This window comes from Pecten maximus, chromosome 5 (genome assembly GCF_902652985.1).
Source record: "Pecten maximus chromosome 5, xPecMax1.1, whole genome shotgun sequence".
Classification (NCBI taxonomy): domain Eukaryota; kingdom Metazoa; phylum Mollusca; class Bivalvia; order Pectinida; family Pectinidae; genus Pecten; species Pecten maximus.
This window is the reverse complement of record NC_047019.1, coordinates 29,514,620-29,570,837: the sequence shown is the minus strand read 5'-3', so window position 1 is coordinate 29,570,837 and position 56,218 is coordinate 29,514,620. Positions and strand designations below refer to the sequence as shown.

The following is a 56,218-nucleotide window of genomic DNA, read 5'->3' as shown; positions in this document are numbered from 1 at the left end:
ACAAGTGGAATATATGTTATATTAAACAGGAAACCATTAAATTTTCTCTTTATTGCATATATACAAAATTAAAAACATTGAAAAATTAATAGTGTCAAAAAGTGTGGGAATCAGAAACATAATTCATGACGTCATATCTTTGTGACATTCCTCCACGTCAGCTTGACCGAGCCATTTTGAAAGGACTGATCAACGCAATATAAGCATTTTCTGCTGTTATCGGAGAATCTGTGCTTGAATAGCTAAAGTCAAGTGAGTATTTTAATTTGTCAAAAAACTAGTCTGAAAAGTTCAGAAATACAGCCAAATAACTAATGTCGCTACCTTCGCTTCGATCGGAAAAAATCAGCAAGTTTCAAGAGGTGAATTTTCAGTACAACATTTTATATTTTTACTGCAAATCTTATATTTTCACTGCCCATCGCTGCAATGAAAATGTAAGTTTTATTAGTCTGATAAAAATCTATATTTCAATGGCAAAAATGCTATAAAACATTCTAAAATCTATATTTTACTGGCAAAAATGCAATAAGACGTTCTATTTATATGTCAGTGACCCAGAATGCCGATCTATTTCTCAGTCAGTGACCCAGTTTGACGTTCCATTTCTCAGTCAGTGATTCATTATGACGTTCTATTTCTCAGTCCGTGACCCAGTATGACGTTCTATTTCTCAGTCAGTGATTCATTATGACGTTCTATTTCTCAGTCAGTGATTCATTATGACGTTCTATTTCTCAGTCAGTGATTCATTATGACGTTCTATTCTCAGTCAGTGATTCATTATGACGTTCTATTTCTCACTCAGTGATTCAGTATGGCGTTCTATTTCTCAGTCAGTGATTCATTATGACGTTCTATTTCTCACTCCATGACCCAATACGAAGTTCTTATTCTCAGCCATTGACCCAATGTGACGTTTTTGTTCTAGCCATCGTCACGGTATGACATTACGACTTTTAATCGATTACCCATTATGGCGTTTAGACTGTGATCCAATATGACGTTATTTAAGCAATAAACTGCCTAGATGCGGCAGACCTACTGGTATAACTGCCACATGTGTCACAGACAAACTGAATGGTGCGCGCTAGCGCACCATGATTGTTTGTCTGTGACACATGTGGCAGTTATACCAGTAGGTCTGCCGCATCTAGGCAGTTTATCGCTTATATTTACGTTCTATTAATGAATCGCAAAAATAAAAAAAATATGAAAAAAATCTTCCAAAATTCAAATTTCCCGCTTTCTACCGTCAGGGCAACTTCAGTTATACTCTTATAGATGAAGCTGCTTTTGGTAGGGATTTACTAGTAATATATAAGGGCATTGCCACACCAAATGTAAATATATCTTTATATTTACATTTACACTGCAGTCCCACTATATAACTTTACCAAGCTCACTTATAACTTCCAAATCTTTATTATGACGTCATTATTATAGTGACGTCATAATTGTCACGTCGGCGATAACGAAAGGTGGCTGTTGAAAAGGCTGTTCCGTCTTTGACATAATAATTTGTTCATTCATTATCAGAGTAAAATTCCTGGATATAGTCTTTCAAATTCGTTGTCAAATGTAAATATAAGCTTCATTAAATTTGCCTTTGTCCAGTTGGCATTCATCAGCCCATAACTTCCAAATGAAAGCAGTTCGATGCTTAAATAATTACCACTCTATGACATTGTCACTGTGCAACCTAACCAACAGTAGTTGGGCATTACCTCCTCATAAACTGTAAACCGTAACATTAATGATGTGCCGAGCGAAGCACACAGCAGTTGTTGAAAAAATATCAGATACACATTTTCCTTTATAAAACCTAGACAGACAGTTTATATTGTTGTAATATTGATATCATTTATTGTTCTCGATCTAGTCGGGTTTTTTTTTTATTTATTGATTTTTTTTCGCGCATTTATTTACGCGGATCAAAATGGTAGAGCTTTTACCATGCCCACAACTGAGAATGACGAGGAAACTTCTATTCCGTTAATTATGGTTATCATGGAATTTGCCTTTTGTCCAGTTGACATTATCAGCTCATAGCTGCAAACTAAAGGCAGTTCATTGCTTAAATAATTCAATCTTGCATGTAACATGTATTTTCATTGGGTTAAAAAACCATATAATCAGCCCATTACGTCACTTACAATTGGCCGATACTATTTTGTTTGTTTTTATGATGATTTGTGTGTGTGTTATGGCTAAATAACATGAAAAATATGCTAATAATAATAAAATTGCGAATAATTCGTATATGCTCCTAACCAAATTACATTCCGACTTCATCTACAATGAATTTATAGTCTTGCAGTCCACACAGTCCGTCACGGTCAACGGACAGTCAAGCTATCTGTCATTGTGTCCACAACGTCCGTAACAGGCTGCGGACAGTGAAGTTGTCTGTGTTGGTGTCCACACAGTCCGTCACGGACTACGGACAGTGAAGTTATCTGTGTTTGTGTCCACACAGTCCGTCACGGACTACGGACAGTGAAGTTGTCTGTGTTGGTGTCCACACCGTCCGTCACGGACTACGGACAGTGAAGTTGTCTGTGTTGGTGACCACACAGTCCGTCACGGACTACGGACAGTGTAGTTTTCTGTCATTGTGTCCACACAGTACGTCACGGACTACGGACAGTGAAGTTGTCTGTGCTGGTGTCCACACAGTCCGTCACGGACTACGGACAGTGAACTTGACTGTATTGGTGTCCACACAGTCCGTCACGGACTACGGACAGTGAAGTTGTCTGTGTTGGTGTCCACACCGTCCGTCACGGACTACGGACAGTGAAGTTGTCTGTGTTGGTGTCCACACAGTCCGTCACGGACTACGGACAGTGAACTTGTCTGTGTTGGTGTCCACACAGTCCGTCACGGACTACGGACAGTGAAGTTGTCTGTGTTGGTGTCCACACAGTACGTCACGGACTACGGACAGTGAACTTGTCTGTGTTGGTGTCCACACAGTCCGTCACGGACTACGGACAGTGAAGTTGTCTGTGTTGGTGTCCACACCGTCCGTCACGGACTACGGACAGTGAAGTTGTCTGTGTTGGTGTCCATACAGTACTTCACGGACTACGGACAGTAAAGTAATCTGTGCTGATGTGACCCAATATGTAGAGAATCTGTCTGTCATTGAGTCCTCACAGTCTATCACGGACTACGGACAATAATGCGGGTACATGTATATCGGCTAGGACGTACAGTCACATTATCAGGCATTACAAATACGTCTAAAATCAATAGCCGGGCAAGTTTACAGATGTTCCCAATCTTCAGCACGCATGGAGCAATAAAAGGTTAACACTGGTTCGTTTGATGTATTTTCAATATCAGCGATGGAATGTCCAACAGAAAGTTATTACGATAACAGAATACAACCTAAAGTAGGAAGAAGACCTATTGCTATTACAACGATGGAATTCGGAGCGTGTCCAACTACAGCGAGAATATTTCGGACTCATTCTCCGGGGAAAATACTTTTTTTTTTTTTTTTTACTCGGGCAAGAATAATCGATGGGCCACTAAGAATATCAATGAAATACTAACTGTTATAAATATACCTGAGATATCGATCTCTCAATGTCAAATACCAATACCTGATCAATCGAATCAATCGAATGATAATCAATACATCAATGAAATTTGTAAATCAAGATAAAACGTACAAGGAATTACCACTACTCTAGTATTCAATCACGTGATCGGGTCCGAGCGTTATCGCGAGGGTTTAGTTTTGGTTTCTGCGAGCGATCATATGCAGAAAACAACTGGTTGTGCCAAGCAAGATTCCTTTGATGTTCCAGAGACATCGAAACATGACTACATCAAACGGCCGCCGTGAAACAGTACAGAGTACTCCTCACAGAGAGACGTGTATCACCCAGGCCAGAGGGCCGGGACAGGTCTCGTTCGCAGGAATTATCATTTCTTTCTGTAGATTTATAGATACAGGAAGCTGTCTGCTAATATATGAACGCTAGTGTGATGTATGAATTTAACTGTTTGTCAAACTACAAGTTAGTTTCTTTATTATCACTGTTCGTGTATTTTTTCTTCGTCAAAAGGTTTGAAGTTTTTTTAATCTGTAATAAACCCCATGTGACCCCGCGTGTTTTGACCTCGGTTCATGTATCATTTAACCCAGTAATTATAGGCCTGTCAGTGATCACATCGTCCATTTCACAAAGAAAATACTGGAAGTGATAGGCTTAGTCAAGTATAGCCTATTTAGTTACGGGGTTAAAGCACGTGTAGTACGTAGTATATAGCCTCGACTCACCTAATCATTAAAGCAACCAACAATCACATGCATACTATTTATCATTCCAATCAATGTTAATCGTGCGAATGGAATTGGGATAGTGCACAATCTAAAACGAGCGAATCAAATACGGTAAGTTGTATCCGGAAAAATGATTGACAGATCACCTTCCGAAAAAGGGGAGGGTCTCCAACACCTATCTACGAAAATGACGTTTGTTTCCTCCAGTCACAGGTGTTACAATACAAATACGGAACTCAGTTATCAAAAACACACAAAAAAACTTATACACTACAGTGAACGTAGGTAAAAATGAAATTATTAGATTAAAATAGTATTTAGGCCGAGTAAGGCGAGCGGCGAGTAGTTGTCGAAGGATCAGTGGAGCGAACTGGCGGTTCCTTTGATGGTGTGGAGCGGCTGATCCCCCTCATACGAGCAACACCAGTGACCGCTGTCGAAGTCCGTAGTAGGTGCGAGAGCGAGTCAAGGTTTTAGTCTCGGCTCAGGGCGGTCGTGTTCAAAGGGCTTTAAACCCGCGATACGCACAGGTGTCTCAGTGTGTAGTTACGTTCGTCGTCTACTGCAGCCGGCTTTTTTTCATTTTATTTTCCACATTAATTTTCTTCGCAGCAATCTGTTAAATGTTTACTTCTGAAAAGTTAACCACTGAAATATTTGACAAATTTGAAAATGAAATTTAATTTGATATTGCCCTATAAGGATATGTGTGCGTTCTGCCTTGGAGAAGTATTATGACGGATACGTATCAACTGTTCCAAATCATCCTAACAGGTGAACATGACATAGTAACAATCTCACGGACGTTAACAGATTTTGTATGAAAAATATAATTCGATAGCGCGCGCGTGTGTGAAGACGTGTCCAATGGATAACCGAAAGTCGGTGATTGAAAGCGACCTGGAATATATTTCAGGATTAGACTGGTGCACGTTGATACGTGGAATGGTCTCGTGACAGTAGTACTCTGGATCTTACATAAGGTGTATATAAACATTTTTTTCATAAATTATAATTGGATTAGTTTTTTTATTTCACTCAGGGACCTTTAACATATTTGACTGTATTGATAGGGGTGCATTTGTGAACCAGAAATTGAAGCAACCATTCACGGATTTTCAAAGGGGGTAAAAACGAGAAGAATTGTGTGACATGTTTGTGAGGTGGATGTGAATTCTGACACACATTAGTTAGGTTTTGTAGGTCTCTAACTTACTATGACGAGGGTAACCTCGTCCTTGGTGTGGATTCTAGTCCTATTTGCCTTCGTCAAGTGTCGCCCTGAGAGGACGCTAAGTCGCCACGACATGGCACTGGACGTAAACAAGCTAGAAAGACTAGGTCGTGTAGATACTTTAATGAAATCCCTCAAAGACATCGCCCAAAAGTCTCACAACTGTGGTCTCAAGGAAATTCCAAGGCTCCAGCGACAACATCTCAAGAATGCCAGCATCACGTGTAACGACGGTAGTCGTGCCGGGTAAGTCAACTTTCGTTTTCCTAGTGTTTATTTCTGATGTGTTTTTATCAACATATATATCATGTCCGTCCTGTGTGTCGTCCCGTGATAATTATATCTTCAGAACATATCTTCTTTACAACTTCCTTAAACAAGATATAACTTCCCCACAATAGAATAGTGTCCCACACAAATCTAATCTCTGAATAAAAACAACTCCCCCATAAGAACAATAAAATAATCGCCTTATTACAAAAAAAATCAACTTCACAATAAAACATATCTTACCTACAAACAGACAGTCTCCCCCATTATTTTGACACCTCCAACCCTAACACATGTAAAGATCAATAGCTATATAAAGCATTAGCTGTACAGAATATTGTGTAACGCTATAACTGATGGTATCGATTAGGCCGTATATAAGTAAGGATTATACAGATTAAAAAATGAAAGTAAGCCAAGTTATGCAGTGGGTGGTACCTGTATATATCGTGTGATTGACACCACGGCTATAAACGCCTTTAAACAGGTGTGTTACACATGTACGGCAGGCAACATCTGATCGAGTCTATCTAACGTATACTGGTATCTAACAATACATGTAACAATAGCTCATAATACATTTTAATTAACGGTATCTCGTTATACCAGGGCAGTGTCTCATAATATATTATGTAGTTATAACGATATCTTAAAATAACTCAACTTATCTGTATGCTTACAATACATGTAAATGACGGTACCTTACAATGCCTGTCTATCAGCGATTTATCAACGGTATGTTATAATACATGTTATTAAGGTATCTATCATCCTTATCATCAATGGTACTTATTAGCTGGAGAACGGAGTGCTATGGCTCGACTTAACGGTATTTGGACGGAGTGCGACGACTCGATTTTAGGGTATTTGGACGGAGTGCGACGACTCGACTTTAGGGTATTTGGACAGAGAGTGATGACTCGACTTAAGGGTATTTTGACGGAGTGCGACGACTCGATTTTAGGGTATTTGGACGGAGTGCGACGACTCGACTTTAGGGTATTTGGACAGAGAGTGACGACTCGACTTAAGGGTATTTTGACGGAGTGCGACGACTCGATTTTAGGGTATTTTGACGGAGTGCGACGACTCGACTTTAGGGTATTTGGACGGAGTGCGACGACTCGACTTTAGGGTATTTGGACAGAGAGCGACGACTCGACTTTAGGGTATTTGGACGGAGAGCGACGACTCGACTTTAGGGTATTTGGACAGAGCGACGACTCGATATTAGGGTATTTGGACGGAGAGCGACGACTCGACTTTAGGGTATTTGGACAGAGAGCGACGACTCGACTTTAGGGTATTTGGACAGAGAGCGACGACTCGAATTTAGGGTATTTGGACGGAGTGCGACGACTCGATTTTTAGGGTATTTGGACGGAGAGCGACGACTCGACTTTAGGGTATTTTGACGGAGTGCGACGACTCGATTTTAGGGTATTTGGACGGAGAGTGACGACTCGACTTTAGGGTATTTTGACGGAGAGCGACGACTCGACTTTAGGGTATTTGGACGGAGAGCGACAACTCGACTTTAGGGTATTTGGACGAGTGCGACGACTCGACTTTAGGGTATTTGGACGGAGTGCGACGATAGGGGGGGTATCTGGACGGAGTAGAAACGGCTCGCTGAAGCTCGACTTTGGTATAAGGGTATACGTACTTGGACGGAGGTGCAGATACACATCACAGATAGCAACAGAAACACAGAGTACGATACTAATCTAATATACACGCGCTTATTTTAGAGCCTATCTCTCATTACGGGCCATTAGGAATTCGAAATATCGCCTTCTGGTAAAACGGGGAGGGGGTTAAACAAATAGACAACGCTAGTGAGGATCTACCGTGTTTCAGTTCGGGGAACGCTACGTTCATTGAGGAGCATCGATGACTCTGGCTACATCACTACATCACGTAACACGTCATTCTAACACTACCGTTACAAATATAAACAAACACGAGGGGTCCATGTTAAAACAATTTAGTGTGTGTATTTCGGGGGACGGTTTTGGCTACATTTTGTTGTAGGAACAGTTGGATATAAGATAAATAGGGCCGAGAGAAGGATGCTTGGCGATCAGGACTGATTTATACGTGTAGGACGAGAGGGGGGTGAACTAGTACTTACCATTAGGAGGGATACGCTCCATTTACACCGCTAAACATAACATGGACGAGAATGTCGGCCGTCAACGTTATGCTATCATGTCTGTATTTATAGAATGTTAATAATCACATAACTTGACAGGTTTCGTAAGCTTGAGATTCTCATAAAACGCACTTGAAAGCTTCTTGACAACTCTCGTGCATTGCTATCCTACACAGCTATTGGTTGTTTGAAGTAACCATGGACATGGTAACCATTTTGTTATCATTAAGAGTAATAGTATTTCAAAGCACAAGACACGTTGTTATCCTTAAAGATCGTCAAATTTAATTTACGAAAGTCCTCATTAGAGGACCCGTTTTTCGTTAAGGATACCGATTTTTGTCAATAATGACGTTACAGGATAATTGTTGATCGTGTTGCGGTCGTTTTGATATTTGTCGTTTGCGTTGAGGGGTACACTTATTGATTACATTTAAAGTAAAGGTAGCGGAAAGGTCTGCCTGAGCCATTTTGAATATAAATGAATAAAATAGATTTATTTGTTTGTATACAAAAACAAGTGAATTAGCATCCTGGCCATTTAACGCCTGTTTGGTACATATACGGCCAACACAATTCGCCGACATTGTAGCTCGGGTTGTGAGAATGTTGTTTTCTACGATGACTTTGTACGTACGCACATGTTCTGTACAGCTGTATAGACTTAGCTACCTCGAGCTACACACCTGAGATAAAGACATACGACCTTTAGTCCACATGTAGCTAAATATCAAGATATACCGAAGTATGGTATGCACGTGATGTAATGTAGTACGAAAAAAACCACGTCGATTTGGAATACTGAGTGACAAAAGACGGAGGAACAGAGAACGTTACTAAGAATGAGAGTATGGAATTACAGGTATTAAAGTGTGGGATAAGAGAGCATAAGGATAGGGCAACAACAGAGAGCAGAATGAAATGGTGGAATGATGGAAGGGCAAAATATGAGAACGGAATGATAGGGGGAGAAAGGGACAGCGAAAAGAAACGACGAAATAAAAGGGCGGAAACAGAGGACAAAATAAACATGATAATAGGACAGAGAGGGCAAAACAAAAAAATAGGACAGAGAGAGGGCAAAATAAAATAGAGAGAGGGCAAAATAAAATAGATAGTAGGGGAGAGAAAAGGCAGAATAAAATAGATAATAGGACAGAGAGAGGGCAAAACAAAATAATAGGACAGAGAGAGAGGGCAAAATGAAATAAATAGTAGGACAGAGAAAGAGAGAGGGCAAAATGAAATAAAAGAGAAAGGGGCAAAATAGAATAATAGGACAAGGAGAGGACAAAATAAAAATAAAAGGACAAAGAGAGAGGGCAAAATAGAAATAATAGGACAGAGAGGGCAAAATAAAAATAATGACAGAGAGAGAGGGCAAAATAATATAAATAATAGGACAGAGAGGGCAAAATAAGAATGAGAGAGCAGAATGAGAGAGGATGACATGTTAGATGGTGGAGGGAGAGAGGGGGATGTGAGAATGATGAAACAGTGGACGGAGTGAGAGAAAGAGCGGAAAGCGAGAGCAGAATGTGAAAATGAAATGAGAGGATAGTGGTTGTAAGTTCAACATGGAATGAGTGTTACCATTATAAGGGCCAATAAAAGATTGATGCTTGCTATAATCACATTGTCACTTATTTATACAAATAACAGTGCGACATAACATATTGTTGAGGTTATTCATTGTAGTCGTGTGGGACCATACAGAACAAACAACCCCTTCCAATTTCTTACTTTGTATAAGACAATGGCGTTGACTCGATACAGCTAATTCTATATCATCTGCTCATTAGCACTTGTAAAACAACACTAACCACTTCCGTTTGTGTTCAATTAATTCTGCCCGCCCCCGGAAATATTATAACACTAATGTATATGAGGAGGTGGAGAAGTAGACCTTGTGAATTGTAGCACCCATAAATAAGTCTACTATATCTAGATGGTTGTACCTTATATCGATGGTGTAGTGACGTATGACGTCATACACATAATGCCCGGATGTGGCGAATCTTGTGCTTGCTGAAGCACTGCTGTGCCGACCGTTTTTACTAAATAAAATGTATTATTACCCAGTCTCCGGTTACTTGATAAACTGAAATAGGTTAGTGTGTTAATGACAAGTGAGCGATTTTATTGTGTAATGAGTTAATTTGTGTCAATCTTATCATTTAGCGTAATGACATAATGACGTCATCGTTGATCCGATGTAGGCAGCACATTATCTGTTGCCGCGAGCAGTAGATGGTATTATGTTAAAGTTTTCACTGAAGGCAGACATACAACAATAACATCTATCTGATGTTGTAACGTTCTGTAACACTCAACTCCTGGCACAGCAAACAATACGGTGACGTCACGGATCGTCTTGTCATTATTTTTGGAGAAAAAATCTGCAATGTTTGTAAACAGCTTCCGCGAGCACGTGGAGCTGTTTTAAAGGTACGTTTAGCTTAGCAAGGTATCGGTATCATGCAGCTGACAATAATAAACACAAAAACTACGAAAAAATCGTTAATTCATTTACTTGTTGTTTGAGCAAACTCATTGTAAGTTTCCTCCGTGGTTGTTATTGGTGTGATGACGGAAGTCGATAATGTTGATCTTATGTTGCACGGACAACAGCGCTGGAACAGCATTCCAACAGAGGACAAGCTCTCCTGATTAACTCTAATTAACCTCGCAGGGGGTCCTAACGAACTAATTACAGTAACCATGTAACTGCAGGGATAACAAGTTGGAAACAAGTCTTACTTAATCCTAAACCAGGACATAACAAAGGAATGTCGACAAATGCGTAGGAATCTAAAAAATATTGGAGGTACCAAAACATACAGGGACCATTTACAACGGCGGAACGGTGGATCAACACCAAGGCAAAACATGCAGGGACTATTTACAACGGCGGAACGGTGGATCAACACCAAGGCAAAACATGCAGGGACTATTTACAACGGCGGAACGGTGGATCAACACCAAGGCAAAATATGCAGGGACTATATACAACGGCGGAACGGTGTATCAACACCAAGGCAAAACATGCAGGGACTATTTACAACGGCGGAACGGTGGATCAACACCAAGGCAAAACATACAGGGACTATTTACAACGGCGGAACGGTGGATCAACACCAAGGCAAAACATGCAGGGACTATTTACAACGGCGGAACGGTGGATCAACACCAAGGCAAAACATACAGGGACTATTTACAACGGCGGAACGGTGGATCAACACCAAGGCAAAACATACAGGGACTATTTACAACGGCGGAACGGTGGATCTACACCAAGGCAAAACATACAGGGACTATTTACAACGGCGGAACGGTGGATCAACACCAAGGCAAAACGGATTGGTTCTGGATTCTTGCATGCTAATTGTTGGACAAAATCTTGACATCACACAACGATAGGATAGTATCGAGCTAGGTTAGCCAAAACAGGGGGTTTATTTCTTTTCCGTGTAAAACTATGAATATATAAACTATGAAATATTTGAAGTATCCTTTTTACGGCCATGATATCACAATTCATAATATACATATCTATAAATTGTTGTTAAGAATCAAGATATATTAGACGTAAACGTCTCCAACAAAACGTTCGCTGTGTGAGGTTTTTTTTGTCGCGCTGTTACAGGAACTTAATATTACCGTGACGTCGAATCCAAATGCTGTCGGAAATTCCCGAGTGTGTTTTTTTATTCATGCTTGTCTGCCTAAGTGACAATAATGTTGATCTTATGTTGCACGGACAACGACGCCGGAACAGCATTCTACAACTACAAATGACATTTTGTCAAGCAATCGATGTTATTTTACCATTAGTGGAACGAGTTGTGGAATGGTATCATAGACCAAAAGGAGCATGCACTAGTTATAAAAATTATATATCAGAAGTATGACATGACAATTATAACACGTGTCGGCTTATCAGAAATTTGACACGACAATTATAGCACGTGCCGGCTTATCCGAAATTTTGCACCTAGATAATAACCAGTGTAGACATATGAGAGGTATTGTCTGACGATTATAACCAGTGTAGACATATGAGAGGTATTGTCTGACGATTATAACCAGTGTAGACATATGAGAGGTATTGTCTGACGATTATAACCAGTGTAGACATATGAGAGGTATTGTCTGACGATTATAACTAGTGTAGACACATCAAAGGTATTGTCTGACGATTATAACCAGTGTAGACATATGAGAGGTATTGTCTGACGATTATAACTAGTGTAGACATATGAGAGGTATTGTCTGACGAGTATAACCAGTGTAGACATATGAGAGGTATTGTCTGACGATTATAACCAGTGTAGACATATGAGAGGTATTGTCTGACGATTATAACTAGTGTAGACACATCAGAGGTATTGTCTGACGAGTATAACTAGTGTAGACATATGAGAGGTATTGTCTGACGATTATAACCAGTGTAGACATATGAGAGGTATTGTCTGACGATTATAACCAGTGTAGACATATGAGAGGTATTGTCTGACGATTATAACTAGTGTAGACACATCAGAGGTATTGTCTGACGATTATAACTAGTGTAGACACATCAGAGGTATTGTCTGACGAGTATAACTAGTGTAGACACATCAGAGGTATTGTCTGACGATTATAACTAGTGTAGACACATCAGAGGTATTATCTGACGATTATAACCAGTGTAGACATATGAGAGGTATTGTCTGACGATTATAACTAGTGTAGACATATGAGAGGTATTGTCTGACGATTATAACTAGTGTAGACACATCAGAGGTATTATCTGACGATTATAACCAGTGTAGACATATGAGAGATATTGTCTGACGATTATAACCAGTGTAGACATATGAGAGGTATTTTCTGTCGATTATAACCAGTGTAGACATATGAGACGGATTGTCTGACGATTATAACCAGTGTAGACACATCAGAGGTATTATCTGACGATTATAACCAGTGTAGACATATGAGAGGTATTGTCTGACGATTATAACCAGTGTAGACACATCAGAGGTATTGTCTGACGATTATAACTAGTGTAGACACATCAGAGGTATTGTCTGACGAGTATAACTAGTGTAGACACATCAGAGGTATTGTCTGACGATTATAACCAGTGTAGACATATGAGAGGTATTGTCTGACGATTATAACCAGTGTAGACACATCAGAGGTATTGTCTGACGATTATAACTAGTGTAGACACATCAGAGGTATTGTCTGACGAGTATAACTAGTGTAGACACATCAGAGGTATTGTCTGACGAGTATAACTAGTGTAGACACATCAGAGGTATTATCTGACGATTATAACCAGTGTAGACACATCAGAGGTATTGTCTGACGAGTATAACTAGTGTAGACACATCAGAGGTATTGTCTGACGATTATAACTAGTGTAGACATATGAGAGGTATTGTCTGACGAGTATAACTAGTGTAGACATATGAGAGGTATTGTCTGACGAGTATAACTAGTGTAGACACATCAGAGGTATTGTCTGACGATTATAACTAGTGTAGACACATCAGAGGTATTGTCTGACGATTATAACTAGTGTAGACATATGAGAGGTATTGTCTGACGAGTATAACTAGTGTAGACACATCAGAGGTATTATCTGACGAGTATAACCAGTGTAGACACATCAGAGGTATTGTCTGACGAGTATAACTAGTGTAGACACATCAGAGGTATTATCTGACGATTATAACCAGTGTAGACACATCAGAGGTATTGTCTGACGAGTATAACTAGTGTAGACACATCAGAGGTATTGTCTGACGATTATAACTAGTGTAGACACATCAGAGGTATTGTCTGACGAGTATAACTAGTGTAGACACATCAGAGGTATTGTCTGACGATTATAACTAGTGTAGACACATCAGAGGTATTGTCTGACGAGTATAACTAGTGTAGACACATCAGAGGTATTGTCTGACGATTATAACTAGTGTAGACACATCAGAGGTATTGTCTGACGATTATAACCAGTGTAGACATATGAGAGATATTGTCTGACGAGTATAACCAGTGTAGACATATGAGACGTATTGTCTGACGATTATAACTAGTGTAGACATATCTAAGATGAAGTATAACGATTATAACCAGTGATGATATATCAGAGGTATTGTCTGACGATTATAACCAGTGATGATATATCAGAGGAAGATGTTTATGGTTCAGCACGTTCGGCTTTGTTCTTTGTGCCGCCATGTCGAAGGAAACATTGGACAATAAATAAACGATATTTGGTCAGAAACTACTTCTGTTATCTTAAAACACAAGTCGTTTGGCACACTCGATGATGACAATTGTCCATAATATTCCAACATACCGCACACAGCAATCATTAAATCGGATCAATGAAGGTACACTCGACATGTACATATGCCGCCGAAACGGAGAAATGCATCCCTACCTTTGATTTCATTCTCTTTCATGTTTGAACAAAAACAAACGAAAAACATGTTTGAATCCTTTCCCTTTTGAAAACCTCGCCAAAATGTGAGGAGGAGTTATGGCATCTGGACCCACGTGTTGTACAATAGAGCGAGTTGTACCGAGGTCTGCATACATTCAACTTCACCGCCATTTACTGAAGTAGACAGCACTCTTTAGGAAAGAGAGGAAAAGAAACTAATTGGCGGACTATTTGTATTACGTATCTTGTGTATATATTGTTGCTGTTCTTGTGGTTAGATTTACAAACATCTTTTTATCATTGAACTGCATTTTTACCATGATCAATGTACCTTTGTCAAAATAGTACAAAATGTTGTATTAGCCCAACAACAATATGTAACAGTATAATCTGCTCATATTCTCTATATAGAAAGTTGGTCTTGGTGACGAAATGTGAAAACATTTAAGGTGAATTTTGCCAAAAACCAAACATCAGCGATTTACTTTGGTCATTTAACGGGCATTAGTTTCTGGTTTGGTGTTAGCTAGACAGGACACCAATGTCCCCCGACACAGGACTAGACAGACCGGCAATGTCCCCCGACACAGGACTAGACAGGACACCAATGTCCCCCGACACAGGACTAGACAGGTCACCAATGTCCCCCGACACAGGACTAGACAGGCCACCAATGTCCCCCGACACAGGACTAGACAGGCCACCAATGTCCCCCGACACAGGGCTAGACAGGTCACCAATGTCCCCCGACACAGGACTAGACAGGTCACCAATGTCCCCCGACACAGGACTAGACAGGCCACCAATGTCCCCCGACACAGGACTAGACAGGCCACCAATGTCCCCCGACACAGGGCTAGACAGGTCACCAATGTCCCCCGACACAGGACTAGACAGGTCACCAATGTCCCCCGACACAGGACTAGACAGGCCACCAATGTCCCCCGACACAGGACAAGACAGATCACCAATGTCCCCCGACACAGGACTAGACAGGCCACCAATGTCCCCCGACACAGGACTAGACATGACACCAATGTCCCCGACACAGGACTAGACAGATCACCAATGTCCCCCGACACAGGACTAGACAGGACACCAATGTCCCCCGACACAGGACTAGACAGATCACCAATGTCCCCCAACACAGGACTAGACAGCCCACCAATGTCCCCCGACACAGGACTAGACAGACCACCAATGTCCCCCGACACAGGACTAGACAGGACACCAATGTCCCCCGACACAGGGCTAGACAGGCCACCAATGTCCCCGACACAGGACTAGACAGGACACCAATGTCCCCCGACACAGGACTAGACAGATCACCAATGTCCCCCGACACAGGACTAGACAGGACACCAATGTCCCCCGACACAGGACTAGACAGGACACCAATGTCCCCCGACACAGGACTAGACAGATCACCAATGTCCCCCGACACAGGACTAGACAGGCCACCAATGTCCCCCGACACAGGACTAGACAGGACACCAATGTCCCCCGACACAGGACTAGACAGATCACCAATGTCCCCGACACAGGACTAGACAGATCACCAATGTCCCCCGACACAGGACTAGACAGACCACCAATGTCCCCCGACACAGGACTAGACAGATCACCAATGTCCCCCGACACAGGACTAGACAGATCACCAATGTCCCTCGACACAGGACTAGACAGACCGGCAATGTCCCCCGACACAGGACTAGACAGGACACCAATGTCCCCCGACACAGGACTAGATAGGTCACCAGTGTTCCCCGACACAAGACTAGACAGGCCAGCAATGTCCCCCAACACAAGACTAGACAGGACACCAATTTCCCCCGACACAGGACCAGGCAGATCACCAATGTTTCTCTGAAGCAATATACCTCTAAGGGTCAAGCATGTTTACATACTACAGTGTAAAGGGATCGACCTCGCGGACATGCGCAACACGTTCAAGTACCATACCGGATATCCAAAGACAAAGTATTGTCAATCCGGGTCTTTGATGTTGGCAGTTTGTTGATCCAGAAGGGTCTATTTATTTACAAATACTTATCTTAAATAAGGACTACCCGACAGTGTACAAGGGCCGTGCTGTTTGTTAAACAGTGATATAGATCGGTTGGTGGAATGCTGGTTTCTGTGATGTTACTAATTCAAAGTAATCCGGAGTTTAGTTTACCGTCGACAGCGGTTTATTAGAACGTCTAACTATGACTAGAATACAAAGTAACTACCGATTACACTACTTTATGACGATGTAAACACACAGCTACATGTTATTGTCATTCATCGAATTGATCTTAAATGATCAAAAATGTACGGAACCGAAGTTACCCTCTCCGCTAAAGTCGTACAATATTTTAAATTTACGGATAGGAATCCTCTCTGTCTATACCTTTATTAGACGGCTCCTTGTGAGTCTACTGGTAATGTTTGAAATCCCGATGGCTGCAGAAGTGCATGATGTTGTTTCATGACCCAGGTAAATGTGATGTTGTTATTTTAACCCAATCCCGCGTTTAATCTTCCGCTTAAGAGGTTTATAAGGAGATATATGTCAAGATAAATGTTTGATGGAAATCTAGATATTTTTCTCCCAGTCAAGCTTTTGTCCGTGTTATGTAATTGATACCGTTGAATCTCAAACGTACAAATTATGAAGGTAGCCTTTTAGAATCTTAAATGTATCAGTCTGGTTTTGTTTAATTCCGTAAATCCCTTCATCTTGCCGGAGGGGAGCGAATTGACGTTTGGATACGATAAATACGTTTTCCACGAATGACGTCACTAGTCTATCTCCAGATTGCCGTGTCAACCTGTACCCAGAACCACAAATAACAGTGACGACTGAGATATGTATCTTTAATATCATATCTTGATTGCTGTTTCTTCAATTTCTCTATACTAATCTGGCCGATTGATCGGGGAGTACAATCCGGCTGTTTGTTCCCTTACACACCTGCAAGTATAGGCTCTCATTATCCCTCCTCCTCTTTAATCAAATGATAAAGCGACAACTGATTAAAATGATTTTTTCCGCGACAAAAATCGATGCTGCGCATGCGTGAATATCCCTACGACCGTTTTCTATGATGATTGCTATGATTGACAGATGTAAATTGGCAATGGAGTGCCTTTCATTTAGAGGTAACCTGTTTGCTGTTGTGTTTGGCCTCCATTCACACGAATTGACTACAAAGCCCAGAAGATGAAAGGGCCCTCCCAGTGTATTCTTGTTATCCACACGATCATCACTAGGGACGGGATCTGGGCCCTGATAGGGCTGGTATAGGCCTAGAAGAGTAAATAAAGTTTACCTATCTTCAAAGACAGGCAGTATTGATGACGTTCTTTTTTTTCTTCTTGATTGGCATTTAGAGAAAACTTCAAACAAGGTTCACCCTCAGGGGAAACGAGTGACCATTTCAGATTTAGTTTGGATGCTAAAAAGGTGCTCTTGATTAGGTGTGTTGTTTATGTTGACGTTTGTAGCCTGAGTTTACTGGCGGTCTCAAAGGGAACGCCCGTCAATGGCAGTATAGACGTACACTCGGCCGACAGATATCGTCACTCAGTGCCGGTTTACATTTATCAGACACACGGAATAAACTGATAGCTTTCTTAATTTAGGAACAACTTCTTATTTTTTATCCGAGATCATAGAGTCAAGACACGAAATTGAACAGAGAGGTCAGAGGTCACTTCGTTAACGATGCTCATTATCATACGATGCATTTAGAGAAATGAACTTTATTTCCTTTCTTTACAAGAGAAATATCAAGTTTGTGAAAAATGGAGACTCTTATTTGTATCACGGACATGTCCCTGTTTGTAACCAAGGATACCTCCACTGTAAGATGACAGACCGGAAACGCCTCAGATCTCCAGGTGCATATAAGCGATAACCTAAATGTCGCGTGTTGTTCGCGCCCTACACCGTAAACCATTTAACGCTTTAAGTAACGATGTGAAATAAATGGAACGATTGTATATGCAAGCTATTTGATATCGTGTCTTCATCACAAGGCCCAGATGAGAAAGGCTGAGATAAAATACCTGAAATGCGAAGAGAATGTGTATCGCACACAGGTTTATACAATAGAATGGAAAGCGACTTGACAGAGATGAAACGACACATATGAACGTGATCTTAATCTGATAATAAAGATGAAACATAACGGCTACATTTAGCGGTATGATCAAAGGCCGGGGAAGGGTATAACGGACAGGTGTGAACGTAGTCATGTCGGTTTAAACGACACATGGCCAGATTTTGAGAGCATTTGGATGTATTTATCCACTTTCCGTAAAATTTATTTAGCGTTTTCTTAAATGTTCGTGGTTCGGGTGATAATGATTTACTGTTGTTTATGTGACAACCGTAACGATTACAATATAGCATAGTTATAATGTGAGGTTTGTGACAGACACGAAAAATCAGTATAGCTTATATATATGTTGTGATGTGAAACGAACTCGCCTCCTGATGTTCGTGTGACATACATGAAACACCAGTATAGCTTAGCTATATTGTCTCGCCTTCTTTTTCGGTGCATATGATTTACTTACTCTTCCAACCCTGGCAGACAGAGGTATGTTTATAAATCGCTGTTACAGACCAGAAGTGAGACTCCCAAACATTCAGCCGATCTGTGTCATATTACTCATTTTGACTTTTGTCTTAAAATAAGTTGACCAGATATTGTATTCTGAATAGGTTCGCGGAGCCAGCGAGTTAATTGAAGAAGAGTAGTCCCGAAATGATTTATGTTTTGCTCGTTTCATATTGCTGCTCTCATAAAACCTAAATTTGTTCATAAATTTCATATGAAATAGGCACACAAAAACTCCCGCCATTAATTGAAGGGGACTCTTTGTTCTGTAACGTGGCTAACATTGATGTGGTAACAATACAATTTACTGATATATTTAATATAAAGAAGACAAAAATATACATTTGTCTATGCCATTGTGTCCTTGATTAATGTACGATTAACGATGATAACTGTCTACCGCTACTCCGCTCCAAAAACTCTGACATGTCTTGGCAGTCCGCATCCCCCACACTCCGGAACCACACACTGTGGCGGGGAGCAAACACCACTGCACGTTCTTGTACGATTATCAAAAAATCACATACATAATCTCTGAAATAAACCAAGTGTGCTATAATTGCAATGTTCAGAATTTTCTGAATAAGCAGTTTGATGCTGATTAAAGGGCTTTATTAACGTCCTGGCTAAGTACTGATATTTCACTGATGGCAGATTAAAACCAAAGTCCCTCCAAATGAAGATATATCATGGAGAATGTCAAACGGAATTAAAAGATACATATATTACCTATAGTTGGTGATAGGCAATACCCAGTGTGGTAGGGACTATAGCATGTTACAGTGCATTTAATGCAGTGACTTAGCTATCACCAAATAAGAGTTAATGTGATTTTAAGCCGATCCTAATTTTGAACTGATTGGTTCTTTGGCGCATGAGACACAAAAAACGGAAGTAACCTGGACCTTGAGTGACCTTTGATTCCGATTTGAGCGGGGGAGTGAATGTAACCTCCGTGAGATGGGCCATTGCGTCATTCTATAATCCTCCCTCCAAAATGTCCCCTTGTTTCCGTTTTTATTGCTCACTTGTTCCGGATTGTTCAGGATCAGAAATTAGTTTAAACCTTGCCGACTTTTCAAAGGGATTTAAAAACATTCTAATTCATGACGTAAGATCGAGTTATAACACAAAGCGTTGTGATATTCAGTACAAATTGTGTACCAATGTTGTAGTCATTAGCCTCACAAGATAGCACAACGACACTCTGTTCTGACGGTCTTCATTGTCTGTGGATAAAACATTTAAAGGGTATTTTGTTTCCTTTGATTTCTGTTCATTCTTTATTCTGTTGGAAGATAAAGACTGAATACACTTCTTCTAGGATAACTTTGGCTGTTTTTGTGAAATAAACACGGTGACTAAGCTGGCTATTTGAAGCAATACTGTTATTACTGATTAAACCAAAACATCTTCATCTTCTCTTTTCTTTTGTGTGTGTGTCTTTTTATACGAATGTAATAGAAATAAATTCTCTTATTTTTCGTTAATAAGGTTCAGTACTCTGGCATGTGACCGGTACAATTTAAATGACACCAAACACGTGACCGGTACAACATAAAGGGCACGTGACACGGTAACCAGAATAGATCGAAGGATGCCATTCACGTGACCGGTACAACATAAAGGGCACGTGACACGGTAACCAGTATAGATTGAAGGATACCAGACAGATGACCTGTACTACTTGAAGGACTTAACCATTATGATAACAGTACTCCAAAATAAAACACTTATAGTTTATTTAGTGACTAACCTGTTGAAATATACCTACTGACCCTAATTTCGCACGTGCGTTTTGGCCAATTAGCACTTACAACTTCCACGAAGAGGATTTCCGTTCGTGTTACCTCGGTTGCGACTGTAAAGCTAATGTTGGGAAACCGCGTGTAATTGGGTCAGTGAACCCTACACGTGTCAGAGCGGTGATGTTGTGTGGATGTCCACGGTTACACAGCGCAGTGTACGTCAGGCCTCCATATAAAGGAAGTGCGTGATTAGTACCATTCCAAATATAGACCCGAGGTGTGCGCCAATCTTAGTGAGGGCAGAGCGAGAAAACCTGCATGTATTGTCATCATTGTTATACGGCTCCTTGTGCCAACCTTTGTAATGTGGTCCCTTGTACCAACCTTTGTAATGCGGTCCTTTGTGCCAACCTTTGTAATACGGTCCCTTGTGCCAACCGTTGTAATGCGGTCCCTTGTGCCAACCTTTGTAATGCGGTCCTTTGTACCAACCTTTGTAATGCGGTCCATTGTGCCAACCTTTGTAATACGGTCCCTTGTGCCAACACTTGTAATACGGTCCCTTGTGCCAACCTTTGTAATGCGGTCCATTGTGCCAACCTTTGTAATACGGTCCATTGTGCCAACCTTTGTAATACGGTCCCTTGTGCCAACACTTGTAATACGGTCCCTTGTACCAACCGTTGTAATGCGGTCCCTTGTACCAACCTTTGTAATACGGTCCCTTGTACCAACCGTTGTAATGCGGTCCCTTGTACCAACCTTTGTAATGCGGTCCCTTGTGCCAACCTTTGTAATGCGGTCCCTTGTGCCAACCTTTGTAATATGGTCCCTTGTGCCTACCTTTGTTATACGGTCCCTTGCGGCCCCCCTGCCAACGTTTGTAACACGGACCGTTGCGGATGTTCGTTTGTTGACCGGAACTCGTTTGTTCTTATTGAAGCAATATTTGTTTCTGTTGATTGTTGGAATACACGTAGAAAGTATTACAAACGGCCGTTATCTTTTTTCAGTGACAATTAGTTAACATCTTAGAAAACAACGCATACCACTCTTTATTTAGTTATTAGTCAATCTCGGCCATTTTAAGTTACTTCCGAGAGACAAGCATGCTTTGGGAGTACGAACATCGCGCTTGGCATTTCCTCGCGGTTCATACGCATTACAAATTAATAACCGATAAATATGAGTGTTAAAGAGGATTCTGATGATAGCATTCACATCTGCGAATTGGGCTATTCCTAGAGTAAGGATATCTCTTCCCAGAGTTAGGTGTTTCAGAGCTGTGACTAACCTCTGTAGATCTGTGACTGACCCGCTCCCTCCCAGTCACGGTTATACTACAAACCCCGTGTTAGGTGTTGCATGCTTGTATCTCAGACGTGAAGCTTATAGCTGCTTGATTAACGACCATTTTGTGGCAATTTCCGAGAAAATACACTTTCAAATTTTGTAAAACACTGACATTCAGAGCCCGTCTCGTCCTGTTACAAGCCATTTACATGCCATACAACATTCCGGGGATTACAGTCTACCGGAAGTAGTGTATAGCGCATTCTTGCGTCGCTATCTATTTTTTTACTGAAAAAAAAGAAAGAAAAAGAAAAGTACATCGATTAGTGTCCGTACAATTTAGATTTATGTAATGATAAGATATGTTGTCTCCTGTCAGGTACTAAGTTGTCTCCCGCGTAAACTATTGGATATTTCTCTGTCAATACCTATATAGGGTATGACGGATCCTTTGAACTGTGAGTGACGTAAGAATACAAGCGTGACGTGAACGAAGAAGCATGTTTGTTTCCTGTGTGGTCTGTGTACAGTTATATATTTGGAATACTGTTTTATCTCTATACTCTGTAAGTTATTATGTTTCTACAAAGCAATATAAAATAAGATCGGAACGAATGTGAATGAAATCACCTTCAGATTCTAATTGAAATACAATTTATCATCCAATTCTTTGCTCTATAATAACACTTAACACGCTATATTTTTCATCTGGCGCTGATTTTTTTTATTATGGAGGTTCTCAAAAGACTTTAAAAAAATCACTGTTGCATGACGACATTTGTCGAGAAACACGACAATTGTTTGTTGTTTGTTTTTTTTTTTCGTCCACAAAAAAAAATGCTGTTGTATGAGACAAAAAACTTTCTGCTGTATGAGATACCAAGAGTTAATGTTGTACGAAGACGGTTGTCAAGAGACACATGAAGTTGCCTTTTTATGAAAACTGTTGTCAAGGGACACAAAAAGCTCCTGTTGTAAGCGTTTTGCTCCATTGTTATAGAAGGTTCATCACTAGGACAGCGTTGTCAGTAATATACATGTATAGAAACAAAGAAACCCCTTCACTTGCTCGCGTATCAAGCTTCTTAAAGAACAAGGAAATAACTGAAATCGGATCTCGTTGTAGACTCAAAAAAATACACAAACCACTCCAACAGTAATAATGATAAATCGCGGAACGTTTTTAGCAATCAAGCATTTGTGTAGTGTTGGACCCCAGGGTCAGGCTCGCGCCGAGTGATTGACAGTTCGGCCTACTACGGCAACGCTAGGGCGTCCATTCACAAACGCATGCTTGTTGTTATGTCATCCACATGCCCTATCATCACTTATATACATAAACAAACAAACTCGTATTTTGTATTTTACATATATTCATTATTTTAAATTATTTCCAGGTATTACATTCGAAAATCTTACGGGAGCAAGAGATGGATCGTCTTCCTTGAAGGTATGTACAAAAAAAATATGTTAAGATATCAGCTGCACCTCCGATTTCTTTGACAGCTAATTATGTAAAGAGCAGAGACATCCGAACGTCAACTAATAACCTTAGTCCTTACAGATATTTTAACTGATTACGGAGTAAATCAACTACACCTGTAATTACATAGTAAGTCAACAAGTTATATATGTATAAGTCGACTAATTACATACGATTAAGTCAACAAGTTACGTATAATTCAAATAAGAATAAAGTAAGTCGACTAATTATACATACTGAGTAAGTCGACCTATTACAAGTGTACGTATAAACCATCCAATTACATTTAGGTTAAGTCATATGATTAGGGACATTGACAAAGATCCCCTAGTCAACTTATTACGCACGCTTACAACGGAGACAAAAACAAACACTTTATTTTGCCCTGGGCTAAGCTTTCATCTGTAAAATGCAAATTTACTGGAGAAAAAAGATCATAGACATTTTCTTTAGATAAAACATGAAGGCAGACTCGGGAATTCATAGCGACGGATGGAAATTTTAAATTTTCGGTACGTGTGTCTGAAATGACAAAACATAACTTTGATAAATCATGTGTTCGCATATCTTATTGTCTGGATCGGTTGTAAGGCACGTCAGCAAATCACGTCCGAAAACATTATGTAATCTTAGCATATGACGTCATAACTTTTGTCGTTCACATAACCTCCGTAGGTTTTGTGTATTTTGTTTTATGAAATAGAGATGGCGTCATCACACCTTGTGTTCTTTACAAATGACAGAGATGTTTATTTATTCAATTAATTATTTTATCAAACATTGTGTATCTAATGTTACACAAATTAAGTCTTCAGACGCTGTTTATCTCATGTTATTTAAATGACGTCATCAAACGCTGTGTATATTGTGTTGTACAAATGACGTTTTCAAACGCTGTCTATCTTATGTAATAGAAATGACGTCATCAGACGCTGTGTATATTGTGTTTTACGAATGACGTCTACAGACACTGATAATTTCAGCATTGAACTGTTACCAGATGCTAGTATACAGTCGAATGAATAGTTTTGGTACCAGCAAATCCACTTCCCAGAAAAGCCGGTATTTCCGGCATAATTATGTAGTTCCGCGTGTCGTCATAAGCGACCAGTACATATAGTGGGTTGAATACAAATTTAACTTTTTTATTTATTTTAGAAAAGTTATAGCGACGATAAATTTGTTATCGTTGTTTTTTAACTAGTTTGATGGTTTTGAATAAAAGTTGTTATCGCGCATTGATATATGATATGACGGGATTTAAATGCTTACTTCTAGTCTTTTAAGTAGAGTTTTCTACTGAAATTGTTATGTCCTATCGACTGGGTTTACGTTATTTTCAGAACAAAAAGTTTGAATTCATAAATAAAAGTCTCCCTGTCCGTAGGAGGTAATGATTCGAAGAACATTTCGTTTGAAAAAGATTCCGTGTTTAATCGGTCGGATCAGCGTCGCTAGCTGAAGACGTCGATGAAGTTGACATGAAGCTTATAATAATTTTGTGATAACTTCGTTTTTTATATCAATCCATTATGTCATAGTTTTATATTCGTAAAGATGCTGTAATATTATCAAACGAGAACAAATTCAGAAATCTGTATGAGCCTTAGATACTGTGTCTTATATTGAACACAGGGCGTCATCATTCAGTTTGTATTTTGTGATCACAAGGTGCAGGACACCAGAATTTCCCATAACGTGTACTGAATTGACCACGTGAAAAACTGGAGGTGAACGACTAATTTTAAATTGTGTATTATAATGTAGTTGTAAAAGTATATTTATGAGGATATGTGTCACAACTCTGCCTAATGTGTCATTTTCCATTGGCATATATGAAATGACTAATTATATGTCTAACCTCTCCTCATAGGGGGCTGGTACTGTTTTGACAGACCGAGTTGTCAGCTGAGATGGGAAAGCAAGCATATGAGGTCACTGATGAGTTCACTGGACTGGCCGGAAATCAGAGCAGGTGAGTTAATTTTAAGTCCAAATGACAAACACCATGCCTAATTCCTCCAGACACCGTTTGTGATGTCATTTCGGTATCAAGACACTTTCTCACGTTAGAATCATTCGGATATGTTTACGCAGACAAAATGTAGATTCCTTCCCGACACTTTTTTCAGACTTTCGGTCACGTTTTAGAAGAACTTCGGTATCTACAGAGGGCCTGTATTAAATAAAAAAAATCGTACAAGACTTCAAAAACATCACATATATAAAAATGGCGAATCTTGGTACAATACCTATAGAACATTTCACTAAAAAACAATAAGTTCATTATTATATTGTTCTCTATTGTAATAACCCAATAGTTTACTGTCATAAAAAGCGAACGCGGAAAATACTAAGCGAACGACATGACACACTGGACATTAAACGATAGGCATGTGTCATAATTTTGTCAAACAAAAACAAACACCAACTTAATTATTTCAGTTTTATTAAGAATAGTTACGAATATATAAAAAAAAAATGGAACGCATAGTTTTCTGTAAAAGTTGTGTCTCCTGGTACTTGTATTCTGCTGTGATAATTAGTGATCCTGCCCACCTAGTCACGACCACCGGCAGTGTAGTATATGTGGTTACGGGCGGGTGAACCGTTTCTCGGTGTAAAACTAAATTCGAATGGAAGGAGGGAAAGAAATCGGAACACATGCTGATCAGCAGCAGATAATCCTAATCAGTGAGTAATCCACGGTTACAGAGTCCCACAAGGTGTGACGATAAAGTCACCTCGAATCGCCCCCACGGGGCGAAGGGAAGTGGTTGCACAAAACTAGTTTCGATTCTTGCTAAATGGACAGCATGACTCCTTTATCCCAGCACTGTTTTGAGTCTTGACCATCGCAGCGATCGGTCAGCAGAAAGTTGTGGTCAGTCCGGGTGTGAAGACTATTATTTCATGTTAGCACACTCGCCGTACTCTAGGTATAATCGCGTAGTTGGCCCGAGTGGTAATGCGGAAAGAGAACGCTAATTGAGTGCTAATTATTGTCGGGAACCTCCCTCTAACAACTGTACAAGTCATTAGGCATAATCTCCAACCCAGAGGTTTTGTTCGAAGACAAAACAGTCGTCACAAACATTCAACTAAGATTATACACTCTTCTTATCATCGAAGAATGGATAGGAATTCCGAAAATCCTGAACATCAAAGGCCCATAGCGAAGAAAGGTATTCTTTTGAGAAAAAGGGTCGTAGAAGTGATGTGATAATGAGACTCCCCTCCCCGAATCCTGTAAACAAACAGTTGTCGGTACATGTAAATACTTTTGCTGAACATAAGATAAGTTAAAACACCAGGATTTTTTGTGTAATGTGATTGTTATATACTAAGAACATCAGGCGATAAATCTGAGCGGTGTGTTTTTGTTGTGTGTGATTGCTATGTTGCCTTGTCTCTGTAACAAGCACTACCTGGCAAACCCCTCCAAAATATAGCACTTATCAGTCTGTGGTACCGGTACCATCTGTACCATAAACAGACAAACATACACGTCTGAATATCTATATACCGGACACTCACTACTTCCGGATTTCACCCGTCACTACCGTGGCAGAATCATTGTTACTCGTGACGTATCACCGGAAGTTGTGAGTGTTGTATTCTATAGCGCGCGTTGAGGAATGTGATTTTAACAGTTCAAGTTTAAAGACTGGTGTGATATTAACCGTGATATTGTTTATAACGATTTGATATTACCTGAAATTTTTATATCTCCTTTGGGTTTCCTCGCAATCAATCAGTTGTTAAAGATAACAGGTATTGTATTTATAAAGATAACAGGTATTGTATTTATAAAGATAACAGGTATTGTATTTATAAAGATAACAGGTATTGTATTAGACTAAACAGTAATACACTGAGTTCTAATATTGGCATTTTCACGGACTAGTGAGTACCTGATCAATAGTACTAGTATTCGATTTTGTTAACATTTGATTTTAAACTTATTGCATAAATATCATCCAAAAGGATCGGATGCAAGAGGCTCTTTTCTTTAATTGACAGAGGTATTTCCAGTTAGTTTGCACCCGGGCATATGACTTGTAGCGAAATTAGACGCTATGACGGTGTAGATCGGTATCCAACCTTTAAGACTTGCTAAAGTCCGCTCGTGCTGTGTGGCCATCAGCCTCCAATACTGGTGCTGTTTGGGCCGCCCAGAAACACATGCATGTGCTCTCCACACAACTCACACTAATTAAAATGTTTCTTTATTTGAAACTTTAATTTGCCCACAAACACGTTTTCTGCTGTCTGTAAAATAACAGCCGTGGTCTCTAGTATGCGCGCGTTACAGACAACACGACCGAAGGTGTGTGTTGTATAACTACTGTATCTTCCCCAAATCGTGTTCCTCACAGCCTCATCAGCGGATGTAACATTATCTGATAATATAATTGTTTTATGTGAGATATGAATATTTACTCAACAGATCTACACGACTGCTATTTCTGGTACTGTTTTATTGGCCATGCGGTTGTTTGTTAATCGTTTGGAATCTTGTGTCAGTTCGGTGTGTTTAGCTGATCCAATGAAACACGTCTTTTAAAATTTAATCACAAATACAATGAAAGATATCCGATTTTTTTTTCTATCTGCACATTGCCTTTACGATGAAGTAGGTAGCAGGATGTCGAACGCACGCTTATCACGATTTAAACATCTTTTTTTCTTTGTTTTTAATGAATCTGTAATTGGTTTTATTTCAGGTACTGGCATCCTTTCCTGGGATCCAAAAGAAAATCCTTACTATTTTAACGCCAATATTGTGTAAGTTAGCCTACATTGTCTCGTACAATTGTCTTCAAGACCTAGACTCCCCAACTGATGCCAAAGTGATCGAATGACAGAATAAGGCGCAGCATCATTTTAATTTACCAAATATCAAAATCATACAAGTAGCCGACATCTCTACATGGTAATTGATATTGAAAACAAGCCCCTGAATATCAGCTGTGGTATTCAAATGCCGTAGTTAGGAAGAACGTGTGTAACTATCTAGAAATAGAAAATTCTCAAAAGGTAATTACAAAGCACTCATAACGCTTAATCGTTCTATATCAATTGGTTATGTTAAAAGTAAAGATCGAGATAAGCGACTGGTGTAGTGTAGTGCTCTAGTTTTAAATCTTTAAAGGAAAAATGACAGGTTGATTTAAAGACAACATACCATCAAAATGTTTACCGTGAAAATGATGGACTTTGCAGGTTATTTATTCATCGTTCTAATAGCCTCTTTGGCTAAATCATCAATACTAAGATAGTAGTTTCTATGTGTATGTCAGTATTCTATTGAAAGACGGAAACAAAGAAATTGTAAAACAATAATTTACAATTGTTCTTAAGTGTAATTCATGAAATATATTGCATTTTGGTCTTAGTCGTGTATTTCATGAATTACACTTCCCAATATGTAGTTCAATATCGTTATTTCGTGAATATGGAAATACTGCCAACAATTTTATATTAAATACTTCATAATATGATCTTTATCGCAGGATTAATTCATTTTGTTGTCGTTATTCCCGTTTTCACATTTGTGGTACATTTAGTTGATGTATACTTATGTTTTCAGTGTGGTGCCCTACTGCTCAAGTGATTCCTGGACTGGCACTTCCAGGAGCTCGGGTATGTTTATTTATATCTATTCTATCTGTCAATCAAGGATCCGTCGTCTTGTAACACTTGAGGACATTGGAAGTCTACCTTACACAGTCTGTCATTTATAACATATTTACATCTGCGCTGTAGGGTCATTATGTAAAGTTAGTAAGTTCCGTTTCCAGTTGAAGTTTTTATGACCCGAAATAGATGCGAACACAAGATTAATATGAACGAACAATGCAGGTCACACTGAATTTTATTCTCATTTGGATGAGAGTTTAGCAGTGACTGTATTCATTCCCATTAAAAATGTCATATTGTATCAATTTTGGACTGAATCGAATAAACTTTCGATAAATAAACTAGAAATTGAATAAGTAGACACAGTCAATACAGATATAATATTTAATCACTCTTTTTTCGAAATCTGTCGGAATGTTCGGTATCGTTTCAGGTCTAATGTAATAACATTAAGGCATTTTCAACCAACCTGACACAGCATATCTGGAGTAAGACGATTTGTACCCAGATAAAAAGCGAAAGCGGTACATGATATTTCCTGTAATACAGCGGGCGTTTATATTGCCTTTAATACAACTCGACAATCATATTGTTCATATCGTAATGCGCTGTGTCAGTTATCATCTGTATATTATGTATTATATATTTCCTACTTTCAGAAGGGTACGCATTTCTTGGATCATACATCGTAGAAGCTGTGATACGAGAACTGATCCCCAAAGGGCTTCAGCGCGCCCGCAGGTTGATGCTGGCGGGAAGCAGGTAATTACTTTTCTGATATTCTAAACCCTCAGAAACGCGATATTTTATATGTAGACTTTCTCAATAACAACTGACATTGTATTGTATTGGGGATTTACTTTCATTCTCTTTATTGTTTGTATATTTCCAGTGCTGGTGGTACAGGAGTTCTGACCAACCTGGACCGCGTAGCTGACCTCATGTCCAAGCTGGCGCCTGCAGTGGAGGTCAGAGGAATTGCCGACTCGGGCTGGTTTGTGGACACCCCTCAGTACCACGCAAGAGAATGTACAGAACCGTTCTCGTGTGCTCCAGCCGACGGCATCAAACGGGGGATAAAGTACGTCACAACAAACATTTAATTAAAACCAAATAAAATCAGAAGCATTTTCACAGCAGCCTGTAATAACGACATAATTTGTAATAATAAAAACACATTTTCCGGACAGTTCTACACCAGATGAAAAGGTCGCTCTTCCTTTAAATGATACTTATTTCGATGTACACGAAGTTATTCTTTCCTTAATTTGTTGATCTGATTCCCAATATAGGTTGTTAGATCTAAAGGGAGTTGTTGATTTGCCTCTGTCAGGGCTTTCTTGTCATGGCGATGTGTTTTGTAAACATATACTTGTTTATCTTCACGGTGAATTGTTTGTGGTACATGTTGTCATTGACCTGCATCACTGTGCTTCATTGGATTGATAACTTGAAATTGTGTCGATACCCTGAAAACCAGAAAACAGCAAAGTGCCAAACGTGTGCTGAATGTGAGAAAAACAAGAAAAGTGTTTTAATCAAAGTGGTCAAATTCATAGATATAAGATTTAATCATTTTCACAGGTGTGTTTGGTAGGTTGTTACCTTTGATCGTCGTTAAAACACCACGATCAACGATCGACCGTGACATTTTCAAACGTCACTGTCAAATGAGTTCTGAAAGGACACAACTATTATCCAAATAGTTTGGCCAGTTTGATCTGTGTGACTCTACACTCGGAGGACAAAGTGAAATATCAATTTTCTGTTTACTAATAATTATTGGTAAGGTAGGTTTGTGGTATGCCGATTGAGGGACAATGGGTTACGGCGATACACAACCACCGCCCCGTTTGAAGTATCCCGCATCGCTAAACCGTCAGTTTTTATTTCCCTATAAAATCGCCTTTATATGAGGACCCTTACCTTACCAATGGCCCATCGGACAGGCATACCGTCACTTTGATCTGCTCCTGTTGCCTTCACTTGGTAAATAGGCCCACGATTGTCACCGATATAGACTTATACTCGCATTGCCAGCTTAATCGGGCAGCAGTATGTGTATTAAATATATCTAATATCCATTCAATCAGAAAAAAAGTATTTGAAGAACGGTAACCAATAATTAGATTTCAACCAAAACGCACAGTAAAGTATAATCGTTATATTCCTTGTAGTATATTGATTTTTTCCCTTTCTGTTGCCAGTTCTGTTGCCAATTCTGTTTCAACCAGCTAACACGAGAAAAAAATAATAAAATGAATTAATTTGGAATAAAAAAATATTCTGAAAATGCTTTGGAATTGTTCGCTAACGGAACGGAAACCAACCTATTTCGATTCTATAATAAACTCATCCTGAGAAGTAGTGTAGACTAAATACCAATAAGGGTGACAGTTTGAGGGCGTCAAGCTTACCTGTCACAGCACACGGCCCTCGTTTACATAAACAATATCAGGCCCGAGTGACACTCTTTAATTTCGTGTAATAAATACGTGATAGTTTTTGTTTTTGATAACAAAGCGCTAGAAAAAATAACGAGAAAATTCCGGATTGTAGTATAGCTGGTCTCTGATTAGAATCTGAATTAGAATGATGAAAGGAATAAAATCCGGAATTACCGTCCGGTGACGAGTTGGAAATTATAGCTTGGTGACATTTAATCGGAAAGCTGACTGCATGAAATTACTCTATTTAAAGTACTTCTCCTCTGTGATATCTCCGGGGATGATTAGCAAGGGGGATGAAAATGGCGGAACACATTTTGATTCTGACAGAAAATCGTTAGAACTGATATAACTTGGTATAAATCCTTATACAGGGTCTCGTTACAGTGTGGCCTAGAAAAATAGAAATATAAGAGGGCGAAGCTATCTGTCAACGACGGTGTGGAAGGGGACTTGTGTTATAGCTTCAAACGAAAAGTCTTGATACTCGATAATATAATTAAGTAAATCCCACGAATCTAATTAATGATATCTTGTTATCGTTTTTTTCATAACATTCCATTTGTTTAAATATCTCGAGCGATATATCCAAGCATGCAATGATTAATAATCGAATATTAAAACGAATAAAGACCTTTGGATGCTCAGAGACATATATAGATATATATCTCTGGGCTGCTGCAGTTTAATTTATGTGTTTTATCCTATGAGTTTTCCTGACAATATGCGTAAGAATACGAAACAGGTGACAGCGATTGATTAAGATCAGAGACATTTGTGTTGTGTACTCTACTGATAATCCGCTTACCATTTCAGTTTGTGGAAGGGCCAAGTTCCGGATGCCTGTAAAGCACAGTACCCTGAATCTGAGCACTGGAAATGTTACTTCGGCTATAGGATATACCCAACATTGAAAAGTACGTCAACCTTTACCATTACACTGAAAATGTTACTTAAATCTTCAGATATACCCAACATTGAAAAGTACGTCAACCTTAACCATTACACTGAAAATGTTACTTAAATCATAAGATATACCCGACACTGAAAAGTAGGTCAAATTTAATTAAAGTACTGTAAATGTTACTTTAGTTTAAGGATAAACGAAACTCCGAAAATTGGGGCAACCTTAAACTTAATAAGTTAAATTTTCTACTTAACATTTAAAACTAGCATCAAGTAGGCTAGTCAACTAAGCAGTATGAGAAGGGGGATCATTCTACCAAGATCTGGGTCGTTTTTATTAACATAACTAAAACTAGGTCAGATGGTCATGTACGTCAAATAATAGCTCTTATGCTTTGTGAATGTTCCCGATTCTGTTTTGTTAGAACATTGCGTCATGTTTGCAAAACATGGTTATTATTCTGTCTCAACGATGGATCAATGTTGTTTATTTTGTATACCTGATGCACCTAGCGTACATGTTGTTTATATTGTATATCTCATGCACATAGAGTGCATGTTGTTTACATTATGTACCTCATGCACCAAGAGTACATGTTGTTTACATTATATACCTCGTGCACATAGATTACATGTTGTTTATATTGTATACCTCATGCACCAAGAGTACATGTTGTTTACATTATATACCTCGTGCACATAAAGCATATGTTGTTTATTTTGTATACATCATGTACGTAAAGTACATGTTGTTTATTTTGTATACATCACGCACATAGAGTACGTTTTTTTATATTGAATACCTGATAAACATATAATACATGTTGTTTATGTTTATACCTTTATGTACCTAGAGTACATGTTGTTTATATTGCATACCTCATGTATTTATTATGTTATTGTAGCTCCCATATTCATCGTTCAGTACTTATTTGATGAAGCCCAGATCACAGTCAATAACCTCATTGACCAATCACAGCTCGCCATGAATCGAGGCAACACGGTCTTCTCCAGGGGGCAATGGGAGTACCTGCATAATCTTGGGGAACATGTCAAAAGCACTTTACAAAATGTCACGTAAGTCATTTGAGAATTGAAAACATAGAATAAAGAAACTCGAATTCTTGCTAAATGGACTCTTCCAGTTTTATCAGCCTTAAGAGGACGGTAAATGCCACCAGAGTAAATTAGCTTCACGGCTGTGTTGTTTAATTATGATTTATCTTTGTGGAATAAAAGTGTTGACTACGTAAGGCTATTGTGTGTGTACTTATTAAACAATATAATAATCAAGCTATGATGTTGTATTTCAGGGCTGTATTTGCGCCAGCCTGTCTCTCCCATGAGTTACTACAGAAAAGGTGAGTTTGAGCTCTCTAGACATTCAGTATAGTACAAATCTGTGTAGTGGAGAGTTCTGTGTGGCATACTTGAGAGTATAACAAGTGTGTTTTGGTACGACGGTGTTGAGTGAGTGCGTTGTCTTATTCAAGGCTTAGTTGAAATAATCTGAAATCTTATTCAACTTCAGGTTCCTAATATATTTCTCACTAAAAGAAAATACTGTTCAAATCCTCATTTATATCTCTCTAACTTAGGGTAATACTCAATGGTTTTTCTTCCTGACGATAATCCTCATAAATCTCTGTCATGTAAAAACTATTATTTTAGCACGAAACGTACTTGTACCAAATATATAGGATGTGCTGACGACAATAGCCTTATTATTAAAACAATACAAAACCTAACCTCGAGAATAGTCGTCCTTGTTAAACAATACAAAACTTAACCCCGAGAGTAGCCGCCTTGATTAAACAATACAAAACTAAACCTCGAAAATAGCCGTCCTGGTTAGACAATACAAAACTAAACCTCGAAAATAGCCGTCCTAGTTAGATAATACAAAACTAAACCTCGAGAATAACCGTCCTGTTTAAACAATACAAAACTAAACCTCGAGAATAGCCGTCCTAGTTAGATAATACAAAACTAAACCTCGAGAATAACCGTCCTGTTTAAACAATACAAAACTAAACCTCGAGAATAACCGTCCTGGTTAGACAATACAAAACTAAACCTTGAGAATAACCGTCCTAGTTAAACAATACAAAACTAAACCTCGAGAATAACCGTCCTGTTTAAACAATACAAGCTTAAACTTCGAGAATAACCGTCCTGGTTAGACAATACAAAACTAAACCTCGAGAATAACCTTCCTGTTTAAACAATACCAAACTAAACCCCGAGAATAGTGTCACATTCCTTGGCCACTAAATAAGAATCTCTGTAGTCATTCCAAACAAACTCATTCACTTAGGACACATAAATATTTTCGGAATGTTCAAAGAAGTTCAAATAAGATTACCTTTAAACAATGTATAGTCTACAATCCGTGCAGGTATTTAATTAACAGCCTCACAACGGGTATTGGCAATAGATCTGAACGCCTAAATTAACATGCCAAAGTACGTGTGGAGTCTGCACTCATGCTCACTGTGTGTTTTGTTCATTCCGTTATGTAAATACAATGTTTTGAGATGAATGGAGACGAATTATATGTGCCTGGCAGTCAATGTGGAGGTGTTAGTTCATATTTAGACGTTAAATATATAACTAGATATATTTAAAACATGTTTTTCTTTTTCAGTACCTGGCAGTCTGTTTCTGTAGACGGGGTCAATTTAGCCCAATCTATTTACTGCTGGGAGAATAGTTTTGACGGCGAGAAATGTCTCTCTGCTACCAGGAATAACAGGTACATATCATATTACAAACGCCGAAAAACAATCATGTCCAATATCCCTCAGATCCCTGAAATAACACGTTCATATCACATTCGTGTACAATGTCTACCTCATCCCTGAAATAACACGTACATATCACAGTCGTGTACAATGTCTCATCGACCCCTGAAATAACACGTACATATTACAGTCGTGTACAATATCTCCCAGATTTCTGAAATAACACGTACATATCACAATCGTGTATAATGTCTCCCAGATACCATACCATACAGGTACTGTACTGAAAGTTATATTCAAGGAGTAAAAATGTATGAAGTTTTACGGGAAAAGGAATGTTAATAGTTTCCAACTTTGCACGTACAGAGAGATATTTATGATGAATGTATTGTTAATGTTCTACTCTAAAAATAGCTCTCTTGTAGCTTGTAATAATAATATACTTTATGTCAATGAAAATACCAGAAATATTAGTATGTGGACATATATATGTATTTTACGTGGTCAAGTCGGTGGTTTATAATTGAGCTGTGCCTCTTCCTCTCCAGGATACGACAGCGGGCACTGACTGATCCTCTGCTAAAGGACGAGCCGGCGGCTAATAACGTCAGTAAGAAGAGGAAACAGCGACGACGTGAAAAGAAACGACGTAATCGTAAAAGGAAGAATAGGAAAAGGAAAAACAAGAAAAGGAGGAGGCGTCAGAAAAAGAAAAGGAATAAGAAAAACAATAAAAGTAAGGAAATCAATATTATCTGTCTTTATTTTGACATGAGGCGTTATATTGTTTATATCCTGAATGATTTTGACCGTGAATTTGTTTAAAAAAAAACCTGCATTGAAAACCGTCTTCTCTTTCCCGAGATATAAGCCAGAAACAACTGACTATTCTTACCTGTCCGTCAAGAGCCAATCAAGCACTGGGACTGGACGTCTCTATAGATAGATTCCGAGCTGTGACGTCACAAGAGTTAGCGTAACCCACTTATTAGCTGTTGATTTAGTATGAATATTAGTAGTTGACTGGAAGATGAAAAAGTTGTTTTGTGTTAACCCAGAATAGATTTACTGTGAATATATATATAATGACATCATGACTCCAGCATGTTGGCGGACGTAGACCTGTAAAGACAAGGGCATAGATTACAGCTTCGAACATCAATATTTCTGATATTGTTGTTATCTGTGTATTCAATCTATACAGTAGTATATAAACCACTCTTACAAAAATCAACATCAATAGAAAATTTTCTCCCTTGACAATGTGGTGATTAAACAGGTATCGATATGAACCTCGATCTAGGTATACAGTTGTAAGCTTACGGGGCAGGAATATGCACGAATATGTCTAGTAATTTCCCTATCATCAATACAAACAACCAAGCTCTTCAATATATTATATAGGTCAAAGCCAAATATTAAAATTCAGTGATATCGCAACGTATTACTTGGTTATATATGATATCATGCTTCGTCTGTCTCATTTGTCCATATACAATATGGCAGAAATGACACACTTGTGACGTCACAGCTAGATAGGTCACTGTTTAGGATGAATGACATTCGCGTACGTGTGTGTGTGCATTCCACGAAATTGCGCATATCTCGAAAACGATACAATATTTTCGCATAATTTCTTTACAGCACAGCCTGTACTTTATTTAAACACTTCATCTAACGATAAGTAACCATGACAGTGATCATTCAGGGTACACTTTAAGTGTTAATACTGAGTATATTTCATATGGTATGTTCCCCACGTGTTAATGATGTGTTATGATTTGCCCCGTATGTTGAGTATTGTTGAGTATTGTTGAGTATTGTATATCATTACATTTACATCGATTATGTCTTGCAGAGGACCGCGGCAGACGTCGTTCAGGACGCTCAGCAAAACAGATGGCCAACTGCAGCCATCACCTCATAGAGTTGTGTCCCCTACCTCAGTGGTGCAATGGGTTTTGCCCAGCATTCCGGAACCGTTTTACCGGAGAAGAGATGGACTTCTTTAAACTGTTCGCCGTTTCCGGTATTGACAGGGCTAGTATTGCAGAAATTCTGGGCGTTGATCAATCGGCGCTTAATTCAATGAACATCGATACCATATCGGAATTATTACTCGATACATTTCGACATCAAAGCTCCTAGTAGCCAAAGTGTCTTCATCATATTCTATTTGAACAACTACGGGTCTGACAAATAATCATCACCCATGTGTGTGTACTCAACACGGTATTCAACGACTTACTCATGTACATGCACGTGTTCGGTGCGTGCATTGGTTCCTTTCAGCGTTGTGACTTCGTTGGTCAAGTATTCCACATACCTACTCTACAACATGACAACTCTACCATGAACTTATTGTTGTACAGATAGTATGATGTTCGAAATTATATCTAGAATGTCAACTTAATTAACTTTACATAACTTGTTGTTGTGATATTATTGGTAGAGGTAGATATGGATTTTATTTACAAGAAATGGAAAATATTTTGTTAGGGACAAATCTCCACAGTGGCAGAATCATGCATATCTTTCACGACCGGAAATAATTGGCATGTTTAAACAAACATCCGAAGAAGTGTCAGGTCTGTTGACGAAATCTCTCAGAACCCGAATCTAACTTGGCTCTTATTACAGTACTCACCCTATAATTTAAAGAAATATCTAAATTGGGAATTATTTAAATATATCGAGGTAGGAGGTGACCAAATTTCCAAATGTCCTGTGGGACAATAGACTTTAACAGTAGGAAGCTTGTTAGTTCATATAAGAACATATTTGGGATGAGGTTAGTTTTGTTCTCGAATTTTTGTTGCCAGAATATTTCCATAAACGTGTTCGATAGTTTAACATTAAGATTTGTCTGCAAGTGGTTAAAAGATTAAGATCTGACTGTTAAGCGTCACTGTTGGCCGATGGTTGTAAGATGAAGATGTGTCTATTATTAAGTGCCACTGTCAGCTGGTGGTTGGAAGATTGAGATGTATCTTGTTTAGCGTCAATGTCGGCCGGTGGTGGCAAGATTAAGGTGTATCTTTTGTTTAGCGTCGCTGTCGGCCGGTGGTTGTAAGATTCCAAAACATTGTACGGAACATTCAGGGATATATTTTGCATGTTGTATTTGTAAATATTACCGTATTCATTGTACAGAAACTTCATCGATGAATTTTCAGTCGCTGTGACTGATATTTGGTCTGTAGTTTGGGAGGTCACGTGTTGGTGGTATGGCTATTTATAATAATATTACGGTACCTTTAATTAAACTATACTAACTTTATTCAAGCTGTGGTAAAAGGAATGTTACCATGATTATATGAGAGTAACCATGGTAATATTTTGGTTGGTATAGTAATGTTACGGTTGTGACGGTACAATTATTGCAACTAAGGTCATATGAGTGTAACCAAGGTAATACCAGTGTAACCATGGTAATATTACGGTAACTACCGTATTACTTATTGACTATGGAAGTATTATAATATTTGACAACCATGGTAATATTATGATAACAGTAATGATATTAAGATAAATACGATAGTATTATTGTAGCTAAGGTATTATTTTGGTACCCACGTTAATGTTATTATGGCAACATTGTGCCAATGAATTGTTTAATAAGCTTTGAACAGTGCTCGGTTCTCACCTATAGTGCACGTAGAGAAATGTTCAGTACTGGACACAGGCTCTGCTGCTTCTTTATCCATTATAACGAGAAATACAATGTACGTTGTGAGATGTTGTGCGATCATTTTTCATCTAAAGATCAATCCACTATTTGTTCTGTCTTCAAATATTGGAAACATGATGAAAACAAACATTCTAGTTTATCATCGACAGGATACAATAATGTTCAATAAATGTTTAAGTAATGTGTATAGCAGGCCCATTTCGACTGATTCACCGAACCTACCTCTACATATAAACACACCTGAGCCATCCGAGGGCGCCAAATAACACCTGTTGTCATTTCAAAGAATTCTATTTACAGAGTACTATATGTATATAGATATATGTCTTTTTTGAGGTAGGGCACATCGATTTAAACTTACTTTACTTAAGAGAGATAACTCCTATTAGAGTTTACCTTTGAATATTTTGTAATTATGTAAAATATAACATTTGTTATTTATTTATTACGAGGTACGTAATAAGTTTATTGTTATTTTGATTCATTTCCTGCATCTTTTTTTTTGTATTTTTTGTCGAAAAAGAATCGATCCTTAACACATACTGTTACTATTGTCAATTTTGGCTGAGTGTTTTTTGAATCAGGGACTTCATAAAAACACTACTGTCGGTTTAATCAACATTCATAAAATAAAAACCACAGCATTTATTAATAACTTTAAAATGTAGATCTGAAAGATAAAAGTAAATAAAAATATCCGTTTAAGAGATACTAGTTATACTCTAACATTCTGTAAAATGAAGGCATTTTTTTCAGTGGAATGTAGAAGTAACTGTTCAATAAATTATTGATATATCTATGACCAATACATACATTTATTTCCCTGTTTAATACAGTTTGTCGTTTCCGTGTAACAGGCTGTTGTGTTTTACCGTTCCTGGTTATTCACTCGTAAATTTAATTGAGAAATGTTGTACACTACACGATAACAACAGGTTGTACAGTGATTTGTTTTTATTGTTGTAAATCGCAAAGACTATTTTGCAATATTGTTGTATATTGTATTTTGATGTATATTTGAACATAGGTTTAATACGAATGTAAAAATATAAAATAAAAGGCAAAAACATTAATTTTGAATAGTTTATCTTTATTTGCATATCCCCTTTTCCATTGACTTGTTTTTTAACGTTTTATCATGCAACATGAATAAAGTTATTTTGATGACGTCGTACAAAAATACTACATTTTCACACGAAAAAGTTGGTCCCGAGGTCATATTTCCTCGTGTGGTCTGTAATCATTTCACATAAAACACGGTCGTCCATATTCATTAATTACATTTTTTGCAGTGAAATATAAGGTTTTATGGTGAAATTTTGCTACAGTGAAAATAACAATTTTGATTTCTTCACTCACTTTTAACCACTCACTTTTAACCAATCAGAATACAGCATTTGCAGTGGAAATATTATACGTCAGCTGTTAGTAAGTACTACAAAGACAGAAGGGGATTTCCTGACTGTGACATAGATGGAAATATAACACAGGCCTTGATCTTTACATCACAATTTGGTTTGTTGGTATTCATCTTCCATACCCGTCCGCAAACGACGTCATTACGTCGTCCTACAATATTCACAACCTTAGATACCGCGTAGAGTTAAGTCTTCATGCCACAACCAAAGTGTAAAATATTGATACTAGAATGTTGACCATAAATTGTTGAAGAGATACACGTGTTGTAGTTATTAACGTTATGTTATTTAACTTGTGTCCCATATGTTGAACTATATTAGTAAACAAAATAAAACTGGCATCGGTAAGTGTGAGAAAAATGCAATGAAAAGAATATTTAATGTGTCTTTACAGTCACATTTAATCTCATGAATAAATATATATATGTTATTCATCAGGAAACAATGTATATCCTCTGTTTATTTAGACTAGACTAGATTAGATGATATACGTATAAAGAACTCCAAGTTCTATCTTCTTTTAAACAGACCAAACAATCAAACGGACATATCTACCGGGATATTAACTGGTGAGAATAAATTTCATCTAAAGACATTTTTATGGTATTAAAAACGACATAATTGACTAAAAAAACAGTGTACAGTATACGATACAAAAATAACATGAACATGAAGTTAATATGCATATATACTGAATTGTAAATGAAAACGATACAAAAATACTGTTGTATAAAAGAGGCCGTAATTCTGCCTAAACATTAGTACAAACAAGGCAAAATAAAAGCAAAAGATTGGTTTCTATGTATCCCTCATCGACGACACAAGCTTTATAAATCTAAGCCAAATTCTAATCACTTATTCTCAAAAAACCGGATTGACACAGCTTCATGCAGAGCAATGAGCATCGACCACGGCCAACTTTATATCACAAAAGGAAATGATATATTTCCCAATGTCGACCATACATCTTTGTCATAGTCTTCATTGTTGTATTTATTTTCTGACACCAGTCGACGTCATGACATTTACATGTGTATAACAAACCGCGACTATCAAATACTGTAGAGAAGTAGCTATGTTACTATCGAGAAATGGAAAGGTTATAATAGGGATTAAACCATCACATCTCCAGTCTCTACAGCATCATTACCCATTCCAAACTTATAAGGAACGCCTTTGTTCTTTTGTCATGAAAGGTTAACGGCAATGCAAGTACATACCTGTGAACATACGTATCGGAGATATAGAAAATACGCCTAAGAAAAAATCGTGAAATTGATTGAATATCTGATCGACAGCATCTTTGTAAGTTTAGTGACCTTATCTTCCAACTGACTATTGACATGCACATGTGAACAACCTTTGCCCCTATTGGCCGATTTGCTTTTGTTTTTATACGAGGTTGCAGAGTCCTTCAATTTCACATATACATGTAGGTACACTGACGATGTTACCTTTAGATAACAAGAATACTTTACTGACCGTGTCGATCCGACAAACCCTATAGAACTGGAAGTCAAGGACACTGCAGTCGCTCGATTCGACCATTACTTACAACGATCCCATTAGGGACATCTTACAACTAAGCAGTGTGATAAGCGTGATGCTAGTTAATTTCCATTTCTAGATAGTAACACCCCTGCTTTACCTATCTACGGTGATAACATTTCCCAGTTGTTTCGATATTAAAAGGGCTTATTTGCATCATCACGATATCCGTTAGAGACGTCGGCTAGTAACGGAGAAATTGACAACAAAAGGTGTCGAGAGATACAGGTTGATGAAGAAAATGGGATTAAACAAAATTGTTTTATTTGGAAATATTCTTTTTCCTTGAGAGGTATGGAGCTTTTTATATTCCTCATTGTTTCGTATTAGACACCCTACTTCTCATTTTGAGAATGTGAATTCACTCAGCTTTGACCTTGATCTGTATGGTGTGTGTTGTCGGTAAAGCAGAAGACACTTAGACTTATGGAATATTAGGTCTTATTTTCCTTGAACATTTTCAATAGTTTTCATGCATGCACAGTAAAACTCGGATAAGTCGAAGTCGACGGGATGAAGCAAAATATTCGACTTATCCGTGTCCGTGGGTATACGGAGACAAAATATCCGAGTATCATCGGCCGTTTGCCGAATAAGTGCTTGATAACATGGTCGGAAATAAGCATTAAACAGTAAGAAAAAAAAATTTACATGATAACAAGTATTCGTTTATTTAATAAATAATATTATGCACGGTTACAGAATAAAGCAAAATAAAAAAGGGTAAAATTATCTTGGCCATACAGACACGTGATTTACACACCGAGACATGACATACATTACAGCGTACTATTCTATGAAAATTTTATAGTACATGTATAAGAATATACATGTATATATTGTACTCAACATATAGTATAAGAATATACATGTATATATTGTACTCACAGTATTTCTCTTAAAACACGTCTACGTATATAGTTTGTATTCCTTTTTGTCATTTGTTTTGTCAATCGTAGTTGAAATTATGGCTTCCCTATCATGTCGGTATCCCGTGACGTTACAAAGCAGTCTGTAGTGTCCTTTATTTCAAGCTTCATGGCGAAATCTAACCGGCATGCTTTATCATTTTAAGACAACTTATCATCAGTAGATTGTGTCACCAAACTCAACAAAGGTTTTGCCAACCAAATTTCTTTCTAACGAAATCATTCTCGATATACATTGCACTTCATCTTGGAGTTACTCGCGTACAATTGCACTTTTGTCGCTGTTTTCTTCCATTGAAAAAAAGAAGGCCCTCTTACGACAAATTATCCAACAGAACAAAATAACTATGATTAAATCTTGGGTGTTGGTTGCTTAAGGGAGGTTTTTTTTTTTTTTTTTTTTTTTTTTTTTTTTTTAGAATTAGTATAACCAAACAAGCTTACCTTCTTGGAAATAACCGGTATTATAAAAGATTACAATATTGGCATAAATTGTGTATAAGGAAAAAAAAGTATAATGTGTCGGTAGATTCACCTAGGTACAAAGGAGGCCTAACTCGTTTTCCAAGCGATACGCTACGATACTAATCGATACGAAAGTATGTAAATAAATACTACAACGTAAACGAACATGACACAATTGGAGTATGGTGATGATATGAAATCGTTCTACACTTGATACTGAAGTGCCTGAAGTAGTATTCAGATATTGTAATATGCCACTAAAATAACGGAGGCAAATCATGTCTCCTGAAGGGTAGCTATAACCTATGCTTTATTGTGCTACTAAAACTGACCCGAGTATAAACCTTGGCAATGCATTTCATCATTATCAATCTCTTACTTAATTTAAACAGCTCTTAAGCAATCCATGCTATGGTGTCGATAGTGGTCGAGCTTTTAACATTCAATATTTTTGAGCCTCTGATGAGTATCGTCCATCTAACATGAAGGGAAATGTTCTTGTGTACATATAAATATTATTTTGATCATGTGATTTTTTACTTACACACACCGTTTCACACTAATTTTATAAGTTATGCTACCTCAATTAGGGTGGCAGCTCTTTTTAAGACAATTACCGGAAGCATGTGTAGAGTATGCATTTTTAGCAGAAAGTTATACACTTGTATGTACATTGTATTTGGAAAAGTGATTATATAGAGAATATCTAACAGTGTCTTCAGTAATGCCAAATGAATTTCACGAGTGTGGATAATAGTTTAATAATTTTCACGAGTGCGTATCCGGAGTGAAAAATATTTAAATACTATCCAAACAAATGAAATATATTTGGTATTACTGGAGACACAGTTAGATATTCTGTTTAATACTTATTTTTCAACGAAAAACCTTCCCTCTATGCTTACGAGTCCTATTGCTAAGGTTCGCATACGTTTACCGCTTTCATGACTAGACAATCCTAATAAAGTCTGTACGAATTAAAAAAACTACATCAAAATCAATTTTCTATTATTTTCTAAATATGAATTCTTTATCATGATCCTATTGCCACCAAGTTCGAAAATAGTTTAACACTTGTTCGTAGATGTGCAAGAGTCTTCTCTTTGCTTTCTCTTAAGCTCGTCGTTTACTTTCTGGATTCCCTAGTCGGGGTACCACAACTTTTGACAGCGCTATACATGTGATTTGCACTCGTTTTTTGTCTTGGTCTTCTGTGACAATAGTTTCACATCTGTTGAACAAAGTTCGTACGACGCCAAACTTCTGCTGTTAGGGGTGATGCGATCGAAAGTTGAGGTATTGGTCCGTGCGAGTCTTTCCTGTAGACCAATACTTTGATAGTACCGTCATCTATCGTAACCATGTGAACTTATTCTGTTGGCGGTATATACGGTGTTGATTTGTGGAGCCAAAATCCTTCTTCTTCACTATTTCCACTAAACATGTCGTCGCCACAGACTATATCCTATAGGATCAGGATAAAGACGAAACTTCCTTTACAGTAGATGGAATCTCTTTTACCATCTCAGACACTGCTAGTACGCTTCCCATTGGTCATTACTCTGATGAAGGTGACAGTGTAGTCATCGAAACGTCACACTCTTAAATATCATATTGGTTGTGTCATATAACTTTATCATATTTACTTTACCAACCTGAAGAAAAAGTTCCAGAATGTATTCTTTAGGAAAGTTGCCGTAATCTTCTCAAAATATAATTATTTGATGAAAGTCACGTCAAAACAACTCAGATTACTACGCGTTGAGTGCTCAGTCTCAAATGGTATATCTAGAAGGCCTTGTGAGGGGATAGTCCCGACATGCTAACTTTGTTGTCCTGGTGATAGAATATCAGCACGTATGTACCAGTTAATTCATTGTATTCACTGTCACTATCGGAGATTACTCTGATTCTTTTACATATTTTCTTCCGTTTGAACACGGACACCCGGACGCGGCAAATCAGCAAAAAGTGATATTCTTCACTAGTGGAAATATTTAAAATGTTATTTTTCACTAGTGAAATATAACACTTTTATAGAATAAAATTTTTGTTTTTTGAAATTTCACAGGTTGAAATGCAATAAATATGAATATTCATCATCTATTTATTTTTACTTGACTATCTCTGTCCACTGGTCACCATTTTGTAACCACACTAAATTAATCCCGTGGGTCAATTTACAGACACAAAGGACAGAAAAAAATGCAAACATAACATCAAATATATCACCGTAATTTTATTAATCTTATCATTTTAAACTTGAACTTTATTACATTTTAATTGTTTACAGTTCAGAAATAGTCAACAGCACACAATCCATAACAATATCTCGGGGACATTTCAAATAATCTTTGGAAATAAACTCCGATTGGGGTAAGAACACTGTCGGAAATTTATAGATCGAAAAGATTAACTTTCTTGTATTTGAGCGACTGTTACCCAGATCTTATGTGTCCCCAGTTGTTAATGTCATACCCAAGGACGAGGAGATACGTCAGTGTCATCATCAGTTCATAATTATACAGAACATCCCATCAGACATAGTGATCAACTACCCTGAATGACATTTCAGACCGATCTTTTCAAGGGCCTTTTGTATGTTTCGTATTGTGTTTTCCCCACGAGTACAAATACAGTTCTGTACGGATCTATCAATCAGCGCGAGTTTAGGTAGGTTCATGTGCAAAGGATAAAATCGTAATAACGACCGTGGTATTCATACGAGGTATCCTGGCTGGTTTACTGATCAACCAGATGAATATTTCAAACCCTCTCCCCGTGATGTCGATTTTCAACTGGACAAGATCCTTAGAAATTCTGATGTGTATATTCGCTAACATGAGAAATGCAGACGGAGGCGTGACGTCAGAATGAAACGTCACGGCCGGTATATGTATATGTACTTGAAATTATATATAAGTGTTGTAATGCCTTTCATGGTGACAATTTCCCGTACCAGCGTGAGGTCCACAGTTGCTTTGCTCTTAAACTCATCGGTACAAATAGAATTCTAAAAAGCCTCCATTCGTCAAAAAACAGAAATTTGCTTAGGACAGTGTAAACTAATATAGGTGGAGCGTACAGGTGTAGGACAGTGTTACCTTATATAGGTGGAACGTACAGGTGTAGGACAGTGTTACCTTATATAGGTGGAACGTACAGGTGTAGGACAGTGTTAACTAATATAGGTGGAGCGTACAGGTGTAGGACAGTGTTACCTTATATAGGTGGAGCGTACAGGTGTAGGACAGTGTTACCTTATATAGGTGGAGCGTACAGGTGTAGGACAGTGTTACCTTATATAGGTGGAGCGTACAGATGTAGGACAGTGTTACCTTATATAGGTGGAGCGTACAGATGTAGGACAGTGTTACCTTATATAGGTGGAGCGTACAGGTGTAGGACAGTGTTACCTTATATAGGTGGAGCGTACAGGTGTAGGACAGTGTTACCTTATATAGGTGGAGCGTACAGATGTAGGACAGTGTTACCTTATATAGGTGGAGCGTACAGGTGTAGGACAGTGTTACCTTATATAGGTGGAGCGTACAGGTGTAGGACAGTGTTACCTTATACAGGTGGAGCGTACAGGTGTAGGACAGTGTTACCTTATACAGGTGGAGCGTACAGGTGTAGGACAGTGTTACCTTATACAGGTGGAGTGTACAGGTGTAGGACAGTGTTACCTAATATAGGTGGAGCGTATACATGTAGGTGTAGGGCAGTGTTACCTTATACAGGTGGAGCGTACAGGTGTAGGACAGTGTTACCTTATACAGGTGGAGCGTACAGGTGTAGGACAGTGTTACCTTATACAGGTGGAGCGTACAGGTGTAGGGCGATGTTACCTTATATAGGTGGAGCGTACAGGTGTAGGACAGTGTTACCTTATATAGGTGGAGCGTACAGGTGTAGGACAGTGTTACCTTATATAGGTGGAGCGTACAGATGTAGGACAGTGTTACCTTATATAGGTGGAGCGTACAGATGTAGGGCGATGTTACCCTATATAGGTGGAGCGTACTTGTGTAGGACAGTGTTACTAAATATAGGTGGAGCGTACAGGTGTAGGACAGTGTTACTAAATATAGGTGGAGCGTACAGGTGTAGGACGGTGTTACCTAATATAGGTGGAGCGTACAGGTGTAGGACGGTGTTACTTAATATAGGTGGAGCGTAAAGGTGTAGGACAGTGTTACCTAATATAGGTGGAGCGTAAAGGTGTAGGACAGTGTTACCTTATATAGGTGGAGCGTACAGGTGTAGGACAGTGTTACCTTATACAGGTGGAGCGTACAGGTGTAGGACAGTGTTACCTAATATAGGTGGAGCGTACAGGTGTAGGACAGTGTTACCTTATATAGGTGGAGCGTACAGGTGTAGGACAGTGTTACCTTATATAGGTGGAGCGTACAGGTGTAGGACAGTGTTACCTTATACAGGTGGAGCGTACAGGTGTAGGACAGTGTTACCTTATATAGGTAGAGCGTACAGGTGTAGGACAGTGTTACCTTATATAGGTGGAGCGTACAGGTGTAGGACAGTGTTACCTTATATAGGTAGAGCGTATAGGTGTAGGACAGTGTTACCTTATATAGGTGGAGCGTACAGGTGTATGACAGTGTTACCTTATATAGGTGGAGCGTACAGGTGTAGGACAGTGTTACATAATATAGGTGGTGCGTACAGGTGTAGGACAGTGTTACCTTATATAGGTGGAGCGTACAGATGTAGGGCGATGTTACCCTATATAGGTGGAGCGTACAGGTGTAGGACAGTGTTACCTTATACAGGTGGAGCGTACAGGTGTAGGACAGTGTTACCTTATATAGGTAGAGCGTATAGGTGTAGGACAGTGTTACCTTATATAGGTGGAGCGTACAGGTGTAGGACAGTGTTACCTTATATAGGTGGAGCGTACAGGTGTAGGACAGTGTTACCTTATATAGGTGGAGCGTACAGGTGTAGGACAGTGTTACATAATATAGGTGGTGCGTACAGGTGTAGGGCAGTGTTACCGTATATAGATGAAGCGTACAGGTGTAGGACAGTGTTACCTTATATAGGTGGAGCGTACAGGTGTAGGACAGTGTTACCTTATATAGGTGGAGCGTACAGGTGTAGGACAGTGTTACATAATATAGGTGGAGCGTACAGGTGTAGGACAGTGTTACATAATATAGGTGGAGCGTACAGGTGTAGGACAGTGTTACCTTATACAGGTGGAGCGTACAGGTGTAGGACAGTGTTAACTAATATAGGTGGAGCGTACAGGTGTAGGACAGTGTTACATAATATAGGTGGTGCGTACAGGTGTAGGACAGTGTTACCTTATACAGGTGGAGCGTACAGGTGTAGGGCAGTGTTACCGTATATAGATGAAGCGTACAGGTGTAGGACAGTGTTACCTTATATAGGTGGTGCGTACAGGTGTAGGGCAGTGTTACCGTATATAGATGAAGCGTACAGGTGTAGGACAGTGTTACCTTATATAGGTGGAGCGTACAGGTGTAGGACAGTGTTACCTTATATAGGTGGAGCGTACAGATGTAGGACAGTGTTACCTTATATAGGTGGAGCGTACAGGTGTAGGACAGTGTTACCTTATACAGGTGGAGCGTACAGGTGTAGGACAGTGTTAACTAATATAGGTGGAGCGTATACATGTAGGTGTAGGGCAGTGTTACCTTATATAGGTGGAGCGTACAGATGTAGGACAGTGTTACCTTATATAGGTGGAGCGTACAGGTGTAGGACAGTGTTACCTTATACAGGTGGAGCGTACAGATGTAGGACAGTGTTACCTTATATAGGTGGAGCGTACAGGTGTAGGACAGTGTTACCTTATATAGGTGGAGCGTACAGGTGTAGGACAGTATTACCTTATATAGGTGGAGCGTACAGGTGTAGGACAGTGTTACATAATATAGGTGGTGCGTACAGGTGTAGGACAGTGTTACCTTATACAGGTGGAGCGTACAGGTGTAGGACAGTGTTAACTAATATAGGTGGAGCGTATACATGTAGGTGTAGGGCAGTGTTACCTTATATAGGTGGTGCGTACAGGTGTAGGACAGTGTTAACTAATATAGGTGGAGCGTACAGGTGTAGGACAGTGTTACCTTATATAGGTGGAGCGTACAGGTGTAGGACAGTGTTACATAATATAGGTGGTGCGTACAGGTGTAGGACAGTGTTACCTTATACAGGTGGAGCGTACAGGTGTAGGACAGTGTTAACTAATATAGGTGGTGCGTACAGGTGTAGGACAGTGTTACCTTATATAGGTGGAGCGTACAGGTGTATGACAGTGTTACCTTATATAGGTGGAGCGTACAGGTGTAGGACAGTGTTACATAATATAGGTGGTGCGTACAGGTGTAGGACAGTGTTACCTTATACAGGTGGAGCGTACAGGTGTAGGACAGTGTTAACTAATATAGGTGGAGCGTACAGGTGTAGGACAGTGTTACCTTATATAGGTGGAGCGTACAGGTGTAGGACAGTGTTACCTTATATAGGTGGAGCGTACAGGTGTAGGACAGTGTTACCTTATACAGGTGGAGCGTACAGGTGTAGGACATTGTTACCTAATATAGGTGGAGCGTATACATGTAGGTGTAGGGCAGTGTTACCTTATATAGGTGGAGCGTACAGGCGTAGGACAGTGTTACCTTATATAGGTGGAGCGTACAGGTGTAGGACAGTGTTACCTTATATAAGTGGAGCGTAGAGGTGAATATATGGGACGCTTGAACTAGGAGAATAATGTATTTTCATCATACGTTTGTATGGGATAACAAAATTGCGAAATTATATTTAAATAGCTAATGACAACGTATATATAACAAACATAACCATACATTGACTGCACCAGACCATCTTATGACTTTAACTTTAAATAAGTCCGTGTGTTCATTGTTTTGTCCGATGACGCGCCAGCATTTGATTACAGAGGCAGATATCGCTTTGTTCCTTTACATAACAAATATCACGTATCATACAAAGAGAGGAATGGCACGAAAGTCTAAACAAACACCATACTTACATGTCGTAGGATAAAGCAACACAGTTTTCAATGAAGATGGGTATTTTATTTTGGAAACTGCATACCGACGACAGCTGTATTACAACGAGGAACACAGACAACCAACTTACTATACACAAGTTACTGATACCGTAATATTTTCATCCCTTTCTCTACTTTTCTAACTTTTCTGTTGATAATGATTGGTTGTTGATGAGGCGTAATTACAGGTTACATCTTGGTTAAGCAGCTTTTGTTCAAACGAGTTTCGTTTGATTAAATACTTTCAAGTCCAATCAGTAATTCATTTAACTGTTTCTTTAAAAATAAATACTATGAATCCAAAACCATTATAAGTGAATATTTAGTTAAGTTATTATATAATTTTATAATTTATATATATATGCACATTAAATTGTCATATGCTGAAAAGTAAGTAAATAAATACAAGTGTCACGTGGTTAGGTGTTAAATCAGTACTGACATGTTCCTACACAGGTTCAGTGTACTTAAGTAGCTTAATCCGACATTTACTACTATTTCTAAACACGGCCCACAGAGTATTATCTTCCTGTAAGCCTAACGATACCGGTTTCCAATCATCCGTATATAGAGTCCGGAGGTGTTGACCCTTCTCACTGACCACATCAATAGAATTGTTGTTCTTGTTCGCGACGAGAATTTGGCCATCCATGTCGTATATGACGTCACGAGGTTGAAAAGATGGTGAAGAACTCGCTTTCGTTCCAGGCGCGACCATTGTCCCGTTATACCGGAACTTCAAATGTAACGTCCGGTCAAGAACGACAATGTAAGGTTTGTCCTTGGACAGGAGATTCCAACCTTTGTCCAGTACAGCGATGTCGTGAGAAACGGGGCACTCTGTAATTCGCTGTGGTTGGCTCACAATCTTTTTACCGGATTTGTCTTTGAATATTTCCTTTAGTTTCTTTCCTTCCATTGAATACGAAGCAAGAGAGTCTACAAAGCCCACAATGACTTTGCTTTCCCTCGTGACACACAGACACCACGGGTTCTGTTCGGTGTGGAATTGTATGGCCATATCACCTTCGTGATCCACCTTCACCATACTGCAGTCCTCATTCACGCACAACCACAGACAATGATCCAGGGGCGATATAGAAATACCAGAGATGGTTTCCAGGATTCTAGAGCCGATAAACTTCAAAGTATCGCCGTTTGGACCGTACACTACTAACTTGTTACCGAACTTACTTCCACAGATCGCTTTCCCGTCATACGTTGGACAAATTGCATTAATCACAATGTTTGGTATAAATTCCGAAATCACTTCCGGTTTATCCAGCAATTGATTCCGGAAGAACTGGTTATGCATTGAGGGAGGTAATATTGATTCAGCCATGGTTGTCTATGATTACAACAGTAGTTCTTATTTCAGAAGCCAGTTTGGGTTTCCTTCAGATTAAAGACCAGTACATACGTAAGTCATCGGCAGTACAACCAGAGGAATATTGATGACACTTCATAATAGATATAACGTGCAATGTCATGGTCACCAGATACTCACATCATAGGCGTAGTTAAATTCATCACACACAAATAGCGTGAGCAAGAATACTCGGGCTTCCTGTCACATACCAACAGCCTTGACAATGAGGAGAATAAACTTCCACACAGTCAGAATTTAGTGGGTCACATTCAGAAGGATGAATCACTCTAATTTTTTACAAAGAAGTTTTAACAACTTTGCTTTCCGGGCATGCGCATCTTTTAGAACTGTGCATACAGTATCAGATTGATATAAAGTTGTTTCTACATCTATATATGCGAACGTAAGCATTTCACAGTTGCATAACCGCACAGTGTATAGTCCGATATCCGCACACCTCGTCCGGCAACAGCAGCTTTATATGTTCGAGTTATGAAAAGGCCAAACGTCTGAATGACCTCCAAACGCTTTCTTACTACAGTAAGTGACAGACAGTGGTATAACTCCAGGGTTGACAGATACCTATGGTACTTGTTAGTCGTACAGGTGTACTGATATAAAGGTGTGTTATAAGGGCGTGCTACCCGATAACCTGGATGTTTACAGAGCACGTCAAGCAGCACACAATTCCTATCGCCTCTCATGGTTAGGGTTCGCCGACCATGGGTGTGCTTCGGTGGCTCCTTTGTCTTCGGCAATATGTACATACTTACGTATCAACTGTTGTATCTCTACCTACCTACACACTCCTTATCACCTTACCTTGTGTACCTATACAGGTACAGCATCACATGTAGACTCTGTTAATAACGGCAATATTACAGAAATGGTAAAGTACTGAAGACAAAATATAATTATAAATGCTATATAACGATTATATATAGATACGAATCTATGATATCTAATGTATTAAGGTAACCATACTACAGGTAGGTGATCATGGATTATATATACACAGGGACACTTCCCACTTATAGTTACCTTTTACTCTGCCTTCAGATAGTTAAGATACTTACCTGTTAAGCAGGTTTCAACAACCCAAAACATTGCATAAAGGGGTCACCGGTGTACTACATATATAATCACTTTGCGAACGTTTGATTATCCTTATGTACAAATGATTCGACAACAAATTATGGCAAATTATAGTCATTAGTTCTAGTATAATTGCGATCGATTTTAGAACGAATATTGATGGATTGGTTAAATATTAAACTATCTACAGTGTCTGGGAAAACTGGAATCTTCACCCCGAAGTAGTCGTATACCCAGTAATTGATGTGATCCCTTAGTGATGTCACAGGTACAGTGTTGGTTATCAATAATGTTTTCTCTACATCGATCAAGTTTAGAAATCTTAGGTATTAGATATTCGTGTGAAAAGTAAAAGTTCAGTTTTAAGGGCAACAACTCTCAAGGGAATAAATGAATTTTAGAAATAATTTACATTGTTTTGTTTTCACTGTCACTACAGTATTTAAGGAGATGTTGGCTGTAGCTTCCCACATTATCATTTTTCCGATAATAACTACCTTTCGATTTTGAACACACAAAAATCGCATATCTCGCTTAATATTGAAGGTGAAAGAAATTTTCATACACGGTCGTTTTTTTTTCTTGACACGTTATGATAGTGATATCAGTTAAAACGGACGATATTTCTATGAGGATATATCGTAGTTTCCTAAGTGGTAGATCTGCTCTGCACTCTACAATGTATACTTTCATTCCTTCTTTCATTAAAATAACAAAAATGCTAACCCAAAATACTTTTATGAGGACAATATCAATAAACATATGTAATGAATCACCGTGTCTTACTTAAGCATTGAACTGTTTTTGTAAAACAGTTCAACGCTTATATCAACATTCATTTTACTTTTTTTATTTTTAAATGCTATAATTCATATTTAAAATTCATAATTCCCGCCTTACTGACAGTCAGCAGATTTTTCGTCAGTCGTTGGAACAGCCGGAACATGGTCGCGTGCTTTTTGGCAAACAAAATAGAACATGGAGAATTAAAAAAAAACCTCAATTTTGTTAATCATTTTATTATCAACGTTATGCGCAAATGGCATACTTTTTATAACAAATAATATAGATAAAATAATTAGTCGTTAAACTTAATTATCCTGGATATTGTAGTTCCAGTTTGTGTTGTATTAATACGCTGATAAGTGTAGCGCGTGATGGATGGCATTTAAACGTACATCAATGCCAGAGCTCTCAAACAGACTATAAAGTGACAATGCCAGACAAATGTAAATATAAAGTCATATATCGGTTGGAAATGATAGAACACATGATATAAGGAATCTAGGATTGTAGGCATCTTACGGTAAGCCGTAGTTGTCTTTGAGTAATCTGTAGTTGCCTTCAAGTATGGTGTAATTGTATTTAGGTAAGCTGTAGTTGTCTTTAGGTAAGCTGTAATTGTCTTCATGTGAGCTGTAGTTGTCTTTATGTAAGCTGCTGTTGTCTTTAGGTAAGCTGTAGTTGTCTTTAGGTAAGCTGTAGTTGTCTTTAGGTAAGTGGTAGCTGCTTTTAGGTAAGCTGTAGTTGTCTTTAGGTAAGTTGTAGTTGTCTTTAGGTAAGCTGTAGTTGTCTTTAGGTAAGTGGTAGCTGCTTTTAGGTAAGCTGTTGTTGTCTTTAGGTAAGCTGTAATTGCCTTTATGTGAGCTGTAGTTGTCTTTAGGTAAGCTGTAGTTGTCTTAAGGTAAGTGGTAGCTGCTTTTAGGTAAGCTGTAGTTGTCTTTTGGTAAGTTGTAGTTGTCTTTAGGTAAGCTGTAGTTGTCTTTTGGTAAGTTGTAGTTGTCTTTAGGTAAGCTGTAATTGCCTTCATGTGAGCTGTAGTTGTCTTTAGGTAAGCCGTAGTTGTCTTTAGGTAAGCTGTAGTTGTCTTTAGGTAAGCTGTAGTTGTCTTTTGGTAAGTTGTAGTTGTCTTTAGCTAAGCTGTAGTTGCCTTCAAGTAATCTATAGTTGTCTTTAGGTAAGATGTAGTTGTCTTTAGGTAAGCTGTAGTTGTCTTTAGGTAAGCTGTAGTTGTCTTTAGGTAAGCTGTAGTTGTCTTTAGGTAATAAGTAGTCATCTTTAGGTAAGCTGTAGTTGTCTTTAGGTAAGCTGTATTTGTCTTTGGGTAATCTGTAGTTGTCTTTAAATAAGCTACAGTTATCCTTGGGTAAGCTGTAATTGCCTTCATGTGAGCTGTAGTTGTCTTTAGGTAGGCTGTAGTTGTCTTTAGGTAAGTGGTAGCTGCTTTTAGGTAAGCTGTTGTTGTCTTTAGTTAAGCTGTAGTCATCTTTAGGTAAGTTGTAGTTGTCTTTAGGTAAGCTGTAGTTGTCTTTATGTAAGCTGTAGTTGTCTTTAGGTAAGCTGTAGTTGTCTTTAGGTAAGCTGTAGTTGTCTTTATGTAAGCTGTAGTTGTCTTTAGGTAAGGTGTAGTTGTCTTTATGTAAGCTGTTGTTGTCTTTAGGTAAGCTGTAGTTGTCTTTAGGTAAGCTGTAGTTGTCTTTATGTAAGCTGTAGTTGTCTTTAGGTAAGATGTAGTTGTATTAAGGTAAATGGTAGCTGCTTTTAGGTAAGCTGTTGTTGTCTGTAGGTAAGCAGTATTCGTAAAGAGGTAGGCTGTAGGCTGTATCTATATACATATTTTTCGCTTTTGGTTGTATTTGTTTTTCTAAAAGACGAAACACTGACCAATTCTTCAGAATTGCAATCCTCCAAAATCCCTGACAGTGAGTAGCATGCTGACTTATCTCGTCTATATTGGATTGATTTCTTAACTTCATAAAACAACGTTTTATTGTTTGCTGTAGCAATTGTTCATTTAATCCCTTATCTAGCCGTCTTACTGTCGTTCTTAGTACGATTAAGACAGGTCAGCAGTTCTATGGAGGTAGTGGGAATTTGGAATAATTCAGGAGAGTTTGATCAATCTTGAACATCCGCTTCTGAAAAACGTTCCTTCTATCAATTTGTTTCTTCACACTTTGCACTACCATAACCCGTTCCAAACATAATGAATGCCTCGAACGGTTTTATAAGTACATAGTTATGAACATACGACTATGGCTCATAGAAATACATCCAAGATCAAATCGTGAGAATAATTGAATGTCCTTGTGAGTTCGGTGACCGGAGATAATCCAACAGATTACTGGCATACCGATGGAAACAAACTGTGTCCTCTGCTATTTTTATACGATACTGATTATGGAAGAGTTTAGCAGAACAGGTAGCATAGACCTAGTCATAATTTTTCATCACGGAAGCAGTTTGGTAACCATGTGTCCAAAATATTATAAATAAGGTAAAAATTATTAATTGTCCACAGATTATCAAATAATAACTTCACACTTGTTCTCCTGAAGTATCCATGTGATTAG

The 56,218-nt window shown here is 38.6% G+C and overlaps 1 protein-coding gene across 1 annotated transcript; it reads left to right on the top strand.

Annotated features, from left to right (window-relative positions):
- The first annotated feature begins 4,578 nt into the window (after positions 1-4,578).
- LOC117327751 (palmitoleoyl-protein carboxylesterase notum1'-like) lies at positions 4,579-40,043 on the top strand. The gene is made up of 13 exons (XM_033884880.1): positions 4,579-5,780; positions 23,453-23,505; positions 25,412-25,513; positions 28,266-28,326; positions 29,132-29,184; positions 29,841-29,943; positions 30,074-30,262; positions 32,445-32,545; positions 33,440-33,611; positions 33,848-33,895; positions 35,182-35,289; positions 35,827-36,014; positions 37,137-40,043. The coding sequence occupies exons 1-13, from the start codon at positions 5,518-5,520 to the stop codon at positions 37,424-37,426; spliced, it is 1,731 nt and encodes a 576-aa protein (XP_033740771.1). The 5' UTR covers positions 4,579-5,517; the 3' UTR covers positions 37,427-40,043.
- Positions 40,044-56,218: the final 16,175 nt, after the last annotated feature.

Coding starts and splice junctions, on each gene's coding strand:
- LOC117327751 (XM_033884880.1), top strand. CDS start 5,518: ATGACGAGGGTAACCTCGTCCTTGGTGTGGATTCTAGTCCTATTTGCC. Junction 29,185..29,840: donor TGGCACTTCCAGGAGCTCGG/GTATGTTTATTT, acceptor TCCTACTTTCAG/AAGGGTACGCATTTCTTGGA. Junction 32,546..33,439: donor GATATACCCAACATTGAAAA/GTACGTCAACCT, acceptor ATGTTATTGTAG/CTCCCATATTCATCGTTCAG.